This window comes from Coregonus clupeaformis, chromosome 7, assembly GCF_020615455.1.
Source record: "Coregonus clupeaformis isolate EN_2021a chromosome 7, ASM2061545v1, whole genome shotgun sequence".
NCBI classification, from domain to species: Eukaryota; Metazoa; Chordata; class Actinopteri; order Salmoniformes; family Salmonidae; genus Coregonus; species Coregonus clupeaformis.
The window spans coordinates 31,801,716-31,864,914 of NC_059198.1; the positions used below are offsets into that span (position 1 = coordinate 31,801,716).

At 43.4% G+C, this 63,199-nt stretch overlaps 7 protein-coding genes across 10 annotated transcripts in view; 5 read left to right on the top strand and 2 right to left on the bottom strand.

Annotated features, from left to right (window-relative positions):
- LOC121570592 (PH domain-containing protein DDB_G0287875-like) overlaps positions 1–823 on the top strand; it is a 3,616-nt gene extending 2,793 nt beyond the window's left edge. The window contains exon 4 of the mRNA XM_041882059.2: positions 1–823. This exon is cut by the window's left edge and continues 498 nt beyond it. Within this exon, the coding sequence (XP_041737993.2) occupies positions 1–231 (231 nt within the window). The 3' untranslated portion in view covers positions 232–823.
- Positions 824–4,457: 3,634 nt separating this feature from the next.
- Positions 4,458–12,764, top strand: LOC121569735 (peroxisomal membrane protein PMP34). The gene is made up of 9 exons (XM_041880891.2): positions 4,458–5,028; positions 5,172–5,232; positions 5,346–5,412; positions 5,521–5,672; positions 5,794–5,910; positions 6,177–6,325; positions 8,284–8,379; positions 11,287–11,372; positions 11,692–12,764. Exons 1-9 carry the CDS (start codon positions 4,954–4,956, stop codon positions 11,840–11,842), a joined length of 954 nt encoding a protein of 317 aa, XP_041736825.1. The 5' UTR covers positions 4,458–4,953; the 3' UTR covers positions 11,843–12,764.
- A 472-nt stretch (positions 12,765–13,236) lies between these two features.
- LOC121569736 (zinc finger protein 808) lies at positions 13,237–15,883 on the top strand. Its single transcript, XM_041880892.2, has 4 exons — positions 13,237–13,644; positions 13,846–13,958; positions 14,242–14,347; positions 14,580–15,883. Exons 1-4 carry the CDS (start codon positions 13,389–13,391, stop codon positions 15,512–15,514), a joined length of 1,410 nt encoding a protein of 469 aa, XP_041736826.1. The 5' UTR covers positions 13,237–13,388; the 3' UTR covers positions 15,515–15,883.
- Positions 15,884–16,105: 222 nt separating this feature from the next.
- LOC121569738 (zinc finger protein interacting with ribonucleoprotein K) lies at positions 16,106–23,888 on the bottom strand. Its single transcript, XM_041880894.2, has 4 exons — positions 23,448–23,888; positions 19,611–19,750; positions 19,165–19,276; positions 16,106–17,242 (listed from the first exon to the last, which is right to left on the bottom strand). Exons 1-4 carry the CDS (start codon positions 23,746–23,748, stop codon positions 16,599–16,601), a joined length of 1,197 nt encoding a protein of 398 aa, XP_041736828.2. The 5' UTR covers positions 23,749–23,888; the 3' UTR covers positions 16,106–16,598.
- Positions 23,889–23,971: 83 nt separating this feature from the next.
- Positions 23,972–31,980, top strand: LOC121569739 (6-phosphogluconolactonase-like). 4 transcript variants are annotated; one of them, XM_041880898.1, is made up of 6 exons: positions 23,972–23,990; positions 27,815–28,083; positions 28,911–29,018; positions 29,431–29,532; positions 30,767–30,907; positions 31,193–31,980. In XM_041880898.1, the coding sequence occupies exons 2-6, from the start codon at positions 27,820–27,822 to the stop codon at positions 31,337–31,339; spliced, it is 762 nt and encodes a 253-aa protein (XP_041736832.1). In that variant the 5' UTR covers positions 23,972–23,990; positions 27,815–27,819; the 3' UTR covers positions 31,340–31,980. The 4 variants fall into 4 exon arrangements, with proteins under 4 accessions (XP_041736832.1, XP_041736829.1, XP_041736831.1 ...); XM_041880895.1 differs by lacking the exon at positions 23,972–23,990 and adding an exon at positions 26,364–26,445; XM_041880897.1 differs by lacking the exon at positions 23,972–23,990 and adding an exon at positions 26,524–26,610.
- Positions 24,578–26,600, bottom strand: LOC121569737 (zinc finger protein 239). Its single transcript, XM_041880893.2, has 4 exons — positions 26,278–26,600; positions 25,868–25,955; positions 25,663–25,771; positions 24,578–25,425 (listed from the first exon to the last, which is right to left on the bottom strand). Exons 1-4 carry the CDS (start codon positions 26,598–26,600, stop codon positions 24,695–24,697), a joined length of 1,251 nt encoding a protein of 416 aa, XP_041736827.2. The 3' UTR covers positions 24,578–24,694.
- Positions 31,981–32,189: 209 nt separating the features above from the next.
- Positions 32,190–57,197, top strand: LOC121569741 (procollagen galactosyltransferase 1-like). Its single transcript, XM_041880899.2, has 12 exons — positions 32,190–32,556; positions 45,482–45,592; positions 46,462–46,579; positions 47,380–47,514; positions 47,668–47,872; positions 48,879–48,998; positions 49,294–49,370; positions 49,906–50,012; positions 50,266–50,398; positions 55,092–55,219; positions 55,642–55,848; positions 56,183–57,197. The coding sequence occupies exons 1-12, from the start codon at positions 32,339–32,341 to the stop codon at positions 56,451–56,453; spliced, it is 1,830 nt and encodes a 609-aa protein (XP_041736833.1). The 5' UTR covers positions 32,190–32,338; the 3' UTR covers positions 56,454–57,197.
- Positions 57,198–63,199: the final 6,002 nt, after the last annotated feature.

Sequence of the window (63,199 nt, forward strand, 5' to 3'; positions counted from 1 at the left end):
GAAGAAGGCACCTCCCTGCTGCAGGTGTTCCTGAGGAGGCAGGCGGGGCAGGCCAAGGAGGAGCAGGTGCGTCGCAGCAGAGCGGAGGCCCGGGGGAGGAGGCGCGAGAGGAGGGAGGCGCGCATGGCAGAGTCCCTGGGTAGGATGGCCACGGCTCTGGAGCTGCTCTCCTCCAAACAGGACACAGTCATTGCCCTGCTGCAGAGACTGGCCGAGAGAGACAGGAAGTGACAGCCATCACCCTGCTGCAGGGTTGTCACTAGCTTCTATAGCCACAAAGCCATAATTATGGCTAAACCCCGCCTATTTTTACTATTTATCTTCTTAAAATTTGATTTTAAACCTAACATTAACCTTATGCCTAACCCTAACCTTAAATTAAGGACAAAAAGCTCATTTTTGTTTTCATGAATTTCGACTTTGTGGCTATAAAATCTAGTGGAAACCATGTTGCAGAGACTAGCTGAAGTGACACTGTAATCGCCCTACTGCAGAGACTGGCCGAGAGAGATGGGGAGGCTGACTCAGCATGCGACCGAAGTGTCACTCTTTTTCCCTATATATTGCACTACTTATGAGCTAAAACACAGTAAAAACCCTGGTGTAAACCCACAGTAAAAACCCTGGTGTCCCAGGTCTAAATCGGTCCCTGATTAGAGGGGAAGAATGAAAATTAGCAGTGGAACTGGGTTCGAGGTCCATATTTGAATTTGCCTAATGTAAGGAATAGGGTGCCATTTTGGACTCAGATAATGTTAATTGATTGTGTTGTAAAATGTACAATGGAATAACAATTTTGATTGATAAATGGTTTGTTAATTAATGATTGATCATGATAATCAAAGTAATTTACAATAACAGCATTTGGTTTCAGCATTTATTGCTGGAGAAACCGTTGTGGCGAGTGGAAACTACCATTTAGGCCTACACAGATGGATAAGGATGGTGAAATAGTAGGTGAAACTTGTTCTCACTACTCTGGCATCTGGTCTAACCAGTAACTCCCAAAACACACACGGTCATCTCAACTGTTTGATTGTCAGGCAGCATGCATGAGGCCGATTCAGACTGAGGCAGGTGCAGACACTGAGGCAGGCTAACAACGTTAGAGAACAGCACCTGTAGCTACAGTAAGTGAATTGTTTGACAAAGATTATCTTAAATGATAGTAATGTTTACTAAATGGGTGTTTTCATAGTGTTGCCGGCTTGTAAAAAAAACACATACTGTATAGTCAAGGTGCGTAAATCAAATCATTGAGGAGGACACAAAAAAGTATTGACTTATATCCATAGTGGATCTCTATAGATGCGACCAGTACGTCCGTGATGGAGAGGGATCTCCTAGAAGGGGCACCTTCAGTGGTCAACATGAGACAGACTGAAGGAACTGATCCACTCTGAGGGGGTGGTGATATCAGATAACCAGATTCTGGTTTCACCTTTCGCTAAGAAAAACGGGTTGCCTTAACTCAGCCAATGGAGACAGAAACAATGGAAGGGTGATTGATTGTACAGTTTAGGTGATTCAATACAATTTTTTACAAAATCATCAAAAAGAAAGGATGGGAGAGGGAACAGAGACAGACAGATCATTCTCCATCCAGGGGAGAAGAAAAGACGAGAAGGACATAGGAGGAGGGGGTAGATCCACTCCCGAGTGGCGCAGTGGTCTAAGGCACTGCATCGCAGTGCTAAACTGTGCGACTAGAGATCCTGGTTCGAATCCAGGCTCTGTCGTAGCCGGCCGCGACCGGGAGACCCATGGGGCGGCGCGTACAATTGGCCCAGCGTCGTCCAGGGTAGGGGAGGGATTTGGCCGGCAGGGGATGTAGCTCAGTTGGTAGAGCATGGCGTTTGCAACGCCAGGGTTGTGGGTTCGATAAAATAATGTATGCACTAACTGTAAGTCGCTCTGGATAAGAGCGTCTGCTAAATGACTTAAATGTAAATGCTGGAGCATCATGGGACGTCAGAGGGCGTTTGTAAGGGCCATACTGGTTGTGGTGGGTCTGGGAGCTCTCTTTCTTTCTCTTGGAGCATGGTCAGCACTGGGACTGGAAGACATAGAGGAGGAGGGGAGTCCAGGGGAAGCAGAGTCACTGCCACCAGCAAGACAGCTGGACTACCACCTCTGTGTGGAGCTGGTGTTGAGAACCACAGCCAGAGGGGGTGCCATCGGTCTACTGACAGGAGCAACAGCCATCTCAGCGGTCTGGATAGCAGAGGTCCTGTCTGGGTCTAATGGCCTGGTCACATTGGTGCTCCGCGCCCCTTTCTTGGGGCTTCTGATCGGGCTGGGGGTGGGTGCTGCAGATGGGGTGGGCCGGGCGGAGGAGCTCCTGGGGTGTGGTGGGAGGTTGTGGGTAACTGGGTGAGCGGGGCTGGGGTGGGGGCCAGGGTGGCTGCAGTGAGTGGGGTGGCCATCGCGGGTTTGATGAGCATCATGACGGTCAGAGCAGTGAAGAATGTGGCGAGATCAGGATGGCTCAGTTCATTACCATATCAGTGGCTGTGGGGGCTGCTAGGATGGTGCTGTATTTGGCTCCCGGGTGCATGGCCACAGGAGCCTTGGTAGTATCCATACTAGGGACCGGGAGGGACCTCCACACCTTCGGGGGCCCTAGTGGTGCTGGGGTTGGGGTGGTGTGCAGGGCAAAGGTGGCTTGGTGGTGTGTCAGTTTTCATGATGTGGGATAAATCAAGGCACCTCTCACCCAGACATCTAATAGGAAGGTTAGTGGGCTCGACTGTAGCTGTGGTTGGATCCATGTGCCTGGGTTTTTCTCTGCAGATGTACTCAGCCCTGGTCAGTGTGTTACTGGGTGCTTCTATAGCCTTTCTGTCCTGGAGGGGTGGGGAGGCTGTTTGTCAAACTTTTGCTGAGATGGTAGAGAGATTATTTGTAGCTATAAGCATCAATACATATCATGGACAAGAAGAGAGACTTATGGATACCTTTTGGATGGGGAAAGAGGCCTCTGGATGCTTGATATATTTGTCTTATTTTGTTGTGATTCATTACTGTGATTAGTAGTCTCAAATGCATTTATTTCCCAGCATGATTTACTGTAGTTACAAATGTTAAAAGTTTAGAATTTGTTGAATAGGGCTGCAGAAAGCACATTTTGTAGTGAACTTTAATATTTGCAACCACGAAACACATACTTTCTTCCAGAAAGGAGCACATTTTAGAAGTTTAGAATTCAGAATACAGACGGGTGTAGTAGCTAGCCTGTAGAACCCTGCCTGTGCCATTAAACCCCTACAACTCATCCAGAATGCCGCAGCCCGTCTGGTGTTCAACCTTCCCAAGTTCTCTTACGTCACCCCCCTCCTCCGCACACTCCACTGGCTTCCAGTTGAAGCTCGCATCCGTTACAAGACCATGGTGCTTGCCTATGGAGCAGTGAGGGGAACGGCACCTCCGTACCTTCAGGCTCTGATCAGTCCCTACACACAAACGAGGGCATTGCGTTCATCCACCTCTGGCCTGCTGGCTCCCCTTCCTCTGCGGAAGCATAGTTCCCGCTCAGCCCAGTCAAAACTGTTCGCTGCTCTGGCACCCCAATGGTGGAACAAGCTCCCTCATGACGCCAGGACAGCGGAGTCACTCACCACCTTCCGGAGACATTTGAAACCCCACCTCTTTAAGGAACACCTGGGATAGGATAAAGTAATCCTTCTACCCCCCCCCCCAAAAAAAAAAAAAAAAGTATAATTGTAAAGTGGTTATCCCACTGGCTATAGGGTGAATGCACCAATTTGTAGTTGCTCTGGATAAGAGCGTCTGCTAAATGACGTAAATGTGCCCTTGAGCAAGGCACTTAACCCTAATTGCTCCTGTAAGTCGCTCTGGATAAGAGCGTCTGCTAAATGACTAAAATGTAATGTAAATGTAGAATGAACAAGACTAGGAAACATGGTTTCCACTAGATAGCACAGCCACAAAGTCAACTTTGGCTATCGTAAAAATGAATGAAAAAAATGTTTAGGGTTAGGCATAAAGTTAACAGTGTTAGGTTTAAAATGACATTTTAAGAATAATTATTTTAGAAATAGGCGGGGTTTATGACTTTATGGTTGTGGTAACCGTGACGACCGGTAAACATTGTGGGACAAGCACCAAGCCAGAGATATTAAGAGAAAAGTATCTCAAACCACTGGAGATTGGTGGCACCTTAATTGGGGAGGACGGGCTTGTGGTAATGCTCCATTACAGACATTATTATGAGCCGTCCTCCCCTCAGCAGGCAAGTCCACATTTTTGTTTTTTAACTAACCTATTGTTTTATCTGTGGTACTGTTTCTCTGGACAAGCATGAGGTGCGTTCAGTTCGCTTGAACGTTTGCTACGTTAGGGAACGGTTTGTACTGAACGACACGTTTACCCAAAACGTTCTTGTACGTTCTTGAACAGACTTTGAGGTACGTTTGCTCCCGTTTGGTGGGTGTGGCTTGAAGTAATTAGTGTATTTAAAGGGAAGTGGCCATGCTGACAGCGTTTCCCAACCCATAACCCAACCAAATACAGTACAGTATGACCCAACCCATACCCGTTCTTCGACAGGTCATTCAGTACAGCACCGTTTCCGTTCAATTGAACGTTTCAGAACGTGAAAACGTACTGAACGCATCCCTGCTGTTACATTTGTTTGAGTGACAACAGGAAACGCCAATGAAATGAACACGTGGCATCGCCTATTGTCCAATCACCTTATTGGGAAAAGGGACTATCTACCATTGGCTACACGAACGACCTGGATGTAAAACAAGCAAGAAGCGCATTCGGAGAAAAAAATGGGTTTAATGTCTATGAGGGGAAAAAATCATAAGAGCATTCAGGCGCGTAGTTGTTTTCTGGAAGGACCTGAAATAAAAAACAGTATCTCTATTCCTTAACTATTGTGGATGGTGGAATGTCAAGTTTACATTTGTATCTACCGCAATCAAAATGATCACTGAAGACTTTCGATTTGCTGAAGTTTTCTCGTACGAAAGCTTGGTGCATGCAATGGCTGGAGCAGTGGTAAGTAAACGTTGTTTATGTGCATTGGCTTTTTTATAGTAGGTTATTGCAGATTCTCTGCATTACATGAAAAGAAGGGGCAGTATTTTTTCTTTAAATTGCTATCTGACCCTACATTTGACAGTAGGCCTATATGTTTTTAGGGGAGTGTGACGGCAATGACCGTTTTCTTCCCACTTGACACTGCAAGACTACGGCTGCAAGGTAAGGCTAGCTACCTCTATATCTTTACGCCTCTATGCCAAACTGAATAGAGGACATAAGATATGTTGGTGCAAGTCTCATGTCTATTCTTCTCTGTTCCTCCTTTTCTATAGTGGATGAGAACAGAAAAGCCAGGTCCACTCCTGCCATTCTGTCAGAGATTGTCAAGGAAGAGGGGTTGTGAGTAAACAAGAGCTTTGTCTTTCTCTCGCTCTGCTTTCTCAGCCTTTTCTATTTGAACAGAATCAGCTTAGGTTGTGTCTGTCCCCCTGCCTGTCCTCTCTGCAGGCTGGCGCCGTACAGGGGCTGGTTCCCAGTGATCTGCAGTCTCTGTTGCTCCAACTTCGTCTACTTCTACTGCTTCCACAGCCTGAGAGCCAGCTGGCTCCGGGGACACAAGTCAACTCCAAGCAGAGACCTGCTAATGGGCATCGCTGCAGGTAGGCCTACATAAGATCCTAAAGACCCAGACGCTGATACTAACTAACTTACGAAGTTATTAAGACTTAATAACACTTAAACAGTGTCAAGGAATGATTCCGAGCTCTCTCTCCCTCCCAGGTGTAGTGAACGTGCTTGTGACCACTCCGTTGTGGGTGGTCAACACACGACTCAAGCTTCAGGGAGCAAAGTTCCGCAATGCAGACATCCGTCCCACTAACTACTCAGGCATCATGGGTAAAGGCAGCAGCAGTATGAGTGTTGGAAACAGATAAAGTTGTAGATGTGTGCCAGTATAATGTCTCTGTCACTCTCTCTCTTTATTTTTCTCTCTCTAAAGCATCGTACACACACAGACACATACACACTCTCCCTCTATCTTTCTTTCTCTCTCTTTTTCTTTCACACACACAGGCAAACACACATTGTACTACTGTTTCCTAGTCTGGTTTCTTTGTCACTATGTCTCTAGGGTAAACAGTGTCCCTCTTTCCTCCCCTCAGATGGCTTTGTGCAGATCATTGAGGACGAAGGGGTGGGGGCCCTGTGGAACGGGACATTCCCCTCTCTCCTGCTGGTGCTCAACCCGGCTGTCCAGTTCATGATCTATGAGGGTCTGAAGAGGCAGCTGAGAAGCTTGGTTCACAAAGAGGTAATGGGAGGGAGTACTTGCAAAGACTAGGCAGAATTATGGATGAGAATTGAATTCTCATTGATGGGAAAAAGCCCTGCAATCCTCCCTCACTAACAAAAAATGTGATAACAGAAAAGCAAAGAGGAATTAGCTTTATCTTTCAACTAGTACACACCTTGATTGAAGATATATTGATTTAAAAAGTACAAATATTGACATGTATTAACAAACGCTTCCATGGTATTGGAAGTCAGACCTCCAATATATAAAAATACCCTGGTATGCTGTATTATCATATACAGTGGGGGGGGGGAAGTATTTAGTCAGCCACCAATTGTGCAAGTTCTCCCACTTAAAAAGATGAGAGAGGCCTGTAATTTTCATCATAGGTACACGTCAACCATGACAGACAAATTGAGAAGAAAAAAATCCAGAAAATCACATTGTAGGATTTTTAATGAATTTATTTGCAAATTATGGTGGAAAATAAGTATTTGGTCACCTACAAACAAGCAAGATTTCTGGCTCTCACAGACCTGTAACTTCTTCTTTAAGAGGCTCCTCTGTCCTCCACTCGTTACCTGTATTAATGGCACCTGTTTGAACTTGTTATCAGTATAAAAGACACCTGTCCACAACCTCAAACAGTCACACTCCAAACTCCACTATGGCCAAGACCAAAGAGCTGTCAAAGGACACCAGAAACAAAATTGTAGACCTGCACCAGGCTGGGAAGACTGAATCTGCAATAGGTAAGCAGCTTGGTTTGAAGAAATCAACTGTGGGAGCAATTATTAGGAAATGGAAGACATACAAGACCACTGATAATCTCCCTTGATCTGGGGCTCCACGCAAGATCTCACCCCGTGGGGGTCAAAATGATCACAAGAACGGTGAGCAAAAATCCCAGAACCACACGGGGGGGACCTAGTGAATGACCTGCAGAGAGCTGGGACCAAAGTAACAAAGCCTAACATCAGTAACACACTACGCCGCCAGGGACTCAAATCCTGCAGTGCCAGACGTGTCCCCCTGCTTAAGCCAGTACATGTCCAGGCCCGTCTGAAGTTTGCTAGAGTGCATTTGGATGATCCAGAAGAGGATTGGGAGAATGTCATATGGTCAGATGAAACCAAAATAGAACTTTTTGATAAAAACTCAACTCGTCGTGTTTGGAGGACAAAGAATGCTGAGTTGCATCCAAAGAACACCATACCTACTGTGAAGCATGGGGGTGGAAACATCATGTTTTGGGGCTGTTTTTCTGCAAAGGGACCAGGACGACTGATCCGCCGTGTAAAGGAATGAATGAATGGGGCCATGTATCGTGAGATTTTGAGTGAAAACCTCCTTCCATCAGCAAGGGCATTGAAGATGAAACGTGGCTGGGTCTTTCAGCATGACAATGATCCCAAACACACCGCCCGGGCAACGAAGGAGTGGCTTTGTAAGAAGCATTTCAAGGTCCTGGAGTGGCCTAGCCAGTCTCCAGATCTCAACCCCATAGAAAATCTTTGGAGGGAGTTGAAAGTCTGTGTTGCCCAGCGACAGACCCAAAACATCCCTGCTCTAGAGGAGATCTGCATGGAGGAATGGGCCAAAATACCAGCAACAGTGTGTGAAAACCTTGTGAAGACTTACAGAAAACGTTTGACCTGTGTCATTGCCAACAAAGGGTATATAACAAAGTATTGAGAAACTTTTGTTATTGACCAAATACTTATTTTCCACCATAATTTGTAAATAAATTCATAAAAAATCCTACAATGTGATTTTCTGCGAAAAAAATTCTCATTTTGTCTGTCATAGTTGACGTGTACCTATGATGAAAATTACAGGCCTCTCTCATCTTTTTAAGTGGGAGAACTTGCACAATTGGTGGCTGACTAAATATTTTTTTTCCCCACTGTACCTGCCCAACCCTATTTAAACTGGAACTAACTGATCCTGATACTGTTGTGTGTCCATTTCTCTAGCTGTTGTCTCTGGAGGTATTTCTGATTGGTGCCATAGCCAAAGCAGTGGCCACCACAGTCACATACCCACTACAGACTGTACAGTCCATCCTGAGGGTAAGAACAGTGTGTGTGTGTTTGTGAGAATGTTCCTCATGAAAAAGTACTACTGAATCACAACTCATCACTACTACCCAAGATCTACACAAAACCTACTGGTTTTACTAATTGATTGCTATTGAGATGTGTAGTAAATCAGTAGTGATTTATGTAGTAATTTAAGTACTAATGAGTGATAAATTGGGACCTTTTTACTACTTGTGAACACAACATATTTCCTACTCAAATCACTACATAATTATTCCTTAATGACTACTGTGTAACAACTGAGCTTTTGGGTATCTACTACTTAAAACCTACACATTCTACCACAATTCCTACATGTTCACTATTGAAATACTACGTCATGCCTACACATTCAATGTGTGTAGTGTTGTGTCAGTACTGATTTGTTCCTGATACTTTTTCATTTCCTACATAAACCCTTTTGAATTACTATTGAAAACGGACACATTTACTACTGTTTGCCTATTAAAATCCCTATTGACATCTTCTTGTTTCACTACTGTGTCACTACTAGACTAGTGCACATGTTATTTCCTTGAGTTTCTAACTGTAGTTATATCATCAAACAATAAATAATACGTTTATACAAATGTAAAAGCAACAAAATATTACATTAATTACATATTTACACTCTTTGTTAATCCTTTTAAAGATGTATCTATATTTAGAAAATAAAGACAAGCACAAGAAAACAACCAATTATAAGCCATTATCAATCCTCTGCTAACAGAAGTCACATCAGACAAAAATAATAATGATTGATAAACAATATTAATCTTACCAACAATGGCCTCCAGTCTTCTTATGTCGAGGGCCACCTCGGCAACAGGTCAAAATAGGTAAGTAGAATGGGTAAGTATACCAATATGAACATACTGTACATTTGCATACAAACACACCTACTTATTAACTAGCATGACGAAAACGGGCTACATTTCAACGGTGCTAGCAAACAGCTCGGCTACCAACATCAAGTAGTACAAATCTCTACCTGATTACTACTGGAAACACTACTGTTTTCCTACTGAACACTACAAAACTCTACTTGTGTATCTTGAGTAGTGTGTAAACTATACATTCACTACACAATCCCTACAAGTCTCTACATTGCCACCACTGCACGAATAGGTTTTGTGTAGTAATTATGTAGTACTTTTTAATGAGGGGTCTCTGTCTGTCCTGTGACTGTGTATGTGTGTGTCTGCCAATGAATGTTTAGTGCTCTGCTGTGAACATTGGGCTGTCCCAATGTTTAGTGTTATTCCAGTGGAATAAGCTCCTACAGTGGGGAGAACAAATATTTGATACACTGCCGATTTTGCAGGTTTTCCTACTTACAAAGCATGTAGAGGTCTGTCATTTTTATCATAGGTACACTTCAACTGTGAGAGACGGAATCTAAAACAAAAATCCAGAAAATCACATTGTATGATTTTTAAGTAATTAATTTGCATTTTATTGCCTGACATAAGTATTTGATCACCTACCAACCAGTAAGAATTCCGGCTCTCACAGACCTGTTTTTCTTTAAGAAGCCCTCCTGTTCTCCACTCATTACCTGTATTAACTGCACCTGTTTGAACTCGTTACCTGTATAAAAGACACCTGTCCACACACTCAATCAAACAGACTCCAACCTCTCCACAATGGCCAAGACCAGAGCGCTGTGTAAGGACATCAGGGTTAAAATTGTAGACATGCACAAGGCTGGGATGGGCTACAGGACAATAGGCAAGCAGCTTGGTGAGAAGGCAACAACTGTTGGCGCAATTATTAGAAAATGGAAGTTCAAGATGACGGTCAATCACCCTCGGTCTGGGGCTCCATGCAAGATCTCACCTCGTGGGGCATCAATGATCATGAGGAAGGTGAGGGATCAGCCCAGAACTACACGGCAGGACCTGGTCAATGACCTGAAGAGAGCTGGAACCACAGTCTCAAAGAAAACCATTAGTAACACACTACGCCGTCATGGATTAAAATCCTGCAGCGCACGCAAGGTCCCCCTGCTCAAGCCAGCGCATGTCCAGGCCCGTCTGAAGTTTGCCAATGACCATCTGGATGATCCAGAGGAGGAATGGGAGAAGGTCATGTGGTCTAAACTTCACTCGCCGTGTTTGGAGGAAGAAGAAGGATGAGTACAACCCCAAGAACACCATCCGAACCGTGAAGCATGGAGGTGGAAAAATAATTATTTGGGGATGCTTTTCTGCAAAGGGGACAGGACGACTGAACCGTATTGAGGGGAGGATGGAAGGGGCCATGTATCGCGAGATCTTGGCCAACAACCTCCTTCCCTCAGTAAGAGCATTGAAGATGGGTCGTGGCTGGGTCTTCCAGCATGACAACGACCCGAAACACACAGCCAGGGCAACTAAGGAGTGGCTCCGTAAGAAGCATCTCAAGGTCCTGGAGTGGCCTAGCCATTCTCCAGACCTGAACCCAATAGAAAATCTTTGGAGGGAGCTGAAAGTCCGTATTGCCCAGCGACAGCCCCGAAACCTGAAGGATCTGGAGAAGGTCTGTATGGACGAGTGGGCCAAAATCCCTGCTGCAGTGTGTGCAAACCTGGTCAAGACCTACAGGAAACGTATGATCTCTGTAATTGCAAACAAAGGTTTCTGTACCAAATATTAAGTTCTGCTTTTCTGATGTATCAAATACTTATGTCATGCAATAAAAAGCAAATTAATTACTTAAAAATCATACAATGTGATTTTCTGGATTTTTGTTTTAGATTCCGTCTCTCACAGTTGAAGTGTACCTATGATAAAAATTACAGACCTCTACATGCTTTGTAAGTAGGAAAACCTGCAAAATCGGCAGTGTATCAAATACTTGTTCTCCCCACTGTATGTATGCTAATTCCACTGCTCGTTCTCTGCATCTGGTTCTCAGTTTGGTCAACACAAGCATCACACAGACAGATCACCGTTGCTGAACAGCCTGAGAAGTGTGATGTATCTGCTGATCAATAGAGTGAGGTTGGTCCACACACGCACACACAGCTGCCTACCTTATTTCAACATTTTATTTACCAAGCACCATGACTGCTACCACACCCAGATTGTCCAGATTTAAAGTCAGTGGTTGCGTTTCAGGTTGTCTTTATTGCTGTCGTGCTGTGCATCTCAGAGGATTACTATACCATATTAATGTGTTTCCTGAGATGTCAAACACTTCTCCAGGCGTTGTGAGATCTGATCATCTGTGCAGCACTATTGCAATTAAGACTACCTGGAACGCAGCCAATGCCTTAATCTCCTACATATTCTGTTTTTCGATGCTCTCTCCCACCCATAGGAAGTATGGCATGCTGGGCCTGTTCAAAGGCCTGGAAGCTAAACTCCTACAGACCGTCCTGACCGCTGCCCTCATGTTCCTGCTCTACGAGAAGATCGCCAGCCGCACCTTCAGGGTCATGGGAGTGAAGAGGCCTGCGTCCAGCCACTAGCCTGTCTGTGACATCAGACATCCGATCCCATATTGCTCCCTGTCCCCCCTTGGCCCTAACCCCTCAATGTTGGCATGTCTAAAGGATCCAGATAGATATAAGCAGTGTAGCTAGGGGTGAATCTTCCACCATATTGCTTCCACCTTACAGATATTCAAGCATCAAAAGGGTTAGGGCCAAAGGGAGGGGAAGGGATCGAACTGAGACCAGCTGAGACTGTACCAGAGATATTAGAGAAAGGATGAGATAGGAGTCCCATTGGGCAATGAATGGAGGAACGTATAACGCTTCACCCAGCAGACTGTCGACCAATCACTTGGCCCACGCGTGCATTCTGGGTGATTCTGGGACAAGGAGAGCTCTCCTTCAAGGAGTAAATGGGAGTAAATTGGGCGCTATCTCAAAAACCCATCATTAGCATGAATAACCCTAACCCTTTTCCTAACCTTAACCTAATTCTCCTAACCTGCTACGTTAATTCTCCTAATCTGCTGCGTAAATTCTCCTAACCTGCAACGAAAAGCCAAATCGGACTTTAATTTGACAAAAGCTGGATCCCTTCTAGCCATGCCCGAGCTCTCCTTGTCCCAGGTTTTTTGTTTGTATTTATTTTCCTTTAACTGCCATTTTTGTGGAAGTAGACACCACTTGTTTCTCAGACTCCTGTGAATTTAATCGTTTTGTACTATGTTCTTCTAAGATTAGCTGCTTAACTAAATATTTTGTGATGCATTGTTGCTCTTGTCAAATCAATGGGAAATGTTTTCATTGTGTCATTAACTGTCTCTGACAAACGTATATAATAATTAAGGAATGTATTTTAAGTGCATTTTTGTACAGTGCAATGTGATGGATGGATAATTCACCAACATTTCAGATTCTCAGAAAGGTTGGTAGAAATAAAATGTTGCTGCTCAAATAAGTACATTGTAGCTTTTTTTTTGCTCAAATAAGTACATTTTAGCTTTTTTTGACCATATGCATTCATCTCTTCCACCCACCCTGCCGGCTCTCTCTCTCCATCGAAGCAGGTGAGCCTGGGGACAAGGTTAAATATGCATCAACAACTGTCATTTTCAGATTGTCGTTGAAAAAAACAGTTTTTCCTCTGATTTGCATACTTCCTTGTGGAGCAGTTGTTGTTGTTTTTGACAATAATATCATTTTGGACCAGTAGATGGGGTCACAGCCCCACAAAATAAGAACGGTTTAAAATGTAGTGTTTACTACGATGCTATATGTTTAATCAAATGATTGTAATGTATTCCGTTCAACTAAAAATGTTCGAGTTAACAAAGCATATTTTTATCCACATGTACGCTATTTTAATCTATGATTTTCGTCATAGAGAATCCCAAAAGTGTTTTACGTCATACATATGCGTTGGCCGGAAGTTGAATTTCCATTGCCTGTTTTTGTTCCCAGTTAAATTCTGTTAAGCAGCTGGGTTAGGTAGGCCATTTGTGGTCGAAATAGGCGAGATATTTGGTTAGTTTAAACAACTTCAATATCAATTCAAACGGTGTTTGGACTATAACGCAGAGCCATGTCTAAACGCGCTTCTTTTCACACACAACTGTCCTCCATCATGGAAATACTGTCTAGAACCGCAATGGCTCATGTGTGCAAACTGGTTGACGACGAGTACGCAGGAATATCTCTAGAAAATGAGGCTCTCACTGAGAAATTGCATAGTCTGGAAAGTGAACTGACAATTGTGAAAAGCACAGCACCCAAGCTGGCAGGAAACTATCGCTCTGTTGGTGTTCAAACTGGTGAAACAATCAACAGAGTAGACAGAGGTATGTTGTGGTCCTTTGACAATGCATCCATGACAAGGAGGAGGATGCATGTTGTGTTGACAAAGAATGCATGCAGAATGGGGATCTTATAGTCTTCATTCCTTTCCCTTTTAGTCTATTCATCCCATAGGGGACACTGTTTTCAATGTGTTTATGACACAAAATGCCCAAGTGCCAATTCAGTTCTGCATTCTCTTCCAGGGCTAAACGGATCCCCCACCATCGAAGGAATATTTGGGAAGGAATGGTGCCTTGATCTATGGAACCATGGGGATCCCAACAGCACAGAGAACAGTCTGCAGCACAATGCCAACGTGAGTGAGGAGACTGGGGACAGTTTTCCTTGCCTCGTCTGTTGTCTGCACTGATATGAGAAAGCGCTAGACAGGATTGTGGAAACCAACAGAGGACTCAGGCTTACCAGAGGACATGCTGTCAGATGCCCAGCTCTCTGAAATGAGTGAATCAGAGGCTACCCTACATTATTGACACTTACCCCTTATGTCATATTTAGTACTCTTATTACTTCAATGCATTTTGTTATTCAGTGTCTGCGTTTTTCAAGTGGCTCTAAAAATATTTGTCTTATTCTCGTAGTCAACGGGGGTGCCTTCAGGCCAAGCTGATGTTAAAGAGGAGGATTTTGAGGTGGAAATCATAAACAGCAGATACCCACAGGAAAGACCAACAATAATTTTAGACGGTAAGTTGTTAGAGTTAAACTATGCGATTTAGCACTACACCAGCCAGGCAAATCAAACATCTCAGATTAAAACCTCTATGCGTTTGATAACATGCAGTTATAAGACAATGTGACCCTCTCTTATTTGGTCATCATAGAGGTTGGACATTGTTTTTCATGAATTGGTGGACAGGCAATCGAAGCCACAACTCTCTTATGTGCATTCTTCTTTTTGTATTTTATCTTGCTTCAGGAGATGACGACTTAGTGGACAATGGAAGAGAAGGGCCCTCCAACGAGTATCCATCCTTTCATTCCTTCCTCCAGGACAGGCCAGAGAGACGGGATAAACAGGTACTGGAGATGTCTACTACGGATGTCTCCACAGGACACACTTTACGTTTCATATCCATCGATGGAGTGGAGGAGGAATACGGCGAACATGTCTTTCCCATTGAGGACGATGAGTTCCTACCAGACGATACCGAGCTGTTGCCCAACGAAGGACAAGATGAACACATCACAAAGCCAACGTATGCAAAGAAGTCTTTAGCAAAGTCAAAAAGCAAAGCTGGAAAGACTGCTGGGAAGACTTTCAGTTACTTTAACAGGTTTAACTTGCACTCCCATAGTAAATCCGACACAAACAAGTTAAGTTGCGTGATTTGTAAGAAGACTTTCTTGCGGCAGAACCATCTGACAATGCATATGAAATCTCACAAGTCGCTGTACTGCAGTGTGTGTAAAAACTATTATCCTGGGAAAACTCAGCTCAAAAAACACAAATGTGTCTCTCTCGATGATCTGGCCTCGAACAGCTCAAAGTACTTTTGCCATTACTGCGGCAAGTCTTTCAGCTGTCCGTCAAGCATGAGGATACACCACCTGGTGCACACTGGAGAGAGACCCCACACGTGCACTGTCTGCGGGAGAGGATTCGCACAGAAGGGCAATCTGAAATGTCACATGCGCCTTCACACTGGTGAGAAACCGTTCAAATGCCTCACATGCGAAGTTGGTTTCACCCAGAAAGTATACCTCACTCAGCACTTGGCCAAAGCTCACGGTCAAAAGGAAGAAAATAAGAAAAAGAAGAAGGACCAAGTGCACAAATGTTCTAAGTGTCCGTTGTCTTTCATCAATCAGCAACTGCTCCAAACACACATGGCTGTTCATAAAAATAAATGAAGTATTTTTGGCTGATTGCAATACTCTTGACTTAAAGGGGCAAACTGCAGTTGTTACATCCATTTTTGGACACTTTGGTTTTATTTGTCTGAATTCGCTACAACACTAGCAGGATGTATTAGTCTATCTGGTATGATTTACCTACAATAAAAGTAAATTACGAAGTTTTATTTTGCAAAGAACGTGGTGCATTGCACAATTTATAAGTACTGTAATGTTCACCTACCACTAGCCTATGTTCTATATTTTAGGCTAAAGGAATGGACCTGCCAATGTTTGGTGCAAGATGGCAGTTGGTACTGTATCTGCATTGTCCTCTGTATACATTGGTACAAATTACATAAGATATCATTAAATGGATGTTTTCAATTTCTGTTCCCAGCAGTGCATTTTGTACTTGTTTTGTACATAATGCTTCCATGATCGTGTCAGTTGTTTTTCTGGAATATATTCAGCTGCTGTAAACTTAATTTGCTTTCATAATTAAAACAGCATTAAGGGTATAACATTTCAATCATTTAATCGTTGCCATGTTTAAATTTTTATAACATATGGAATCACACAAATGTAATGCGAGTACAAACAAGTAAATGTATTACTGAACGCGTTACTTTAATTCCATAATTCATTACAGCCTTTTTTGGGAACATGTTTACATACTCTGTCTACCACACTGGCATTCTTCACAGTAGCACAAACAACTGGTAACAGGACAACCACTGTTTAGCCCAGAAACAGTACATGTCTTTAGAGATACTTCTTCAGAAATGTCACTCAAATCTCTATTCATCAAACAGTGGGGCATCTAGTCTCTTGCCAATTGTGTGACAAGAAGGCACAGTGTTTGTGTGAAATCCTACTGACGGAGCAGAGGGAAAACTCAACTGGAACAGTTCTCTGTCATGTAGTGAAGAGTAACAGCTGGGTCATGTTCATTAGTGCACACAGTAGCAAAACACAGTTTTAAAACAAAAAACTATACCTACTGAAAACCACCATGATTACGGTTGTCAGTTTTCAAAACAAGGTTGAAATGTAAATTTAAAAACAAATTAACAATATAAAATGACTACTCCCCAATCACTTAATTGAAACATTGGTGTGTGTTAAAACCGTGTTTATAGGTGTAGCTCTTCCCACAGTCGACACAGCTATAAGGCTTCTCCCCGGTGTGACTCCGGAGGTGGACATTCAACGAGCTCTTCTGAGAGAAACTCTTCCCACACTCTGTGCAACTGTAAGGTTTCTCCCCAGAGTGTGTACGCTGATGCAGCTTCAGGTACGTCTTCTGAGCGAAGCGCTTCCCACAAACGGTGCAGCCGAACGGTTTCTCTCCAGAGTGGCGTCTAATGTGGACTTTCAAGTAGCTCAAATAACCAAAGCTCTTCCCACAAAACAAACAGTCAAACTGCTGCTTCAGGTCTTTTCCAGTTCCCTGCTGGTGGCTTGGCCGGTTTCTTGGTGCGTATGTGTTGCGGGGAGGATAGTCCATGTACATTCCATCGGCTGTGTCAGGGCCAGGCTCTGCTGTGTTGTCAACCAGACCAGCCAGAGTGGGGTCTTCCATGAGGCTCTCGATGGATGTGGGCTGCTCTGTGTCAGGCTGTACCTGATGCCTGCCTGCAGGGTCAGGCATTGAAGGGTATGTCTTCAAGTCCCCCTGGAATAGGTGAAGTTCACTGGCAGCTGCTCTTTCTACTGCTGGACCATCCTCCACTGCTACACTCCCTGTATAGTACAAATGAAAACAATCTCAATACCAGCATCACAGCTGTGAAACAACTCAATAACCAGTCGCATATAGGGCTGTTGCAGTGACCGTATTACTGCCACACCGGCAGTCATGAGTCACGGCTGCAGTAAAATTCAATGTGACAGTCGAGTCATGGTAATCTCCTTTTATGCACTCTGGACATGCATTAGTAGTACCCAACTCGCAAATTCATCAGGTCGTACCCAACTCATCAGGTCGCTAATGGCCTGGTACTCAGGGCTCTACTTTGCCTCTAACCACTGACATCAATGCAAATGCAATCGAAAATCACATCAAACATCATCGAAACAGTATGTGCTTTTAAAACTGTGATTGATCAATTTGAAGAAAGCAGTTCAACAATAGGTTGAAACTGAGTGGAAAACGGACAGTGCTTTCTAAGGTGATGATTAATTAAAAACACCCGTATGCATATTAGAGCTTATGCATAGGCCTATTTATGAGGCCAAGCCCTGAATTTTTTTTTTTATGATGGTTGTGCCATTATACAATGCATAGTCTACCACATATTACACATGGCAGAAAAAATGATTTAAGATATCTGGTCTGGCCTAAATTAAACAAATTCAGATTTAGCCTACAATTATAGTGAATTTGTTTTTGAATAGCCTAGTAATAGGGCTTTTTTCTTCTTCTTAATTAATAGACTGACATTACCTTTAGCTACAGAATATCTAACCACTGTGAGTTTCCATCTCCTCCCCTCTCTCCTTCATTCCTTTCTCCAGCGTGCAGAGAGGGGCTGTCAACAGTTTAATTAAATATATTTAGTTGTGAAAACGTGTTCCTATCCATGTTCCCGAACAGATTTCATTTGGTTTCCCAAATTAAGCACTGGGTAGCTGCAGGAACAGGGTTGGAGAGCCCATGGCATACAGAGTTTGGGTGGAATATAATCTGTGGCACAGCGAAATTACCGGAGTAGCCTACCCAACATGAGTGAAAAACGTCCCGACGGTAAAGTGGCCTCCACTCGCTATTCCAGTGCATACGGACGACATGTCTTTTTTGTCTTGCCCCTGTTCTTGCGCATTTGATAATGGGGCATTCTAAATCTAAACTAATTTCCATAGTAGTAAAGACAAGATTAAATTGAGAAATGTCTGATGGGTGAAAATATGATCACTTGATGAGAGAACAGTGTGTGTAGCCTGAGATAAGAGCGCAAGCAGCCCATATATCTTTTGATTTCTAAGGGCTTGTATCATTCACAACTAAAGTTGCCAAATAACTCTAAATCTAGCGTATAGGACCTGTTTCAAATGATCAATTTTACGCTCAACATAGCCACTTCATATGCGCACACTCTCACTCCGGAATGGGAAAAATATCCATTCTATTTTATTCAGGTAAGTTCAATTATATTCTTCTTACTATAAAATCATATAATATAAAATAATGGCACGGGTCTTAAGCATATCTTGTCTGCTAAATGAACAAGCCTACAGCCTATGGCATGGCCACATAACATACAGTAGGCCAACTCATATTCTGTTCTTCTGAAATACATTTTCTTCATATCATAATGTTTCTTTAGACCTGCCTAAAATAATGAATTCATTGTGATGGTGTATATTCAATTGATTTATTCAACTTTTTAAAATGTAGATGTTCAAAAGGCGCGCATCAGAGGCTTGTATGAGTGGAGCCTGGAGATGCTAAACGTGTTTATGTTCATTAACAGCCAATTACCAGCAGTCTTTTGCATGACAGCAGTCTTTTGCATGACAATAACAGGCTGACAAAATGTCATGACCGCCACAGCCCTAGTTCCTTAACAAGTCATAGTAGCATACAACTCTTCTCCAGAGACGGACTTACAGTTGCAACATATGAATGAGCAGTCAGAATTTCGCAATGATCACAACACACTTACTTTTTCTGTTGCTTGCATGTCCCCTCTGCTGGTCCACTGGCCGATCCTCAAACAGCTCTTCTTTGATAAACACCAACTCAGGCTCATTGTCCACTAAGTCTAAGTCTATCGCCTACACAAGACAGGTGAGTGACAGTTAGACAACATTGTTCTTTTTTATTCTGATTGTAACAGAAGCACCTTTGTAACCTTCGTTGTGAGTATAACCCTTCCCAGTCCCAATTCGCTCCTTAACCCTTTCCCTGGTCCCTAACCCTTTGATCTGAATGGTCTGGATAGGTATAAACACTCAGTGGGGGTATGTGGCGCTTCCACCACATTGCTTGGGTCTTCACCTTACAGATCTGCAAACATCGAATGGGTAGGGTTAAGGTCAGGGGAAGGGAGCAAATTGGGACAGCCTGGCTAGAAGAGATGCACTATTCAAGGATATTAATAAATCTGACCTGAGTGACCTCATCATCGCCCAAGATGGCCGATCCAATTGTTGTCTCTTTATCCTGAGGGATGGACTCCCCATCTCTCCATAGATCCATGCACCAGTCCTTACCAAAGACACCCTCTATGGCGGGGGCAGACTGCTTCTCTGAAAATGGAAACGTCTATCATGAATATACTGACCGTGGCTGAACCAGTAAAAACCAGAAAACGTCCATTCATCTTCCCATTAAACAGCTCTGCAAGTGTTATAATGTCAAAATATGTTAATTACTCACCAAATATGCCTGCCCTGCCTGCAACTATCGTCATTTACTGCCGTTAATGTTATGTACTTCCAAAAAAGGTCTAAATAAAAACTGACAAGCAACCTAATTTTATTTTATTTTAATGTATTGTTTTTGACCGGAAGAGGTGCCTCCTGGTAGCTCTTCTGGTCAAAAACAATACATACAACTTTTTTCTGATTGCTTATACATTTTAATTTTCACCTTTTTTGGAAGTATAATACCAGTCAAAAGTTTGGACACACCTACTCATTCCAGGGTTTTTCTTTATTTTTACTATTTTCTACATTGTAGAATAATAGTGAAGACATCAAAACTATGAAATAACACACATGGAATCATGTAGTAACCAAAAAAGTGTTAAACAAATCCAAATATAGTTTATATTTGAGATTCTTCTAAGTAGCCACCCTTTGCCTTGATGACAGCTTTGCACACTCTTGGCATTCTCTCAACCAGCTTCATGAGGTAGTCACCTGGAATGCATTTCAATTAACAGGTGTGCAGTGTTAAAAGTTAATTTGTGGAATTTCTTTCCTTAATGCGTTTGAGCCAATCAGTTGTGTTGTGACAAGGTAGGGGTGGTATACAGAAGATAGCCCTATTTGGTAAAAGACCAAGTCCATATTATGGCAAGAACAGCTCAAATAAGCAAAGAGAAACAACAGTCCATCATCACTTTAAGACATGAAGGTCAGTCAATCCCGGAAATTTCAAGAACTTTGAACGTTTCTTCAAGTGCAGTCAGTCGCAAAAACCATCAAGCGCTATGATGAAACTGGCTCTCATGAGGACCGCGACAGGAATGGAAGACCCAGAGTTACCTCTGCTGCAGAGGATAAGTTCATTAGAGTTAACTGCACCTCAGATTGCAGCGGAAATAAATGCTTCAGAGTTCAAGTAACAGACACATCTCAACAACTGTTCAGAGGACACTGCGTGAAATCAGGCCTTCATGGTCGAATTGCTGCAAAGAAACCACTACTAAAGGACACCAATAAGAAGAAGAGACTTGCTTGGGCCAAGAAACACGAGCAATGGACATTAGACCGGTGGAAATCTGTCCTTTTTGGTTCCAACCGCTGAGTCTTTGTGAGACGCAAAGTAGGTCAACGGATGATATCCGCATGTGTGGTTCCCACCGTGAAGCATGGAGGAGGAGATGTTATGGTGTACTTTGCTGGTGACACTGTCTGTGATTTATTTAGAATTCAAGGCACACTTAACCAGCATGGCTACCACAGCATTCTGCAGCGATACGCCATCCCATCTGGTTTGTGCTTAGTGGGACTATCATTTGTTTTTCAACAGGACAGTGACCCAAAACACACATCCAGGCTGTGTAAGGGCTATTTGACCAGGGAGAGTGATGGAGTGCTGCATCAGATGACCTGGCCTCCACAATCACCCGACCTCAACCCAATTGAGATGGTTTGGGATGAGTTGGACCGCAGAGTGAAGGAAAAACAGCCAACAAGTGCTCCTTCAAGACTGTTGGAAAAGCATTCCTCATGAAACTGGTTGAGAAAATGTCAAGAGCATGCAAAGTTGTCATCAAGGCAAAGGGTGGCTACTTTGAAAAATCTAAAATATATTTTGATTTGTTTAACACTTTTTTGGTTACTTCATAGTTGATGTCTTCACTATTATTCTACGATGTAAAAAATATAGAAAAACCCTTGAATGAGTAGTTGTGTCCAAACTTTTGACTGGTACTGTACATACACACTTGCAAGAGAGTTAGTGCAAAAAGGGTCAATGCAGGTAGTCCGGGTAGCCATTTGATTAGCTATTTAGAAGTCTTGTTTAGCAGTCTTATGTCTTGGGGGTAGAAGCTGTTCAGGATCATGTTGGTTCCAGACTTGGTTCACTGGTACCACTTGCTGTGCGGTAGCAGAAAACAGTCTATATTGCTTGGGTGGCTGGAGTCTGACCATTTTTGCATTCTTCCTCTGACACTGCCTGGTATAAAGGTCCTCGATGGCAGGGAGCTCGGCCTCATTGATGTACTGGGCCGTACTCACCACCCTCTGTAGCGCCTTGCGGTCAGGTGCCTTGCATTTGGCGTACCAAGGGGTGATGCAGCCAGTCAAGATGCTCTTAATGGTTACAGCTGTAGAACTTTTTGAGGATCTGAGGGCCCATGCCAAATCTTTTCAGCCTCCTGAGGGGGAAGAGGTACGGTCATGCCCTCTTTACAAATGTGTGGGTGTCTGTGGACCATGTTAATTCCTTAGTGATGTGGACACCGAGGAACTTGAAGCTCTCGACCCTCTCCACTACTGCTCCATCAATGTGGATGGGAGCATGCTCGCCCCTCTGTTTCCTGTAGTCAACGATCAGCTCCTTTGTCTTGCTGACGTTGAGGGAGAGGTTGTTGTGCTGGCACCACATTGCCAGGTCTCTGACCTCCTCCCTATATGCTGCCTCATCGTCATCAGTCCTCCCACCATCGTGTTGTCAGCAAACTTGATGATGGTGTTGGAGTCGTGCGCAGCCACGCAGTTGTGGGTGAACAGGGAGTCCAGGAGGGGACCAAGCACACACCCCTGAGAGGCCCGGTTTTGATGGTCAGCGTGGCAGATGTGTTGTTGGCTACCCTCACTGCCTGGGGGCGGCCCATCAGGAAGTCCAGGATCCAGTTGCAGAGGGAGGTGTTCGGTCCCAGGGTCCTGAGCTTGGAGGGGACTATGACGTTGAATGCTGAGCTGTAGTCAATGAACAGCATTCTTACATAGGTATTCATTTTGTCCAGGTGGGTGAGGGCAGTGTGGAGTGCAATAGAGATTGCGTCATCTGTTTGAGCAATGGCCAGCCTTTCAAAGCATTTCTATACATGTGAGTGCTACGGGCGATAGTCATTTAGGCAGGTTACCTTGGCGTTCTTGGGCAAGGGGACTATGGTGGTCTTATTATTACAGACCGGGTCAGGGAGAGGTTGAAAATGTCAGTAAAGACACTTGCCAGTTGGTCAGCGCATGCTCTGTGTATGCTTCCTGGTATTCTGTCTGTCTTGTTTACGGAAAACAGCTTGAAGATAGAGGCGTACCTGTGCTAATTAACGTTAGCCATCTGCGTCTCTGAACACCTTCGTGTAAACGGAAGATGGACGCCACAAACATGTTGTCACTGAAAAATACTGTCTGCTGCAACTGTGTTAATATCGGCTAAAACAGTGCAGTAACTGTTTAATTTGCATTTGTGAAATGTTTTTGATGTAATATGAAAGTTGAGGGCTTTATGTTTCTAGAACTGTACCGCAATTGAGTATCGACTCACGTTTAGATGGAGTATTTGTCTGTTTGGCCGAAGTCACATAAAAAGTTATCAAAAACGAATGTACTGATTACATCTCCCAAAGCACACAATTACGTCACAGAACAATGTGTGTAGCTAATTGCGGGCTATTCTTTGGGCGCTGAAATAGTTGTATCTTTAAAGTCCGCCCACACTAGTCGAACTCGTACATTGTGGAATGTATTTGAATCGGCTACAGTAGCTAGCTAGCAAACTGCCATTGATTTAAGCTAGCTAACGTAACCGTCTAAAAATGCTCACCTCGGTTCTCTGTTGGTCGACGCATAAATATTTGTCCCGAGACCTGAACTCCATTCTGACAACGGCTGGCAATGACCCTTTTACGCTCGTGCAGTTTTACCGTCTTTAATTCAATCTCTAGCAGATAACATTTCTTCTTTAATGCCTCGTTCTCATTCATGTGTTGAGATATTTCAGAACGGAGAACGGTCGAGCACTCGTCGACAAGTTTACCGATTTCAACCACAGCAGCTTTGCTTAGCGTTTCCATAATGGAAGCTAACTGGGTCTGAAAACTTCCCCGATGTATCATCGTATTCATGGTTTTGTTTTTAAAAAGAAACTAAGTCCAACGTGTATGATAGGCTGGCGAAATTAATAAAACAGAATAATAATCGACATTGATTGGGTGGCTAGCTAGCTGAAATCGACCAGAGATAATAGAGAAATTAGGAGATAGAAATCCCTTTGGGCAAAGAACGGATAACGCCTCACCCAGAAGACTCTCGACCAATCGCCTTCAAGTTGTTAAACTGCGTCACGCAATCCCTTCTCAAAGTCAGGGTATGTCTATTTTCCTCGAAAGTACGTAATGTCACGATTCAAGAGCTATACGATATTACAGAGAACAAGTTAATTATCTCACATCTCGGAAAATATCTGTAATGTTGTACTTTTTGTTGACGAAATTCATGCTAATGTGGGGTTTTGAGCTAGCGCCCAATTGACTCCCATTCACTCCTTGGAGAGCTCTGCTTGTCCCAGAATCGCCCAGAATGCACCGCGCGGCTCATTGATGACGCATGGGCAGAGTAGACAATGGAGGTTAATACGAATGCAATGGAGTTTCCCATCTTCTCAAAAGTATCTCTGAATAGACCTCTCGCTCATGAATCTAAACATTACAGCATTGAATTGTGGGGTATTTTACCGTAAACCATGAAGTAAAGGTCAGGAACACAATTAAGTTGAGCTTTCATTCATGGTTTACGGTCAAATAGCCCACAATTCAATGAGGTAATGTTCAGATCCAATTCAAAAACTAGACACCTTGGCGGCAGTCTGTTACTTTCAGGGCTATATTTCACCTCCAAAACCCATTTCAAATTAGGAAAAATATGACAGACAGCAAAATAGAGACCTGGCAAATGTTGAAAAAGGTACACCTTTATTTTTCTGAAAAGCAAAGACTAATATTCTATGAGGAAAACTTTGAATGACTGAAGTCCAGCAAATCCACTGTAGAGACTGTAGGCCTATAGTTGGTACTAGTACTGATGAGGTTTACTTGTCCATCTGTCCTCTTGTAAACTGGACTCACTGTAAACATGCATGTTAAACTCTGTATGTACACCCATGTGTTTCTTAAGGTTACAGTTTTTAGTAAATCCCTTCCCACATTTCACACAAACATAAGGTTTTTCTCCAGTGTGGGTGCGCTGGTGCATATCGAGAGTGCATTTTTGAATGAAGCTCTTGCCACAGTCGAGGCAGCGATATGGCTTTTCTCCAGTGTGGGTTCGTTGGTGGGTATAAAGATGCCCTTTCTGTGCATATCTCTTTCCACACAGCGTGCATCGGTACGGTTTCTCTCCCGTGTGACTTCGCTGGTGTATTTCCAGCTGACTATAACACCTGAAGTTCTTGCCACATTGCATACAGCCAAATCTTTTAGCTCCTGACGTTCTCAGGCTGTGGATCTTCATGTTTGACTTTGCCACACTGAAACTCTGAGGGGGGACATTTGTTATACCACCATAGCTGTTTCCAGTTATGGAGTTTCTCTGTGCAGCAGATGTGAGCTGCTGTGCATCCTGGCTCTGTGAACATGCAGGCGTTGTCCAATGTGTGTCCAGGTCCTCCAATTGCACTCTGGATGAGGGTTGAGTGCTGTGGTTCACTTGGCTCTCAGTAAGCATAGGGTGTTTGTCTGAGCCATCTGGACAATGTTGAAGCCCACTGAGACGCCCAACATCTGTATCAAGTGATGTTGCTGCTCCTGTTTGTGACACAGGAAGGCATGTATACGTATATATTTTAGAACAGAACTAAACAGTTCAACCTTTATATTCAGTTACACAAGACAAGCCGATGCTTCTGCATTTTGCATTATTGGACTAGATTACCCAACCTTCTAGGTTACCCAACTGTTCAGCAATGCCAATACAAGTCCTCCCTGACGGTGTACTATTTGGCACCCAGGCCCTCATGTGATTTTTAACCCATCAACACTCACCCTTTACATTTATGAGTTTGGTCTTTGGCCCACTGCCCCATATGTCCACCTCTGAAGGTTCCTCCTTGATCACAATCAACTCAGGCTGGTCTCTCACCACTGTGGTAGGCTTTAGGGTAAATAACAATAACTCAGCAAAAAATTGTAACTAGAAGGACATTACAGTAAGGCTACTTGACAGAAGGAATGACAGTTCATAACTTACCACTGTTTTCAAAGCAACAGCACTATCTTCATCCTGATGGATGACATGCATCTCTTGGAGAGGACAAATGTTTTCCCAGGAACTCTCACTAAGCATACAAGAAAACAAATAGATTAAATTCTGCCAGATGAAAAGGGTTGGGTTCAATCAATAAATACAGTATTTCATAAAATCCTTTTTACATCAGCATTTATCAATAACTGATTTACAGTTACCCAGCCTAGGCCCAAAGAGCAAGCAGAAGCCACATAATTCACGCAGCAAAGGGTTTCATGCAGAATCATTCTAATATATGTGATTTGTGGCCAGTATAATCCAGACCTGGGTCAAAAACTATAGCAAATAAGACATTTGCACTTTTGGGACATTACCTGCCCATAGAATATTCAATAAGGGTCAACTTTGCAAACCTTTTTTTGATTGCAGGTCTTTTGGGCTCAGAATGAGGTCTTTCACAATAATCGTTCATTGAGCCATCTCTCACTCTTGTTGGTGTTTTCGTGCGTGTATCTGCCTTTGCGTCCTGCCTGTGCCCTGCGTCGATCCTAAGCAAATTCTCCATCAACTGCAGTTTCTTTGTAAGTGCTCCTATTTCATTCCGACCACGCGTTATTTCTAATTTTAAAACCTTTGATTCGATGTCGACCAGTTTGCTTATTTCTGAAACAGCTGTTTTTGATAACGCGTCCATGACAGAAACGAGCTGTGCTTGAAAACAAAAGGCTGTCGACATTTTGGCAAAAGTATGTATTACTTCCAATCTGCCTATAACCTTACGTGTTACTTTCAACGAGCTGTCAAATATTTAGTTTGTTATATATAACAATGTGTGCCTCGAGTTCTTTGTACGAACGTGCACACAACAAAGACACATGGTTCCATCTACAGGATCGGAGGGGAAATCACAAAGGATCACAGCAAAGAGAAGTGGCAACTTTGTATCTAAAAAGTATTTGGGATAATAATTTTAGAACATTTTAATTTAATAACTACCATAACTATATCGAGTAAAGGGGGGTACATTATTATAAGTAGTTCATAGACTGTTAATATACTATTCATTATCAGTTAGTTGATTTCCATCAAATATCGTATACGATCCAGCTCATCAAAGACGATTAGAGGGTACTAAATACAGGTTTTAAGTATAAATCCATAAACAGTGCACATAACACACACAGGAGTTGGGACAATCAATACAATTACCAGAATGCAACATAACAGGGCGGTCCTGGATATTTGATTGGCTAGTGGAGGAATATTTTCAGGAAGTGCTGCGAGTGGCAAAATTGCGTTCGCCGACAAAAAAAAAAAAAGGTAATTCTACAAAATTTACTTTGAGTAAAATGTTGCTTTTCCACACGCTTTATTAGAGCTAATAGTATGAATTTGATACCTGTCTGGAACTGGTGAGCTTCACCTACTCTCCAGATTGAGATGCAAAGTATCAATGGCACTGCAGAGCTCTCTTACATGCACCATAGTGGACACTATTGCAACGTGCATCAGAGAGATTATGCTGATAAATCACTTTTTTACCAGTTTTCTGGTTACACAGCCTGAAACTAAACACTGCAAAAACTTGGAAAGTTTCTTTACAAGCCAGAATGTTTAATAAAATTACATTTGAATTTAGTCTGCTGTACAGGCAATGGAAAGCATAGTCACATTCGGCTACAGTGAGATGTGAATTTCCACGAAGAGTACTCACCATCATCATTATTATTATAGACCAGTCCACTCTTTACTTTCTTTGCTATATTTATTGGTAGCTGGCCCTCTTCTCTTGAATTGGGGAAATTCTGCAATAGCATGGTGAATTGTAAAACAATGTGGTGGATTGTCAGTGACACTTCCTCCTTGCTGGTATAAGAAGTGCATCACTGATTATAAAATAAACTGTTTTCCGTTACCTCAACCTTCTTTCTTTCCTCTCTTCTATTCCAGTCAGGATGTCAGGCAGAAGAGTAGTGGTGTTCCCCTCAGCAGCAGAGCTTGGTCCAGCGCTGGCTCACCTGGTAGCATCTCGGGCTGACAAGGCCCTGTTGGACCATGGCCGGTTCTCCCTGGGCCTCTCAGGAGGCAGTCTGGTGTCCATGCTCAGCAAGGAGCTGCCTGCCCTGCCAGACCTGGACTGCAGCCACTGGCTAGCAGGGTTCTGTGATGAGAGGCTGGTTCCCTTCGATGATGGAGAGAGTACCTATGGACTGTACAAGGTAACAGAATCTCATAGTTTACTGGTCCTCGCCTCAGCAGCTGCATATATTAAAATCACAGAGTTTACTGTAAACCTGATATGCACAAAAGATGACAATTAATATACACTGAATGTACAAAACATTAGGATTAGTCTTTCCATGACAGACTGACCAGGTGAAACCTATGATCCCTTATTGATGTCAGTTGTTAAATCCACTTCAGTCAGTGTAGATGAAGGGGAGGAGAGAGGTTAAAGAAGGACAATTGAGACATGGATTGTGTACAGTATGTGTGCCATTCAGAGGGTGAATGGGCAAGACAAAATATTTAAGTGCCTTTGAACGAGGTATGGTACTAGGTGCCAAGCGCACCGGTTTAAATGTGGGTCAAGAACTGCAACGCTGATCGGTTTTTCACACTCAACAGTTTCCCGTGTGTATCAAGAATGGTCCACCACCCAAAGGACATCCAGCCAATTTGACACCACTGTGGGAAGCATTGGAGTCAACATGGGTCAGCATCCCTGTGGAACGCTTTCCACACCTTTTAGAGTCCATGCCCCCGATTAATTGAGGCTGTTCCGAGGGAAAAGGGGGTGCAACTCAATGTTAGGAAGGTGTTCCTAATGTTTTGTACACGCAGTCTATGTGCATATACTTATCTACAGACTGATGTCTATATTTTTCTGCAAGCACACATATTTAATTCAGGTGCAGGGCATTTCTATTTTTTATAGTTCTCATTAAAACCTTTAGTAAGAACAGTTCTTCTGCATCTATCAAGTCTTGATCCTGTTAGGTTAAATAACTCTTTATATTCAATCATGTTTTGTTTTTGTCAACAGAATCAGTTGTTCTCCAAAATCAACATCCCAGACAGTGGGGTCCTGGCGATTGACCCCTCTTTACCTGTACAGGAGTGTGCTGAGGATTATGCCTGCAAACTGAAGGAGGTACACACACACACAAACACACACACACACACACACACACACACACACACAGTGAATGTATCACTTGTATGGTTATGAAACAAAAAAAAGTTATGACATGAAACAATGAGATATATTGTTTATTTTGGTATTAAAGGTAGACTCAGTAATATGATGTAGATGCAGAAAGTAAACAGCATAGTGGGTCAATTTCCGCAACAACTAAGAGCATTGAAGCATGAGACTCAACTTCTCTGCTGTTTTGGTGCCCTGTCTACCACACTGTGAACAGCGTGAAGGGAACCCGTGCAGATACTGTGTGTGACTGTGTGAGAGCGAAGTGTTGCATCTCGCTCATCTCAATATCTCCGGTGCTGCTCGTGGCAACGTCATTTCGCTGAGTCTACCTTTAATTATTTTGTCTTACATATAGGCCTTCCCTAAGGAGGATATCCCTGTGTTTGATCTGTTGCTGCTGGGCATGGGGCCTGATGGACACACCTGTTCCCTCTTCCCAGACCATCCCCTGCTGGAGGTGAGCACAGTCTACAGCCCAGTTCCAGGTCGTCTTTATTGCACTGTAGCCTCGTTCCATGTTGACTCCCAGGTTGTCTTTTTTGCAGTCACGTTTCACTGATTATCAAATCTCACAACGCCTGGAGAAATTTTTAGCATTTTATATGATAAAGCAATCTTCTCAGACGACCGGGAACGCCACCTGTATCACTCACTAGGTTGTAATTCTGGTATCAAAGGAGCTAAAATGGATAACTATTTACATCAATGTTACTGATATGTCTTCTTTTTTATCCTTATGGTCTTGTGAGGATCAGATCATGATGTTCCATCTGTTCTCCATGAGGGGGAAAAAAAACATTAACGTTTAAAAAGGCGTTGCTTGGTCTGGGCGTAAATAAAGCTGTTAGATACTATTCTCATCAGATAGTCTTTCATAACGGAAGAACTGTCAAAAAACTCAGCATACATGTCCCAAGCAGCCGCCCTCTCCCAGTTTCATGTTATCTGAACTGGAAATGAGCCATAACCCCTCTACAGTTAGTTGAATACAAATATTTATGTTTAGCACATGTAAGGGAAGGCGTTCATGTTGACACAAACATAATGTATTGTAGTGCAAAGCCATGAATGCATGATCGCAAATTACTGTCAGACCGACATATGGGGCTTTTAACCATGTTAGAAAATCTCACACACCTTCACACACCCGTTTTAGAAATCCCCCTGGGAACCCACCCTTCAGTCTATCATAATTAGAATGTCTTTTAACGACACCTATAGATAATTTACAGTAGGTTAAGATATGGATTCAGAGGTTTGGAGCTATAAATTGATATACAGCCAGTATTTTGTGGCGTCTCAGTGTAAGGTTTAAAAAAAATTATCTTTAGATTCATCCTTTCAGTTTATTCAAGTCTGGCTCTGTCCAGTACTGTGTTTATTTCATGTCTTCCTTCACACACATGGATACACCTGTCCTGTCATGCATATGTTGTTTTAGTCACTCCACTGGCTATGTATGGACCGTTCTTGTATTTCTGTTCAACCACTTTTTAAGAAATAAAAATATTTGGAATCCAGTGTAAGTTACTTTCGCAACATTTGTAAAAAGTTTGTTTAACTTCTCTCTCAGCAAGCCTTGTGTAATAACTATCTTGAAAATATCAGATTTAGTGGTTGCCTTGGTACTTTTGGGTTGACTTTGAGTGCTTTTGACAATTGATGTGGGTTTGGGTTTACCCAACTTTTAGGAAACCCAGAAAATTGTGGCCCCAATCAGTGACTCGCCCAAGCCCCCACCACAACGTGTGACCATGACGTTTCCCATGGTGAACTTAGCCCGCTGTGTGGTCTTTGTGTCAACAGGGGGCAGCAAAGCACCAGTGCTAAAGGTACTGTATCCTATCCTACAAACTGGCATCCTCTCTGACGCAATATTTCACCCTGATCCCAACCTATTAAGCATCAAGAAATGTCACTATGAAGACTTGATTCAGTTTATTTGTATTTATGTTTACCTGTCATTTATTGTAAAAAAAAAAAAACAACAAAAAAGATCAGAAAAATAAATGTCACTGTACAACAGTAATGGATTGAAAGCATTTCTGTTGTTGTTGATAACACTACAAGTGAGCTTTTCCTTTCAACTTGTGAGTTTCTGTTTCGGTCTCCCACAGCAAGTGCTGGAGGGTCGGGAAGGCCAGGCCCTACCTGCAGCCAGAGTGTTCCCCAGCCACGGTGAGCTGTTCTGGCTCATAGATGAACCGGCCGCTGCCTCCTTGACAGTCCAGGTGGAGAGACCAGGCTCTGCAGCAAAACTCTAAAGACCATAGAGAAGGACAAAAAGGAGCTCGAGAACTCAACATCCACAGAGAGAAATATACAGGATATCACTGAACATTCCTGTTTCTATTTGACAGTGTTATGTTTTAGACATGAGATTAAACCCTACATATCAGGAAAATGGGATGTAATTGAATGAATGAATAGGAAAAACATTGGATTGTTAACACATAAGTTGTAGTACTGTGCTGAATGTCTGTATAATGATGGGACAACCATTTGAAGTAGTTGCTGGATGATTCATTCCAGAGGAAACAGTGTAATGTCATAAAAATACAAATGTCATAATAATACAAATATATTTACTATTGAAGTTTCAGGGTTCTGATGTCATGAAAACTGTAGTGTGTATTATCTCGTAGAACTGTATGCGATTCCAGCTAGCTGCTTATATGGTAGCCTCAGTCAGAAAGTCTCCATATGAGACCAGTGTTTACTTTGTTTCTGATCTGTTGACCTCTGTACTTTTAAAGTTCGACTTTACATTTGACTATTAAAGTGGGCGATAAAATGTATGACATGCACTTCTGTCTAACCAAAAAATGTATGATTTTGATGATAAACTGAAATGGCACATGCCCTTCTTGGCTAAAGATGAAGAAAATAAAAGTGAAGATTTGTACAGAATTATTATCAATATTAACGTTAAGAATCGATTAATAAAGGTTAAAAAAAAAAAAAATTGCTCAATTCGCAGTAGTTTTCATATGCAAAAATGATTATTCAATATGTCATTATAAACTTGCTGTTACATTGTAACAACCACTGTGTAATTTAGGCCCATCCCCTTTAAACATTGAGGGACATCCCCTTTAATCCTCTGGTTGAATAGAGCCTGACATTATTTGCAGCGTTGTCACTGAGGTGTTGCGTTTTTCTCGGTGGTGCGAAAGGGCTTCAAATCAGTGAAATCTTTGCTCTTTCTGCATAGTGTGTTTCTTTGTTAGTTTATAACTTGCTTTTTCTCTATTTGCTGTGCGATGCACCGGTACATGTTCCTTCTGTCCACCGCCCTGACGTTACTGTTCTCCGGACCAGCTCAAGGATACTTTCCCGAAGAGCGCTGGAGCCCGGAATCGCCACTTCTTGCCCCGCGGGTCCTCATTGCCCTCGTCTGCCGCAACTCTGAACATTCTCTGCCTTATTTCCTTGGAACTATCGAACGTCTGAATTATCCCAAGGACCGCGTGGCAATTTGGTAAGTGTCTCTCGAACATTCAGTTTAAATGTGAGGTATGGTCTCTGTTTTATGATGGTATTGATGTGGCAAACATATTAGCTAGCTAACGTTACTGTAATTTACAAGGGCAGGGTGTCATATTCCTCGTTACTTGTTAATTTTATTATTTTTAGATGACAGTCAAAAGCAACTTTCCTAGCACCAACCACATTGTACATATGCAAGATCAGAATTACAACTAACATCACAAAAGTTCTGGAAAGATGAAACCAGGCGAGGGGGGCGCGACTTTCATTGCAGTGAGTCTGTGAGAGAATTTAGGGGGAAAGTGGGGTAGTCATTTTCTTGCAACGTCACCAGATTCTCGAATTAATTACGTAGAGTGCACTGCATGGTGCATAGTGTTCAATTTAATTGGTCAGATATTTGGCATTTCTGTTGAAGTTGTAGCCACTACTACTAGCCAGGGCCTACGTAGTATTTATTCACCCATTGAAAAGATAGAGCCCCACTCCCTGTAACTAGCTGAGACCTGTCTATATATCTTCTATTTCTCCCCTCTGTCTGCAGGCTATTCTCTATTCAGATTTATGAATGTATCGCCCTAAGGCCTAGGCTAAATACTGATCCGTTAGTTCAGCTATTAAACTGAGATGATGACTACAGGAAATTTAGCCACAGGAAATCTCTTGATTGTCCCCCCATGATGAAATCGGGGAGGGGACTGTGGATCTTTATATTTTAGCAGTCTATGTGGGTGGTGGGATGGAGGTCAATTGGAGTTTTACTTGGTATTAACCTCCAGGTCAGATAAGATACTGTGTAGCCTATCGCTACACAGCATTGATGTTGTTTTGAGGTAAAAAAATAAAATAAACAATGACTTGGAACCTCTGCTATGGTTAGACTACTACTGATATGGACATATTGTTAGTGAATGAGTTGTGTACAGGCCAATGTGCTTGGACTAAGTGGGACAATGCCATCATTACAATGGACTAACCAGAGCAACTGGAAAATCCTCTCAAACTAGAGTAGCTGACAACATTAGTTTAGATTAACACTTTGTTAACACTCTGTTAATGTAGTTAAATAAATGGCATTCAGTTGGTTTAAAGGGCATGAGTGTGATGTGCAAAGGGTAGCCAAGTAGTTTACTGTCCGATAAAAATAAAATGGGGGGGAGAGTAAGGTTCAACCTGCTTGTCCACCTGTGTCTTGTGTGCTACAGTACCAACCCACTGGGCACAGATGTCAATTCAACGTCTATTCAACGTAATTTCATTGAAATTATGTGGAAACAACGTTGATTCAACCAGTGTGCCCAGTGGGCCTAAACATAGAATTACATATAGAATCCTTATTAATTTAATAGGATTCCATGGGCCTAATAGTACATTTAACTTTGAAATGTATTACATTTTAATGTGGCATAAACACAACCAGTCATGATGTTTTCATCTGATTGCAAACAATTACTTCAAAAGGCTCATGTAGGCTACCTGTGCACGTTACTCAGGGACGGTGTAACAATTTTGTAACTGGGGTGCGAAAAAATTAATGTTTTGAAGCCTAATTTAAATATTTGTTTACTCATTTCCAACATTTGGTAAGCTATTTTGTTAGTCAACATGTCTATAATTAGATCTAGAATACTAAATAAAGGCTTAATCATACTGGCGTAACACACTTTAGCACAGCTATGCTGAACAAAAATATAAACGCAACATTTTCAAACAATTTCAAAGACTTTACTGAGTTGCAGTTCATATAAGGAAACCAGTCAATTGAATAAATGCATTAGGCCCTAATCTATGGATTTCAAATGACTGGGAATACAGATATGCATCTGCTGGTCACAGATACAGTGCATTCAGAAAGTATTCAGACCCCTTGACTTTTTCCACATTTTGTTACGTAACAGCCTTATTCTAAAATTGATTAAGTTAATTTTTTCCCTCGTCAATCTACACACAATACCCCATAATCACAAAGCAAAAACAGGTTTTTAGAAATTGTAGCAAATTTATCAAATAAACAGATATTAAATTTACAAAAGTATTCAGACCCTTTACTCAGTACTTTGTTGAAGCACCTTTGGCAGCGATTACAGCCTCGAGTCTTCTTGGGTATGATGCTACAATCTTGGCACACCTGTATATGGGGAGTTTCTCCCATTCTTCTCTGCAGATCCTCTCAAACTCTGTCAGGTTGGATGGGGAGTGTCGCTGCAATGCTATTTTCAGGTCTCTCCAGAGATGTTGGATTGGGTTCAAGTCCAGGCTCTGGCTGGGCCACTCAAGGACATTCAGAGACTTGTCCCGAAGCCACTCCTGCGTTGTCTTGGCTGTGTGCTTAGGGTTGTTGTCCTGTTGGAAGGTGAACCTTTGCCCCCATCTGAGGTACTGAGTGCTCTGGAGCAGATTTTCATCAAGGATCTCTCTGTACTTTGCTCCGTTCATCTTTCCCTCGATCCTGACTAGTCTCCCAGTCCCTGCCGCTGAAAAACATCCCCACAGCATGATGCTGCCACCACCATGCTTCACCGAAAGGATGGTGCCAGGTTTCCTCCAGACGTGACACTTTGCATTCAGGCCAAAGAGTTCAATCTTGGTTTCATCAGACCAGATAATATTTTTTCTCATGGAAAGTTCTCCCATCTCCACAGAGGAACTCTGGAGTTCTGTCAGAGTGACCATCAGGTTCTTGGTCACTTCCCTGACCAAGGCCCTTCTCCCCCGATTGCTCAGTTTGGCCGGGCGGCCAACTCTAAGAAGAGTCTTGGTGGTTCCAAACTTCTTCCATTTAAGAATGATGGAGGCCACTGTGTTCTTGGGGACCTTCACTGCTGCAGAAATGTTTTGGTACCCTTCCCGAGATCTGTGCCTCGACACAAACCTGTCTCGGAGCTCTACGAACAATTCCTTCGACCTTGTGGCATGGTTTTTGCTCTGACATGCACTGTCAACTGTGGGACCTTTATATAGACAGGTGTGTGCCTTTCCAAATCATGTCCAATCAATTGAATTTACCACAGGTGGACTCCAATCAAGTTGTAGAAGGATGATCAATGGAAACAGGATGCACCTGAGTTCAATTTCGAGTCTCATAGCAAAGGGTCTAAATACTTATATAAATAAGGTATCATTATTAAATGTTTTATAAATGTGCAAAAATGTCTAAACCTGTTTTCGCTTTGTCATTATGGGGTATTGTGTGTAGATTAATGAGTAAAAAAAAATAGAATCCATTTTAGAATAAGGCTGTAACGTAACAAAATGTGGAAAAGGGTAAGCTGTCTGAATACTAAGCATTTTTCCTATTTTGTTGCCTTACAACCTGGAATTAAAATAGATTTTTTTGGGGGTTTGTATCATTTGATTTACACAACATGCCTACCACTTTGAAGATACAAAATATTTTTTGGGTGAAACAAACAAGAAATAAGACAATTCATCCCCCCCCAAAGACAATACTTTGTAGAGCCACCGTCTGCAGCAATTACAGCTGCGAGTCTCTTGGGGTATGTCTCTATAAGTTTGGCACATCTAGCCACTGGGATTTTTTTCAAGTCAAAATTGCTCCAGCTCCTTCAAGTTGGATGGGTTCCGCTGGTGTACAGCAATCTTTAAGTCATACCACAGATTCTCAACTGGATTGAGGTCTGGGCTTTGACTAGGCCATTCCAAGATATTTAAATGTTTCCCCTTAAGCCACTCAAGTGTTGCTTTAGCAGTATGCTTCGGGTCATTGTCCTGCTGGAAGGTGAACCTCCGTCCCAGTCTCAAATCTCTGGAAGACTGAAACAGGTTTCCCTCAAGAATTTCCCTGTATTTAACGCCATCCATCATTCCTTCAATTCTGACCAGTTTCCCAGTCCCTGCCGATGAAAACCATCTGCACAGCATGATGCTGCCACCACCATGCTTCACTGTGGGGATGGTGTTCTCGGGGTGATGAGAGGTGTTGGGTATGCGCCAGACATAGCATTTTCCTTGATGGCCCAAAAGCTCAATTTTAGTCTCATCTGACAAGAGTACCTTTTTCCATTTGTTTGGGGAGTCTCCCACATGCCTTTTGGCGAACACCAAACATGTTTGCTTATTTTTTTCTTTAAGCAATGGCTTTTTTCTGGCCACTCTTCCGTAAAGCCCAGCTCTGTGGAGTGTACGGCTTAATGTGTTCCTATGGACAGATACTCCAATCTCCACTGTGGAGCTTTGCAGCTCCTTCAGTGTTATCTTTGGTCTCTTTGTTGCCTCTCTGATTAATGCCTTCCTTGCCTGGTCTGTGAGTTTTGGTGAGCGGCCCTCTCTTGGCAGGTTTGTTGTGGTGCCATATTCTTTCAATTTATAAATAATGGATTTAATGGTGCTCCGTGGGATGTTCAAAGTTTCAGATTTTTTTTAATAACCCAACCCTGATCTGTACTTCTCAACAACTTTGTCCCTGACCTGTGTGGAGCGCTCCTTTGTCTTCATGGTGCTGCTTGCTTGGTGGTGCCCCTTGCTTAGTGGTGTTGCAGACTCTGGGGCCTTTCAGAACAGGTGTATATATACTGAGATCATGTGACATTTAGATTGCACACAGGTGGACTTTATTTAACTAATTATGTGACTTCTGAAGGTAATTGGTTGCACCAGATCTTATTTAGGGGCTTCATGGAAAAGGGGGTGAATACATATGCACGCACCACTGTTCTGTTATTAATTTGTTTGATTTTTTTTTAAACAAGTTCTTTTTTTCATTTAACTTCACCGATTTTGACTATTTTGTGTATGTCCATTACATGAAATCCAAATAAAAAACCATTTAAATTACAGGTTGGGAAAGCCCCAGGTCCATTTCAGAACGGGTCCAACTTTTTGGACCTGTGAAGACCTCTACTGTGCACATGCCACTTGATAAATGCAAAGAGACATCAGTTCGATGATTGTCATTCATTAGGCCTACACAAGTCTTGTAACCTGAATGTATGCGTACACTGCTGTCCGCGCGCGTCTCGGCCACTCATCTCTGCCTTGGCCAAATGTCAGTGTTATCTGGAACCACACATTTTGGAGCGTATTCCACACGTTTTTCATGCAACTGACATGCGGTAATGATAAGTAGTGTAATAGTTTACAGTTTTCTTGGAATCTATGTTTTAATTATTGTGAGAGGCTCATGTTTTACCAGTATGGCATAACCCCACTATTTATTTTGCCTGTACTCTGTGCCGGAGCCTACCAGCTTACTTTCACCCCTGCATACTCCTGACCTGAACCAAAATAGGAAGTGGCAAATAGAGATCTAGCCCTAGGTTTTGTAAACATCTGTCTACCAGCGGCTGGCTGGAGGTGAGGGTGGGGCACTGGGGAAGGGAGGAGGGGAAGAGGGGGATGGGGTTCACCATTTACACCCAAACAAAATGTTCAAACAGTCACCCTACACATGGGTATGAGGCTCTGAGGCACAAGCTGTCTGCTTGGCTGGGGCTGGGGACTCGCTGGAGAGGATTGGAATGCTCTAAAATGATATTCACTCACCTACTTTAGGCCTACCTCCATGAATGGGCCACAGTGTAGTGAGGTCACAATATACCACGGCGTTCCGGCTAGACTAGTCTTTCAATATACTAGCCTAACTGTGTGGGCTTAGGCTATACTCCAGTTGACAGTAAATATGTTACTGCTTGTGTAAAAAAACAAAAACATTTTTATTCAATGTTATACTTGTAATATGTGTTAGGTAAGGACGTGTGGTAGACACCAAAACGAAGCATTTTTTTTGATGTGTTTGTAAGCCCATTAAGTCACATCTGTGCCTTTTCCTAACAGTTTCCTATGTTAAAAACATGGTTAATGTTCTGTCATAAACACATAGCTATGTTATAAGCACGGCCTTACAGTAAGAAACAGTTTTGCACTTTGATTTCCATAATAGGCTTAAGGACATTTCACTGTAACATCAATGTTTTGTCAGCTCATGTTGAGATAAGTCCATGCCCCAGCTCCAGACCATTTTTGTATAGATCCAGCTATATGCCTCAGATCCTAAATGAATGTAAAATGTCATTATTGGAGTTGAAGCATAGCCCTATCTGGATCTACACAACCAATGGCTTGGACAGAATGACAGTGTAGGCTACCCCTGCATACGGTTTCTGGAGAGCAGAGGAGTGGATTTTGACTGTACACAAGACTTGGAGAGGCCTGGATGTGTAATCGGGAGTTTGAGTATGTAGGTAAATCTTGCACAGCTAGAGTGAGGAGACTGGAGAGAACAAACTTAGCAAGGAGCTGCAGTGTTCTCACAGACCAGTGTGACATCAGCACTCCAGCACCCTACTCCACACTGAGAAGATAGAACCTGCTTTGGCTGCTTGCCATCAGGACTGGAGCATTACAAGCTGTTCTGTCAGTGACACTGTTGTGCCTAGAGGTTTAGGCCAAACCAGCACTCTGACTCGGTTGCCTGCCTAGAAACAACCCCTAGGCACTATTCTGCATGATTTGGATAGGTTAAGGCTAAGCAATATGGGTAGTAGCTCATCCCTTGGGCCCCATCCAGAAACAGCCCCTAGCCCCTAACCCCTTAGGCACTGATCTGGAAGAATTTGACAGGAAGGCCTGCAGACTAAACATGAAGATAGTTAGCCTCCTCCTTGCCCTCTGCTTACAGTATAGCCTACCTAGCCAATCCTCTCAGATCTACGTGCCTAGAGGAGATGGGGGATAGGGATTGTCTCTTGATGGGGCCTAGGGCTCAGGAGGAGTGATAGGTGTTGTCATGTTGTAACTAGAGAACGACCAATATGGATTTTTTAGGGCCAATAGCGATTTTTGGGGGTCAAGGAGGCCGATGGCTGATATTTTAGGCCGATATGCAATATCATAAAATTTGAACATTTTGATGACAAAATGTTCCAGAGACAGCCATGTATATTCGTTAATGAATCCATTTTAAAATCACACAATAAATTTGACTTTGTTTTTACCAATCTAACTACATAACAACAATTGTATTTGAATGGTAAATCTCTTGATAAACTGGGTAAATTAAGATGGCATAGGCCTACTCACAATACAGGTGAATGCATATTCAATAGGAATGTGTGTATGCATTGAGTTATTGAGCTTGTTTTGGCTGATCAGTGGAGTTTATCTATGGTGCTACAGATGACAAAATCTGTTTGCCTTCCATTTTTTTGACTTATATTAGCCTACAACTGATCAGAGATGGGTATTTCTGTTAAATGTATTTGAAATACGTATTTTAATTACTTCTGAGTATTTTGTTATTTGAATTACACTGGGCTGAATTACACTGGGCTGAAAAAATTGTTTTATAGCAGTTCACATTTTGTGGCACCCCTTTCACCCTGCATTGGTATCAGAAGTCTGATACACTATGGTGTGATAAGAGCATCTGCTAAATGAAATAAATGTATATGTAAAAATGTTGAGGGACAAAGTACTTGATACAATTGTGATATGTTGTCTCACCTAGCTACAGTGCATTCAGAAAGTATTCAGACCCCTTGACTTTTTCCACATTTTGTTACGTTACAGGCTTATTCTAAAATGGATTAAATGATTTTTCCCCCTCATCAATCTACACACAATACCCCATAATGACAAAGTGAAAACAGTTTTTTAGAAATTGTTGCTAATTTATTAAAAATAAAAAACATTTACGTAAGTACTTATGTAAGTATTCAGACCCTTTGCCAAGACAACGCAGCAGTGGCTTCGGGACAAGTATCTGAATGTCCTTGAGTGGCCCAGCCAGAGCCCGGACTTGAACCCGATCTAACATCTCTGGAGAGACCTGAAAATAGCTGTGCAGCGATGCTCCCCATCCAACCTGACAGAGCTTGAGAGGATCTGCAGAGAAGAATGGGAGAAACTCCCCAAATACAGGTGTGCCAAGCTTGTAGGGTCATACCCAAGAAGACTGGAGGATGTAATAGCTGCCAAAGGCGCTTCAACAAAGTACTGAGAAAAGGGTCTGGATACTTATGTAAAATATTTATTTATTTGTATACATTTGCAAAAATGTCTAAAAACCTGTTTTTGCATTGTGATTATGGGGTATTGTGTGTACATTGATAAGAGAGATAAAAATAAAATAAAAATCAATTTTAGAATAAAGCTGTAACGTAACAAAATGTGGAAAAGGTCAAGGGGTCTGAATACTTTCCGAATGCACTTTATCTTATGATGAATGCACTAATTGTAAGTCACCCTGGAGAAGAGTGTCTGCTAAATGACTAAAATGTTAATGTGAAAATGAACAATTGCAAAGCATGCTGAGTATTATTCTAATAAGCTCTGCCCTGAAACAAGTCCAATAATATTACCCAGTGTGCTTTGCAGTTCATTTTGGTATGTTCTGTTGACATATACATTTTGGTCATTTAGCAGACACTCTTATCCAGAGGGACTTGCTCAACTAAGGTAGATAAACAACAACATATCACAGTCATAGCAAAAGTTTTTGTAACCGTTACTGAGAATGTTGTTGCTGTACGGCCAGCTACTTGCAAATGTATTTTTGTATTTTAAAATACAAAAATTATGTATTTTAATTAAATACAATACAAAATAGACATTTTTTTGTAGTTTATTTTGATACATTGATCTTTATGGTATTTTGTATCTGTATGTTGTAATTGTAATTTTTGCCCATCCCTGCTACTGATCAACATTTGCATAGAATCATCACTCCAGCATGTCACGCCTGTATGGAAGGACATCATAATAGGCACTGCTCTTAGTTTGAGAATATAAAGTAACATCTATTCAATGCAAATGGATCCCATCGTAACATTATGATTTGTGATCATGGATGCTTATGAAACAAGTATTTTTTGGTCATTTTCCATGATTGTGATTTTTTTTTCTTCCCCAGCTGTCAGAAGCATCTCTAAACAACTCAAATGCCAGCATGAAATTTGAAACAACTAAATTGGCTATTTCAGCTATCTGTTAAGAAATGGGCTGGTTGTAACTTGATCCTACTGCTACGATTGGATAGAGCGAGGCTGTAGCTCCACTCCCTTTTACATCTCCTGATATCTCTCTCCATTGCTCATACACTACATGGCCAAAGGTATGGGGACACCCCTTCAAATGAGTGAATTCGGCTATTTCCGCTACACCCGTTGCTGACAGTTGTATAAAATCGAGCACACAGCCATGCAATCTCCATAGACAAACATTGGCAGTAGAATGGCCCATACTGAAGAGCTCACTGACTTTCAACATGGCACCGTCATAGGATGCCACCTTTCCATCAGGTCAGTTCGTCAAATTTCTGCCCTGCTAGAGCTGCCTCGATCAACTGTAAGTGCTGTTATTGTGGAGTGGAAACGTCTAGGAGCAACAACGGCTCAGCCGCGAAGTGGTAGGCCACACAAGCTCACAGAACGGGACCGCAGAGTACTGAAGCGCGTAAAAATAGTCTGTCCTCGGTTGCAAAACTCACTATCGAGTTCCAAACTGCCTCTGGAAGCAACGTCAGCACAAGAACTGTTTGTCGGGAGCTTCATGAAATGGGTTTCCATGGCCGAGCAGCCTCACACAAGCCTAAGATCACCATGTGCAATGCCAAGCGTCTGCTGGACTGGTGTAAAGCTCGCCGCCATTGGACTCTGGGGCAATGGAAACACGTTCTCTGGAGTGATGAATCGCGCTTCACCATCTGGCAGTCCAATGGCGGGTGCCAGGAGAACGCTACCTGCCCCAATGCATAGTGCCAACTGTAACGTTTGGTGGAGGAGGAATAATGGTCTTGGGCTGTTTTTCATGGTTCGGGCTAGGCCCTTTAGTTCCAGTGAAAGGAAATCGTAACGCTACAGCATACAATGACATTCTAGACAATTCGGTGCTTCCAACTTTGTGGCAATAGTTTGGGGAAGGCCCTTTCCTGTTTCAGCATGACAATGTCCCGTGCACAAATCGAGGTACATACAGAAATGGTTTGTCGAGATCGGTGTGGAAGAACTTGACTGGCCTGCACAGAGCCCTGACCTAAACCCCATCGAACACCTTTGGGATGAATTGGAACGCTGACTGCGAGCCAGGCCTAATCGCCCAACATCAGTGCCCGACCTCACTAATGCTCTTGTGGCTGAATGGAAGCAAGTCCCCGCAACAATGTTCCAACAGCCTTCCCAGAAGAGTGGAGATTGTTATAGCAGCAAAGGGGGGATCAACTCCATATTAATGCCCATGATTTTGGAAAGAGATGTTCGATGAGCTGGTGTCCACATACTTTTGGTCATGTAGTGTGTCACTTGGTTCAGTTTACTGCTACATTGAGAACTAGCTCAATGGCGATGACATTTGCTACCAAGCCATAAATGTGCATAATATCTAACAATGAGAGCGAAGGTAGGAAAAACTATGAAACGATGATGCACGTCAATATACGGATACGATTGCGGCTGGTCAGATCAGAAAACCAGTAAATAGCTAACGTTACTCAGCAAGTCAGATGGCTCGTTGCCGAAAATGGTGCATGTAGCTAGCTAGCCACATTGGCTATTAGCTCCTATCTGATATCTTAGCACCATGTTTATCTAGCCAGCTAGAGAGCAATAGTAATGGTGTCTTTTTGTAGGCACTAGCACCGCCATAGTTTGTTGGACAAAGCGTATGAGAAAATGAGTTTTTGTAGTTAAAAAAATAATAAACGTCAAAAATAAGGTCTCTGGTAAACACAGGCTTAGGAGATCTTATACGTTTTGTTCTATGAGACCATTTTCATCAGCTAACGTCATGTTTTTTTAAATAAAAAAGCACATAAATCCCATAAAAGGCAGTGGCGCAGTGGTCTAAGGCACTGCATCGCAGTGCTAGCTGTGCCTCTAGAGATCCTGGTTCGAATCCAGGCTCTGTCGTAGCCGGCCGCGACCGGGAGACCCATGGGGCGGCGCACAATTGGCCCAGCGTCGTCCAGGGTAGAGGAGGGAATGGCCGGCAGGGATGTAGCTCAGTTGGTAGAGCATGTTCGATTCCCACGGGGGGCCAGTATGGTTGTTTACAAAAATGTTTTAAATGTATGCACTCACTAACTGGAAGTCGCTCTGGATAAGAGCGTCTGCTAAATGACTAAAATGTAAAGGCTTTATATTTCATAAAGGTCATGTTAACTGACTGATATTATTTGATAGGAAAAAAAACATAAAATATCTCCTAAGCCTGTGTTAACTTCAGGGTTCTGGTCTAGAAGCACGGTTTTGACTGCTCCTACAGTTTTGCATCGGCAATACAGTTTAACTGATGCCCTGGCCCAAAAAGACCATTTCCATACACCGCCACATATAGAAGTCAGATTTGAAAATTCCTAATAAGACACTTTAGTCATTTGCCTTTTTGCTCAAAACATCCATTGAATTATTCAAATAATTGTCACTGAGGCCAATTGTTTTTCATCACTCACAGGCGAAGATATTACAATTTTATATTTATCCAATGTCTGACCTGTTTTTGGATGACGTGATGACGTCGTCGCTTCTCACGCTGCTCTCTGTGCGCACTGAGTGCTAGTGCGCATGTGATGTTGGTCCGTATTAACCGGATGCAACCCGGATATAGACGGTCCGTGAATCGGCATATGTGAACGTGAGTAGATTACCTTATTATTAGTGAATTAACAAAAATAATTTGATTTTGGTCACTGTGTCATTTCATCAATTTCTCAATACTGCACCTTTCTGTTGGAGAATGAGCTAGCTTGCTGCTTCTGATCTTCCCAGCTAGACATTTGCATTGTGCAGTGCATGTGGCTCAGGCAGTGAGTGGTGGCTGGCATAGCTGCAGTTTTGCTATGCAGAGGGACTATCAGCAAAGCAGATAGAGATGGGCCAATAGCCGGTAGACTAGAAAAGGCCGGCCTCCCGAGTGGCACAGCGGTCTAAGACACTGCATCGCAGTGCTTGAGGCGTCACTACAGATCCAGGTTCGATCCCGGGCTGTGTCGCAGCCGGCCGCGACCGGGAGACCCATGAGGTGGCGCACAATTGGTCCAGCGTCGTCCGGGTTAGGGGAGGGTTTGGCCGGCTGGGATGTCCTTGTCCCATCGCTCTCTAGCGACTCCTTGTGGCGGCCAGGCGCTGACGTCGGTCGCCAGCTGTACGGCGTTTCCTCCGACACATTGCTGCGGCTGGCTTCCGGGTTAAGCAAGCAATGTGTCAAGAAGCAGTGCGACTTGGCAGGGTCGTGTTTCGGAGGACGCATGGCTCTCGACCTTCGCCTCGCCCGTGTCCGTACGGGAGTTGCAGCAATGGGACAAGACTGTAACTACCAATTGGATATCACGAAATTGGGGAATAAAAGAGGTAAAAAGTACCCCAAAAAAGACTAGAAAAGGCCAATATCGTCTCGGCTGATTATCAGTCGTTTTCTAATTCCTATTCACATAGACGGAAAGAAGGAAGAGCTTGATGACGTGGTTTGAGTTGGAACCTCAGCAGAATGGAATCGGGCACGCAAACTGTCAGTGTGGCACAAGAACTCTCTCAAACACACACACAGTGCACACACACAGTCCTTCTTTTCAGTAGCTACTAACCATAAAGTTTCACTTCCCCAGCATTCTTGCTTATTTAGTATATTTTCTGCTATTTAGTAACCCGGCAAGGATGTGTGATGGATATTAGAGCTGCTATGGTATGGGTGTACAACATGCTTGTATGGAATTCAATGCAGGAGACAGTATCCCACAGCTCCTGACAATAGACCACAATGAAGTGAACACTGAAGTACTGTCATCTGAGCCCTGATATGATCCTTCACGTTCACTGTGTCTACTTTACTCAGGTCTACTTCCAATTCCACGTCTCCTATAAACGTGGGGGTGTGTGGGCTTATTACCCTTAAACTGTTGACCAGAAAAGGAAAAAAAATGAATCATACCTGTAATAATAATGTGCCTCTGTCTCCGTGTTGTACAGGGTAGCGACGGACCACAATGTGGACAACACTACAGCCATCCTGCGTGACTGGCTCGTCAAGGTCCAAAAGCTCTACCACTATGTGGAGTGGAGGCCGCAGGAGGAGCCCACGTGAGTTCCTCTCATGTTCACTTTATAAACTGTGTGTGTTTCTGTATCTATCTGTGTCATTTATACAGGAGAGTTAACGCTTTACATTACATTTATAAGTCATTTATAGATGGTTAATATGTGATTTATAAACTACATATTAACTAATAATTACAAATTACGTATAAACCCTTAATATCCTCCTTAAAGACACCTTCATGTAAAGTGTTACGGAGAGGCACCTTCATGTAAAGTGTTACGGAGAGGCACCTTAAAGCGGCAATCAGCGGTAGAAACAATAATAAAGCGTAATCCCCGCCCCTGTTTCGGTATAAAGCTGAGGGATGGGGCTGGAGAAATATAACCACTCAAATTCATAGACAGAGCTATGGATGCAAGGACTGACCATTCATTATATCAACATTATAGTTTTAATCATGTCGTGAGACTATATAGTGTTAGTTCACATTTACTTTGTTTACAAACATTGGAGTAAAACAAGCTTATATTTTGGGTTCTGATGGGGTACAACTGTTGAACTAAGCTAACCATTGATTCTTGAAGAATATAGGCTAATTTATAAATGCCTCATATTGATAAATTAGCCTATATTCTTCAAGAATCAATGGGTAAGCCTACATATCGTTCATTCATTCATTCATTCATTCATTTATAAGTCCAAAAAGTGATGTAGCAACTGCTGATTGCCCCTTTAATGTAAAGTGATACAAAGAGGCACCTGAATGTAAAGTGTCACTGGAGAGGCACCTGAATGTAACGTGTCACTGGAGAGGCACCTGAATGTAAAGTGTTACAGAGAGGCACCTTGCTGTAAATTGTTCCCAGAGAGGATGTACTGAATGTCCTGTTTGTTTATGTTTGTCACTCAGAGAGTACCAGGATGCAGACAGCCCGAAGCAGTGGACCAACCTCCGCTACGCACACGTGATGAAGCTGCGGCAGGCAGCACTGGACTCCGCGAGAGAGATGTGGGCAGACTACTTCATGGTACTTCTTTCTCCGGTCTCCATGACGACCCCACCCTCTTTTACAGATAAACAGTTTGCATCCCAAACGGCACCCTATTCCCTACATAGTGCACTACCTTTGACCAGTGGGTCCTGGTCAAAAGTAGTGCACTATGTAGGGAATATGGTGTCATTTGGGACGCAGTCAAGTCTTTCTCCACGACGACCCGCCCTATTTTACAGAGACGCAGAGTTCTCCTTTTTAGAACAATAAAGCAATAAGAGAACAGCAGGAGTCATGTTTTCCTATCTCACTTCTGGTTTAGAGTAAACCAATTCATCTGGCTTGGTGATACTATTTACCGTTCTGGAACAAACCTGGCAGAATCTTAGATATGACAGCTTTGAGTTCTATTCTTTCACCCCTAAGCGTAGACACATTGTCCAGGACTCGCAGGGGTATAATTTTGGGACTGAGTGAAAACGCAGATGAGGTAGTTTTGTTCTTTAAATGTGCCTGTTGTCTTCAGTAATGGTGTGCAATTAGAACTGGGTTAAAATAGAGCAGCTAAAGTTTGTGAAAGAAAACAAGTACTGTTTGAACCCAGCTCTGTGGCCAACGCTGCCTCTTCATTCTAACACTGATTCTGGTGGCTGGACATAGGCTGCCGCTACAATGACATTGTTTAAAGTGTCTCTAGAGAGGTTTGATGTTGCAGAGTGATGTTTAAAGCTGGAAGTGGATAAAGTGTCTCACTGTTCCCTCTCCCTTCCTTTGCTCAGTTCCATCACACACACACACACACACACTCACACGCTCTTCCACTCTCCCCTGTCTAGGTGGTGGACTGTGATAACCTATTGACCAATCCTAATGTGCTGTGGAAGCTCATCAAGGAGAACAAGACCATTGTAGCTCCCATGTTAGAGTCCCGTGCAGCCTACTCCAACTTCTGGTGTGGCATGACCTCCCAGGTACGGTACTAGTTGTGGATGCGTGCGTGCAGTCGTGTCCTCCCAGATACTTTGCGTGCATTAAAGCGAGAGCACAATCACCTTGATTGAAACGCTTAGAAGTGCTCATCATATTCTAAACACTTCTCCCTCATCTCTCTCTTCCTCCTCCAGGGTTACTATAAGCGCACCCCGGCTTACATCCCTATGAGAAAGCAGGTGCGTAAGGGATGCTTTGCGGTTCCCATGGTGCACTCCACCTTCCTGATTGACCTGAGGAAGGAGTCGTCACGCCAGCTGGCCTTCCACCCCCCTCACCCAGACTACAGCTGGGCCTTCGATGACATCATTGTCTTCGCCTTCTCCGCTCGCATGGCAGGTACTGTTAACATGTTCACTCTCTTTTGTCCTGTTTAGTAGCTTTCATATACAATACAGCATGATAATGATTTGGTACACTTCATTGTGTTTGCCGTCTACGCTCGCATGGCAGGTATGCCTACTACTGCGGTTCTGTTTTACATGGCAGGTAGGCCTACTGCTGTTCTGTTTTACATGGCAGGTAGGCCTACTGCGGTTCTGTTTTACATGGCAGGTAGGCCTACTGCTGTTATTCTGTTTTACATGGCAGGTAGGCCTACTGCTGTTATTCTGTTTTACATGGCAGGTAGGCCTACTGCTGTTATTCTGTTTTACATGGCAGGTAGGCCTACTGCTGTTCTGTTTTACATGGCAGGTAGGCCTACTGCTGTTCTGTTTTACATGGCAGGTAGGCCTACTGCTGTTCTGTTTTACATGGCAGGTAGGCCTACTGCTGTTCTGTTTTACATGGCAGGTAGGCCTACTGCTGTTCTGTTTTACATGGCAGATAGGTTTACTGTGGTAATTCAGAATGGCTGCCATTTAGATCGGAGTTTTCCACAACAGTAATGAATAAGATTATATGGACAGGGAGGACCTGATTCTAGATCAGCTGTCCGACTCCGAGGCACTTTGTGAATAGGCAGAGGCTACAACTACTACCGCCCCTCTGGAAACTTATTTCTCAAATCTAAGGATCCAAATCACGTTCTGCGCATGTGTTTCTTTTGCTGAATTCCTGGGGGTTTAACGGACAGTGGTGAGTTCCCAGAGTCTGGTTGTTCTAATTCCATCCGTGGACATAGTGTATGCTTTGTGTAAGATATCTTAATACACTTTTGCATAAATACATAAGTGTCATGTTTTTGTTTTGAAAGTTGATATTTTGAGGCATGACACAAATAACCTCATCTACAGTGTGAATAGCCATAGCAAAGCCAAGTGTAAATGTTTGTAGAAAACTTGTCGTTAATAACAAACTTCTCTTCTCCCTCTACACTCTACTCTTCCTCCGTCTTCCTCAGATGTGCAGATGTTCCTATGTAACAGAGAGACTTATGGGTATTTCCCTGTGCCACTACGAGCCCACAACTCCCTGACAGACGAAGCAGACAGTTTCCTGCATTCCTTGTTGGAGGTCAATGGTGAGTGTTATGTTATATTGTCACAGGTCAAAAGTTAGTCGGCTCTCTAATGTCCATACTAGCATATACTAGCATCCGAATGGGCAAAACTGGTTGAAATGACGTCTTTTTGACATACCACTGGGTTACCACAGGATGGATACTCAATACATTGCTTCATTCTAAGTAGTATGCCAGTGTGGATATCGGAACACAGCTGGACATTGGAGCTTTTCGCTCTTCTCTAACTAATGTTACTGGTCGGCATGTGAGAGTTGTTTATCATTCCTATCATTTTTCTCCTTTCTCACGTTAGTGCGGAACCCTCATGTGCTGCCCTCGGAGCACATCCCGGCCCCCAGAAAGATACAAGACAAACTGGGCTTTGATGAGGTGAGGATATGAGCCAGCTCAGAATATGGTTCTGAGTTCCTTATTGACCCCTACCCCCTAGGCCCATATTGTCAAATTCTTTCTATGGAGGCCAAGTGTCTGCAGGTTTTCACTCCTCCCTTGTACTTGATTGATCAATTAAGGTCACTGATTAGTTAAGAATGCCCCTAGGTCTTAATTGGACATGATTGAAAGGAAATTACAAAAATCAGCAGACACTTGGCCCTCTATGGAATGAGTTTGACACCCCTGCCCTAGGCACTCCTGAAGATGTGTAAGGATCTAATGGGTTTAAGCAATAAGGCAATTGCTTCAACTTCTGGTAGGCTGGGTTGAATTGTCACCACATTTCATACACCTATCCAATTGTTTCCGAGTGTCTAAGCGTAGCTGTCGTTTTGGAATTTATCACTAGAATTCAAAATGTCTCTTTTGTACCCTTCAACTAAATGTCTCCCTCTATGGGTGTCATGTGGTATTGCATGTATTGACTCACTACCGTACAGTAAGGCCCATGTATTGCGTGTGTGTGCAGGTGTTCATGATCAACCTAAAGAAACGGCCCGACCGGCGGGATCGCATGCTGAGGACTCTGTATGAGCAAGAGATTGCCTGCAAGGTCATTCAAGCGGTAGACGGCAAGTAAGTTTACCCCTTTTTGAAGGCACTCCTCTCTCTGCACGTCATATACTTCATGCAGCATTAAAGATAGACTCAGTGATGGCACATTGTCATACACAGCAGAAGTTGCCCCACTGTTTATGATGTCTTTAAGCGCTCAAAATGACCCTGTTATCTCTCTCTCCCTCTCTATTTTGTGTCTCTCTCTTTATCTCTGTCTATTTCTTTCTCCCTCACCCCCCCTCTCTCCTGCCCCTCCCTCTTTCCCCCTCAGAGCAATGAACATCAGTGAAATCAATGCCCTGGGGATCCACATGCTACCAGGCTACAGTGATCCGTACCACGGCAGGCCCCTCACCAAGGGAGAGCTGGGCTGCTTCCTCTCACACTACAACATCTGGAAAGAGGTGTGAGCAGGGGAAGTGCTACCTGAACTTGCCCAATAATAGTTTTGCAACGGTGTGCTCCTAATGAACACAGCAGGGTTGGGCTCAATTCTTCATATTATTGAGAATGCCTCAAATTCCAATTCAATTCTTGAATTCAATTTTAATTTAATTTTAATTGAAGTAGGAAACCGGATACAGAGTTGCAATTCAAATTTGAATTAAAGGAAATAGAATTTAATTCAATGAAATTCAAATGCCTCTTCTATTCTACATTGTACATACAGTGAGGGAAAAAGGTATTTGATCCCCTGCTGATTTTGTATGTTTACCCACTGACAAAGACATAATCAGTCTATAATTTTAATGGTAGGTTTATTTGAACAGTGATTGACAGAATAACAACAAAAAAATCCAGAAAAACACATGTCAAAAATGTTATAAATTGATTTGCATTTTAATGAGGGAAATAAGTATTTGACCCCTCTGCAAAACATGACTTAGTACTTGGTGGCAAAACCCTTGTTGGCAATCACAGAGGTCAGACGTTTCTTGTAGTTGGCCACCAGGTTTGCACACATCTCAGGAGGGATTTTGTCCCACTCCTCTTTGCAGATCTTCTCCAAGTCATTAAGGTTTCGAGGCTGACGTTTGGCAACTCGAACCTTCAGCTCCCTCCACAGATTGTCTATGGGATTAAGGTCTGGAGACTGGCTAGGCCACTCCAGGACCTTAATGTGCTTCTTCTTGAGCCACTCCTTTGTTGCCTTGGCCGTGTGTTTTGGGTCATTGTCATGCTGGAATACCCATCCACGACCTATTGTCAATGCCCTGGCTGAGGGAAGGAGGTTCTCACCCAAGATTTGACGGTACATGGCCCGTCCATCGTCCCTTTGATGCGGTGAAGTTGTCCTGTCCCCTTAGCAGAAAAACACCCCCAAAGCATAATGTTTCCACCTCCATGTTTGACGGTGGGGATGGTGTTCTTGGGGTCATAGGCAGCATTCCTCCTCCTCCAAACACGGCGAGTTGAGTTGATGCCAAAGAGCTCGATTTTGGTCTCATCTGACCACAACACTTTCACCCAGTTCTCCTCTGAATCATTCAGATGTTAATTGGCAAACTTCAGACGGCCCTGTATATGTGCTTTCTTGAGCAGGGGGAACTTGCGGGCGCTGCAGGATTTCAGTCCTTCACGGTGTAGTGTGTTACCAATTGTTTTCTTGGTGACTATGGTCCCAGCTGCCTTGAGATCATTGATAAGATCCTCCCGTGTAGTTCTGGGCTGATTCCTCACCGTTCTCATGATCATTGCAACTCCATGAGGTGAGATCTTGCATGGAGCCCCAAGCCGAGGGAGATTGACAGTTATTTTGTGTTTCTTCCATTTGCGAATAATCGCACCAACTGTTGTCACCTTCTCACCAAGCTGCTTGGCGATGGTCTTGTAGCCCATTCCAGCCTTGTGTAGGTCTACAATCTTGTCCCTGACATCATTGGGGAGCTCTTTGGTCTTGGCCATGGTGGAGAGTTTGGAATCTGATTGATTGATCGCTTCTGTGGACAGTTGTCTTTTATACAGGTAACAAACTGAGATTAGGAGGACTCCCTTTAAGAATGTGCTCCTAATCTCAGTTCGTAACCTGTATAAAAGACACCTGGGAGCCAGAAATCTTTCTGATTGAGAGGGGGTCAAATACTTATTTCCCTCATTAAAATGCAAATCAATTTATAACATTTTTAACATGCGTTTTTCTGGAGTTTTTTGTTGTTATTCTGTCTCTCACTGTTCAAATAAACCTACCATAAAAATTATAGACTGATCATTTCTTTGTCAGTGGGCAAACGTACAAAATCAGCAGGGGATCAAATACTTTTTTCCCTCACTGTATCTAGGGCACGTATAGGGAAGGGTACATCTACAGGCAATATAGGAATCCCTAATTTATGCGCAACCAGCCTATCCATAAAATTCCCAGCTGCGCCGGAATCTACGAGCGCCTTATGCTGGGAATGTGGGGAAAACCCAGGGAAATGTACATTGACCGTCATGTGAGCAACAGGGAGCTCTGGGTTAGGTGGGTGCCTACTCACCTGGGATGGTCCACCAGGGCCCTGCCTGCTGCCTCGATTCCATGAGGGTCCTCTCCTGCACCGGCCCGCAGTGTGTCCTCTGCGGCCACAGTTGGTGCAGGAGACCACCCCCTTGCCGGGTCTCTCCACATCAGCACCTCCAAGCTCCATATGAGTGGAGTCGGAAGTGCTTGGGGATGGACTGGACGAACCCTGATCCGGACGTCCGCGGGTGGCCAACAGGTTATCCAGCCTGATCGATAAATCTACCAGCTGGTCCAGGTTTAGATTCGTGTCCCTGCAGGCCAGCTCCCTACGAACGTCCTCCCGTAGACTGCATCGGCAGTGGTCAATCAGGACCCTCTCATTCCATCCCGCGCTGGCTGCCAGTGTCCTGAAATCCAGGGCGAAGTCCTGTGCGCTCCTCCCTCCCTGGCTGAGGTGAAACAGATGCTCCCCTGCCGCTCTCCCCTCCGGCGGATGATCGAATACTGCCCGGAAACGGCGGGTGAAATCCTCATAACGAACGGACTCAGCGTCTATTCCACCCCACTCCGCGTTGGCCCATTCCAGCGCTCTGCCCGACAGACAGGAGATGAGGGCGGACACACTCTCGTATCCCGAGGGAGCCGGTTGGATGGTTGCCAGGTAGAGCTCCACCTGGAGCAGGAAACCCTTACACCCGGCAGCTGTCCCATCATATTCCCTCGGGAGCAAGAGCCGAATTCCACTGGATCCAGGGTTTGATTGTCTTGATGGGGGAGAAATCGGAGGAGGAGGAAGTGTAGGAAACCCACTTCTCTCCCATCGATCCATGGTGTTCACCACTCGATATATAGACGACCCTAAAGCCTGCAGCATGGTCGAGTGCTGCTGGATGCGTTCCTCCACCGAGGCGCTGGGATCGGACGTGCCTGCTGACTCCATAGGTGGTGTGTGATTCTGTCAACGTCTGGGTGAAGTGGTCAAACGGAATCAGGCGCAGGACACAGAACTGAGAAAATGAATGGATTTACTATTCAAAAGTAAACCATAACAAACCCTCCACGCAGGGAAGAGCAGAACAACAGCTCACCAAACGACGTAAAACAACGGACAATCACGCACAAACTCAGGAGGGAAAACAGAGGTAATTATAGGGACACAAATAAGCATAATGGGTAACAGGTGTGATTAATAAAGACAAGACTAGTGTAACACAGAAACATTGATCGGTGGCAGCTAGTACTCCGGTGACGACGAACGCCGAAGCCTGCCCGAGCAAGGAGGAGGGGCAGCCTCGGCTGTATTCGTGACACAGAGGTAACTCTGGGTTTTCCATTCCTGCGGTGGTCCTCATGAGAGCCAGTTTCATCATAGCGCTTGATGTTTTTTGCGACTGCACTTGAAGAAACTTTCAAAGTTCTTGAAATGTTCCGTATTGACTGACCTACATTTCTTAAAGTAATGATGGGCTGTTGTTTCTCTTTGCTTATTTGAGCTGTTCTTGCCATGATATGGACTTGGTCTTTTACATTTTACATTTACATTTTAGTCATTTAGCAGACGCTCTTATCCAGAGCGACTTAAAGTTAGTGAGTGCATACATTATTTTTATTTATTTTGCATACTGGCCCCCCGTGGGAATCGAACCCACAACCCTGGCGTTGCAAACGCCATGCTCTACCAACTGAGCTACATCCCTGCCGGCCATTCCCTCCCCTACCCTGGACGACGCTGGGCCAATTGTGCGCTGCCCCATGGGTCTCCCGGTCACGGCCGGCTACGACAGAGCCTGGATTCGAACCAGGATCTAGTGGCACAGCTAGCACTGCAATGCAGTGCCTTAGACCACAATAGGGCTATCTTCTGTATAACCCCCTACCTTGTCACAACACAACTGATTGGCTCAAACGCATTAAGAAGGAAAGAAATTCCACAAATTAACTTTTAAGAAGGCACACCTGTTAATTGAAATGCATTCCAGGTGACTATCTCATGAAGCTGGTTGAGAGAATGTCAAGCGTGTGCAAAGCTGTCATCAAGGCTAAGGGTGGCTATTTTGACTGGTAGTGTACATGCAGGACAAACTCTTAAAATGAATGGTCAAGGAAAACAAAACCTGTATGCTAATAACATTTAAAGATAACATTGACCTGTATGCGAATAAGTTATTATATTTAATTAATCACTGTAACTTTGTTCAATTTGGGGGAAATAATATATTTCCCAGAATGTATTAGTTTAACCCTCAAGTTAACCCTGAGGCCTTCAAAAAGAAGCCAAAGAAATGAAATGGTTGTTGGAAATATATAATTGGCTATTCTAGTGATATATATTCTTTGGTATCTGGAAGTGTGACCTGTCGGATTCAATAAAACTCTCATGTTCTATGACTGAGTGGTATTTCTTTGAATTGCACTGAATTAAATTACACTTCCTGTCACTCAAATTCAACATCCTGTAGGGTGTAGCCTATTCAATTAGAATTTCAACTCATGAGTTGAATGGGAGTCAATTCCAAAATTCTGAATTGAGCCCAACCCTGGAACACAGGCCTGGCTGTCACTCTCAGGTATAGATAGAGTCTACGACAGTTTCTTTGCGTCGTCTGAATGTGAGTGTCACTGTTTTCTCTCTGTCTATCTCTGTGTGTGTTCAGATCGCAGAGCGGGGTCTGAAGAGTTCCCTGGTGATCGAGGATGATCTGCGTTTCGAGGTCTTCTTCAAGCGACGCCTGATGAACCTGATGAGTGAAGTGGAGAGCCAGGGTCTAGACTGGGACCTGATGTGAGTGTTCCATACACTATTCCACTAGTCTGACAGTGGCTCCACTCATAGAGATACATTAAATTACTATTGTGTTCTGATGACTGAAGTGGAGAGCCAGGGGCTAGACTGGGACCTGATGTAAGTGTTCGAAAGACTGTATATCATTCACTATACACACTGGATATCCTCTAGTCTAGGTCAGTGAGTCTCAACCTCTGGTCCGTGGACCGTCATTGGTCCCTGGGATGTCGCTGGCCGATCCCTCAGACATATGATACAGTATTTGGTTAGTTCTTAATTGTTAATTGTAATGTTAGCAGTCCTTTTAAAAGAGTTAAGAACCCCTGTTCTAGCTTGCTGACTCAGCACTTACTGTCTACCCTTCCCATGTGGTGTAAACTTTCTTCAACTTTCTCTTCCCCAACTGTTCTTCCTCCCAGTTATATCGGCAGGAAGAGGATGCAGGTGGACCGCCCTGAGAAGTCTGTGCCCAATATACACAACCTGGTGGAGGCCGACTACTCCTATTGGACGCTGGGCTATATGATGTCATTACAAGGAGCCCAGAAGCTGCTGAGGGCAGAGCCGTTGAAGAGGATATTACCCGTAGATGAGTTCCTCCCTGTCATGTTCAATAAACACCCTGTGTAAGTTTACCCCTCTCTGTCGCACGCTCTCTCTCTGTGTTTTTCTGTCGCCTGTCTCTCCAGGTAAATCTCAAAAGTATTTTCCTTGATTCCTTGAGTCCTCTCTTCTCGCCTTCTTTTCAAAGCAACAGCAGGAAACGAAGGGAGCATCAGAGGAGAAAGATATTATCTTCCGAAGCTCCCCTCGCTACCCTTCATGGTTTGAGGAGGTGGCGAGGAGAGAAGAGACAAGGAATCAAGGACAAGAATTGAGATTCACCCCTTTTCACCTATTCCTCTTTTCAATGTATCCCTTGACATCTGTATCTCCTCTCTCTCTTACCTCTCTCTCCAGCTCGGACTACATGGAGCAGTTTGAGGAGCGGGACCTGAAGGCCTTCTCGGCCGAGCCCCTACTAGTGTTCCCCACTCACTACACAGGAGACGCGGGCTACATCAGCGACACAGAGACCTCCGTGGTGTGGGACAACGAGAAGGTGCGTACGGACTGGGACCGGGCCCGCTCGGGGAAGACCCATGAGCAGGCGGAGATCAGCACCGAGGCCCAGAACTCTGACGTACTCCAGTCACCTCTGGACAGCACAGCCACACGGGACGAACTATGAGAGGAGAGGGGGTGGAGAGGAAGGGAATGGGGTTGGTGATGGAGGATGGATGGAGAGATATGCTGAAGATTAAGAACCACTGTGAGTGATGTGAACCACAATGGGGGTTTTTTTAAAGTCGTTTTTGTACGTTTTAGCCCCCTTTCTTTGCATCATTGCAGTGACATGATGAATAGTACGCAGGCGGCTGTTTTTGTTTTGTTTTTTAACCAAAGATGACAAGTTAAATAAGGGATCGGTTGCATTCTTTTAGCATTTTTTCCTTCCATTTTCTTTTTCATTTCAGAAATATGTTGGACTCACCTTTTTTTTTTGCTGCATTTACAAGACCCAAATGCAGGGTGGGATCTGCATGTCTACAGTGATCTGGTTGTACTGTCGGTTACATTTCAGTTATGTGATTGGCCTGTGAACTAGAACTTTGTTTCTGATTGGTCACTACCATGCCTCAAGTGCCTTATAGCCTAGTTCATCATGCCAAATCTCACAACTGACCCGAGTAGACCTTGTTACCTCTAGAATTAATAATTCATTTATTGTGTGTTTATGTACTTTAACAGTGTACTGTAGCAGTCTTTGAAAGGACTGGAAAATACAAGCATCTGCATGCTTTTGGAGATGGTTTTAAGATTACCTTTTTAATTTGTTCATTTTTAAACTATAGGTAGACCTAACATCTTTTGCATCAATTAGAGATTTATGCTTGAAATTTGTGTGCTGCTTCGCAAACGAGTCCCATAGTTTTACCGAAACCTCACCAAGGAGCTCAAAGTCTTATCATATGACATATGAGATTAATACCAAAACAGTAGTAATTAAAAAGGAACATCTCCCAAAGTTAATGACTTGGCTACCCGCCCTCCCTGTCAGACCCTAACCATTGCGCTACAGTTGTGCTCTTAATAGCAGTGTACGTCTTCTTAAAAACCAACGGCTCCCAAAGTTAATAACTATGGGTAGAATCCTAACTTCCACTTAAGTCAAATCTTCCTCATCTCTTAATTGACAGCAATGCATCACTAAAAGTGCAAATTCGACTTCAGTGGATGTTAGGATTCTACCCATAGTTATTAACTTTGGGAGCCGTTGGTTTTTAAGAAGACGTACACTGGGGTCTTGATAAATCAATCGATGTCAGACTTGTCTTTTCCCCGAATCTCCGTTTGGATATTGGTTAGGCCAGTGGATCCCAAACTGTGAGGTCGGCGGGGGTCCGGCTTTAGGAACTCAGTACGGCTTTAAACTTACTCTTGAAAGTTGTAATAGTAGAATGTACAAGGTGCAATTTCGAAATTGGGTATCAGTTTTCCTCGTCATGTCAGTCATTGCATACCCTAGACAGCAATTTATAACTTGTCAGAAATGTCCAGATCAACTAGCCCATGTCAGCTAACATTTTTTTATGTGACATGTTGAAAAATATTATTTGTATTTTATTCTGTTTTATTTCATTATATTCTTAGCCTACTCTAAAATATACACAGTGTACAAAACATTAGGAACAACTGCTCTTTCCATGACAGACTCAATATTAGAAGGGTATTCCTAATGTTTTGTACTCTTATTGTATGTGTTGACTGTATCTTGTCTGTTTTAATTAACAAAATAACTATTGATTTTCAGTAACATAATAAAATATGTTTTGTTTAGCTTTTTCCTCAACTTGTTTCTCTAACTTTATAGCAAGTCAAGCTAGCTTGCAGAGCAGCTAGCTAAAAGCTAGGCTAGATTGAAGATTCCACCACAGACAGAACAATGAGCTGTTTTTCTTATTTGGGGTTGAATGGCTGTTGACATCTCTGTTGGCTCTGTCGTAGCCGGCCGCGACCGGGAGACCCATGGGGCGGCGCACAATTGGCCCAGCGTCGTCCAGGGTAGTGGAGGGAATGGCCGGCAGGGATGTAGCTCAGTTGGTAGAGCATGGCGTTTGCAACGCCAGGGTTGTGGGTTCGATTCCCACGGGAGGCCAGTACACTTCCCACATCTTAGAATCTCCCTCCTACACACTGCTGCGACATGACCATAAAAGTTGCACCTGAAACAGCGCAGTGGATTCGGCACAAAAGCTCTAGCAGGATAACTGATACAGTGCATTCGGAAAGTATTCAGACCCCTTCCCTTTTTCCACATTTTGTTATGTTACAGCCTTATTCTCAAAAGGATTAAATAAAAAAAATCCTCATCAATCTACACACAATACCCCATAATGACAAAGCAATGAGGTCGAAGGAATTGGCCGTAGAGCTCCGAGACAAGATTGTGTGGAGGCACAGATCTGGGAAAGGCTACCAAAACATTTCTGCAGCAGTGAAGATCCCCAAGAACACAGTAGCCTCCATCATTCTTAAATGGAAGACGTTTGGAACCACCAAGACTCTACATAGAGCTTGCTGCCTGGCCAAACTGAGCAATCGGGGGAGAAGGGCCTTGGTCAGGGAGGTGACCAAGAACCCGATGGTCACTCTAACAGAGCTCCAGAGTTCCTCTGTGGAGATGGGAGAACCTTCTAGAAGGACAACCATCTCTGCAGCACTCCACCAATCAGGCCTTTATGGTAGAGTGGCCAGACGGAAGCCACTCCTCAGTAAAAGGCACATGACTGCCCGCTTGGAATTTGCCAAAAGGCACCTAAAGGACTCTCAGACCATGAGAAACAAGATTCTCTGGTCTGATGAAACCAATATTGAACTCTTTGGCCTGAATGCCAAGCGTCACGTCTGGAAGAAACCTGGCACCATCCCTACGGTGAAGCATGGTGGTGGCATGTTGTGGGGATGTTTTTCAGCGGCAGGGACTGGGAGACTAGTCAGTATCGAGGGAAAGATGAATGGAGCAAAGTACAGCGAGATCCTTGATGGAAACCTGCTCCAGAGTGCTCAGGACCTCCGACTGGGGCGAAGGTTCACCTTCCAACAGGACAATGACCCTAAACACACAGCCAAGACAACGCAGGAGTGGCTTTGGGACAAGTCTCTGAAGTCCTTGAGTGACCCAGCCAGAGCCCGGACTTGAACCCGATCGAACATCTCTGGAGAGACCTGAAAATAGCTGTGCAGCGACGCTCCCCATCCAACCTGACAGAGCTTGAGAGGATCTGCAGAGAAGAATGGGAGAAACTCCCCAAATACCGGTGTGCCAAGCTTGTAGCGTCATACCCAAGAAGACTTGAGGCTGTAATCGCTGCCAAAGGTGCTTCAACAAAGTACTGAATACTTATGTAAATGTCTTAATTCAATTTTTTTATTTTTAATGCTTTGTCATTATAGAGTATTGTGTGTAGATTGATGAGATGAAAAAACGATTTAATCAATTTTATAATAATGCTGTAACGTAACAAAATGTGGAAAAAGTGAAGGGGTCTGAATACTTTCCGAATGCACTGTATATCCCGACATGACTTTGTCGGGTAAAACTGACTCAAAACTCAGAAGGACAGTGACTCCTCTGTTTCACCACTCTCACCACTGGGTCTGCATTGCACCAAATGCAGGCATCACAAACACCAGGAATCTTCAACTTCAATTGCTCCACCTTCACACTTAACGCTACCCCAGGAATCAACCATTTCATTGGTGCCCTGTTCCCAAGAGCAAAGCAAGAAACAGATCTTGACCCAAGTTGCGCCCGCTCCCTCTGGTCATAAGAAACACAAACAAATACCACAAGTCCACTACAGGTTACTTTCACTGATTCAACTGCAACTAAGTCCTTTCTCAACCACCCTGAAACCACTAATGGATCCACCAAAAGGCAAGGATCCACTTTTTCCAAAAATGTCACTCCTACTAGACCAGATTCTTCTTTATCATGTCCATTGATGCCAGGCTCTGGCTCCAAGCTCTTCACCACACCTTCCACCTCACTTAACTCGCCCTCATTCACTTCCATTTCACCTCCAGAACTCAGTCTGGCGCAAGGCTCAATCTGTTTGCACTTGACACCAATCTTCTTCGACACCCCATCTCCATTTGTATCGCCATCTTTCTCCAATTCAAATCCAACCTCTGCATTCCTCATTCGCTTCGACCTCTTCTTCCTCTTTTTCCCCGTCCATTCCTCCTCAGAAATCCACCTTTCTGTGTCCCTGTCCCAATAATCCTCTTCTCCCAACTTTGCTTGTGGCCCGGTGGCATCCTGACGTAACTCCATCTCATAATCGTCCTGCTCACCTCGGAAACGTGTCTTCTCAAGGCGCCGACATTTTGAGAGCATGAGCAGTGGCACAACCATTCTCCCATTCCTTCTCCTCTCCTACTGTCCCCAGACAAATAATAAGCCAGATATTTAATCGATGTATAAATGTGAAGCATCTGGTTGGCTACCAAATATGGTGGTGAGAGGAAGCCCAGTGGCTGGCAGTGGGAGAAGATGGAGCAAGATGGATTTTGGCTGACATTCGGCTAATTTCCTCATCAATGAAACATTTGATCTCCATACAGTTTTCTATTTCCAAAACTAAAATTTGTAACAAACAGAGTGGACTGCGTTTTGTAGACTTTAACCTTTGCCAAAGTTTCAAAAAATGGCATTGTTTAGAAAGAGTGCAAGGGCGAATTGAGTTATTGCACACGCGCACTTCAGAGTAGGTGTTCCCTAACAGAAATAGGCAAATAAATGCTAGAACGCGCCAATAGGCTCGTGCTTGGTTCTTCCAACTGATTCATTTGCTCCCATTGGAATTGACAGGCTCTGGTCTATCTTGATTTAGTTATAAAAAATATTTGATACCACTGTAGCTAGCGACCTCCAACTAACAATTATCATAAAAAACAAATGTCATTTCCATCACAATAAACTTAAACGGGAGGCAACTGTCATAATATAATTGTCTTAATAGCCAATGTTTATTATTTAACATTGCTTTTAAAATGGGACTCACTTATAGGAATGGGTAAGTTTACAAGTTGCTAGCTATCCCATAAAGCCATCACCGAAAACCACATATTTTCATCTTCTTCTGTGCTTTGATCACTTCCTGTTCTTCGATGGACTCTGGCTGGCCCAGAGATACCAAAGATATTTATATCTTCTTTCCCTTTCTGTCTGTGGAGATACTTTTGAAGAGATGGGAAACCCCATTGGAATCGTATTAACACCCATTGTGTACTTTGCCCATGCGTTGTCAATGGGCCGCGTTGTGCATTCTATGCGATTCTGGGACAAGGATAGCTCTCCTTCAAGGAGTGAATGGGAGTCAATTGGGCGCTAGCTCAAAAACCCAACATTAGCATGAATTTCATTAACAAGAAGTAAAACATTACAAATATTTTCTGAGATGTGAGATAATGAACTTGTTCTCTGTAATATCGTATAGCTTTGGAATGATGACATTATGTACTTTCTAGGAAAATCAGCAGTTTTCTCGACTAATGCTGCGTTCATGTGCTAGTCGGAACTAGGAAACTCAGACATTTCCGACTTGCTAACTGGTTGAACGCGGGACGTGTATAGCTACAACCAATTAGCAAGTCGGACATTTCTGAGTTTCCTAGTTCCGACTCTCACGTGAATGCGGCATCATACCCTGACTTTGAGAAGGGATTGGGTGATGATTAAAGGCGCTGCATCGTCAATCTGACATCTGCATTGGCTGTACAGCATTTATGGTGATATGGCCTCTGCAGAAGTCAGGGCATTCATAGTTATTGCGCTTTGCAAAGCAGCGCAGAGCTGTTGTGAAGGAAGTTGTTAAGGAAGTGAGTTTGTGTTTATACTGGACCTCCCGCCCTCAACTACCGCCAACCAATCATGTCAATGTGTAGCTATAAGGAGCCCTCCTCATCGTTCCAAAATTTGAGAGGTACATTTAATTTAAATTTAAGTCATTTAGCAGACGCTCTTATCCAGAGCGACTTACAATTTGGTACAGAGCTCAATTTGGCCTCTGCATGCTTCCGGAGGCACCGCAATAGCGTCACACATCAATCAAGCATAAATGGGCTTTTATTGACTGAAGATGAGGCAAAGTTTGGAAAATTCAAAGTATGCGGCTTCCATCTCGGAGCCTTCAACTGCAAGGGGGCGTTGCTATTCCACTCCGTTGCGTTGTGGACGTCCCCATTGAAATTAATGACATCCAGCGCAACGTAACGGAGTGCCTATGGTTAAGAGACAATTTATGCTTGGTACGAAAATATGGTCGAAGCGCCATATGGATGGTGTGACGCAATTGTGGAGCATCTGGAGGCACGCAGAGGCCAAATTGATCTCCGTACGGCATGAGCTCTGTACCTCTCAAATTTTGTAACAATGTGGAGGGCTCCATATTCCAAGAAAGACTTCATCGGAAGTGTAATATTGCAGTTTAAACAGAAAAAGATGGGCTTTTATGCACTTGGTAATGGACCTTGTTGTTTCCCAGTGAGCCCAAGCAGGGTCATGATGGTCCGACTTTAAAACCTTCAAGAACCCCCTTCATGCGACTACCGGGCCACGCCTCAAGGGGTCACCATCCTACTTCCGATTCCAATGCAAGTTGCAGGGCAGGCAGGCCCACTGTCTGATATGCCAATTCAGGGGCGATTTTAGCATGTAAATCTTGGTGGGGCAAACAAAAAATATATGTTTTTGCCACTTGTGACAACACAACACTAAACCAGTGGCGACCCGTCATTCAGGGCAGGTGAAACACCTGTATTTTGGAGCTGCCTTACTCAACAAAGCAGAAAAGAGACCATGTTTGTATGCAGCTTTATTAACTCAGTGAATTTTTGTTTAACATTGTTTGCAAATTGATATGTGACACG

Coding starts and splice junctions, on each gene's coding strand:
- LOC121569735 (XM_041880891.2), top strand. CDS start 4,954: ATGATCACTGAAGACTTTCGATTTGCTGAAGTTTTCTCGTACGAAAGC. Junction 5,673..5,793: donor GCTAATGGGCATCGCTGCAG/GTAGGCCTACAT, acceptor TCTCCCTCCCAG/GTGTAGTGAACGTGCTTGTG. Junction 6,326..8,283: donor GAAGCTTGGTTCACAAAGAG/GTAATGGGAGGG, acceptor CCATTTCTCTAG/CTGTTGTCTCTGGAGGTATT.
- LOC121569736 (XM_041880892.2), top strand. CDS start 13,389: ATGTCTAAACGCGCTTCTTTTCACACACAACTGTCCTCCATCATGGAA. Junction 13,645..13,845: donor AATCAACAGAGTAGACAGAG/GTATGTTGTGGT, acceptor ATTCTCTTCCAG/GGCTAAACGGATCCCCCACC. Junction 14,348..14,579: donor ACCAACAATAATTTTAGACG/GTAAGTTGTTAG, acceptor ATCTTGCTTCAG/GAGATGACGACTTAGTGGAC.
- LOC121569738 (XM_041880894.2), bottom strand. CDS start 23,748: ATGAATACGATGATACATCGGGGAAGTTTTCAGACCCAGTTAGCTTCC. Junction 19,751..23,447: donor TCGACCAACAGAGAACCGAG/GTGAGCATTTTT, acceptor TTCCATTTTCAG/AGAAGCAGTCTGCCCCCGCC. Junction 19,277..19,610: donor GCGATGATGAGGTCACTCAG/GTCAGATTTATT, acceptor TGTCTTGTGTAG/GCGATAGACTTAGACTTAGT.
- LOC121569737 (XM_041880893.2), bottom strand. CDS start 26,600: ATGTCGACAGCCTTTTGTTTTCAAGCACAGCTCGTTTCTGTCATGGAC. Junction 25,956..26,277: donor AGACCTGCAATCAAAAAAAG/GTTTGCAAAGTT, acceptor TTGTATGCTTAG/TGAGAGTTCCTGGGAAAACA. Junction 25,426..25,662: donor CAAACTCATAAATGTAAAGG/GTGAGTGTTGAT, acceptor TGTCACAAACAG/GAGCAGCAACATCACTTGAT.
- LOC121569739 (XM_041880898.1), top strand. CDS start 27,820: ATGTCAGGCAGAAGAGTAGTGGTGTTCCCCTCAGCAGCAGAGCTTGGT. Junction 29,019..29,430: donor ATGCCTGCAAACTGAAGGAG/GTACACACACAC, acceptor TCTTACATATAG/GCCTTCCCTAAGGAGGATAT. Junction 29,533..30,766: donor CAGACCATCCCCTGCTGGAG/GTGAGCACAGTC, acceptor CCCAACTTTTAG/GAAACCCAGAAAATTGTGGC.
- LOC121569741 (XM_041880899.2), top strand. CDS start 32,339: ATGCACCGGTACATGTTCCTTCTGTCCACCGCCCTGACGTTACTGTTC. Junction 32,557..45,481: donor AAGGACCGCGTGGCAATTTG/GTAAGTGTCTCT, acceptor CGTGTTGTACAG/GGTAGCGACGGACCACAATG. Junction 50,013..50,265: donor ATTCAAGCGGTAGACGGCAA/GTAAGTTTACCC, acceptor TTTCCCCCTCAG/AGCAATGAACATCAGTGAAA.